General features: G+C 35.2%; 4 protein-coding genes across 4 annotated transcripts in view; 1 reads left to right on the top strand and 3 right to left on the bottom strand.

Moving 5' to 3' along the window:
- Nucleotides 1-1521: 1521 nt before the first annotated feature.
- On the bottom strand, nucleotides 1522-7298 carry LOC111989509 (aspartyl protease family protein 1). The gene is made up of 10 exons (XM_065768900.1): nucleotides 6769-7298; nucleotides 6523-6664; nucleotides 4595-4827; nucleotides 3621-3845; nucleotides 3364-3499; nucleotides 3198-3271; nucleotides 3014-3113; nucleotides 2873-2930; nucleotides 1991-2062; nucleotides 1522-1886 (listed from the first exon to the last, which is right to left on the bottom strand). Exons 1-10 carry the CDS (start codon nucleotides 7101-7103, stop codon nucleotides 1678-1680), a joined length of 1584 nt encoding a protein of 527 aa, XP_065624972.1. The 5' UTR covers nucleotides 7104-7298; the 3' UTR covers nucleotides 1522-1677.
- A 7231-nt stretch (nucleotides 7299-14529) lies between these two features.
- On the bottom strand, nucleotides 14530-35860 carry LOC111989572 (aspartyl protease family protein 1). Its single transcript, XM_024021368.2, has 10 exons — nucleotides 35472-35860; nucleotides 35232-35373; nucleotides 17630-17862; nucleotides 16657-16881; nucleotides 16398-16533; nucleotides 16232-16305; nucleotides 16045-16147; nucleotides 15910-15961; nucleotides 15046-15117; nucleotides 14530-14940 (listed from the first exon to the last, which is right to left on the bottom strand). Exons 1-10 carry the CDS (start codon nucleotides 35804-35806, stop codon nucleotides 14732-14734), a joined length of 1581 nt encoding a protein of 526 aa, XP_023877136.2. The 5' UTR covers nucleotides 35807-35860; the 3' UTR covers nucleotides 14530-14731.
- Nucleotides 35861-44803: 8943 nt separating this feature from the next.
- Nucleotides 44804-56456, bottom strand: LOC111989519 (aspartyl protease family protein 1). Its single transcript, XM_065768899.1, has 10 exons — nucleotides 56095-56456; nucleotides 55836-55977; nucleotides 51619-51857; nucleotides 50594-50818; nucleotides 50339-50474; nucleotides 50173-50246; nucleotides 49986-50088; nucleotides 49846-49903; nucleotides 45013-45084; nucleotides 44804-44910 (listed from the first exon to the last, which is right to left on the bottom strand). The coding sequence occupies exons 1-10, from the start codon at nucleotides 56427-56429 to the stop codon at nucleotides 44804-44806; spliced, it is 1491 nt and encodes a 496-aa protein (XP_065624971.1). The 5' UTR covers nucleotides 56430-56456.
- A 14396-nt stretch (nucleotides 56457-70852) lies between these two features.
- Nucleotides 70853-72089, top strand: part of LOC136065553 (uncharacterized) — a 2134-nt gene continuing 897 nt past the window's right edge. The window contains exon 1 of the mRNA XM_065768898.1: nucleotides 70853-71299. Within this exon, the coding sequence (XP_065624970.1) occupies nucleotides 70853-71299 (447 nt within the window). The remainder of the gene's footprint in view (nucleotides 71300-72089) is intronic.

The raw sequence follows: 72089 nt of genomic DNA, 5'->3' as shown, positions 1-72089 counted from the left end.
TCCTACACGACAAAACATCTTTGTTCTATAGGGTGTTTAAGTCTAAATACTTTCCAAATGGTACAATCATGGATGCAGCCAATCCAAGTTCAGCTTCATATGCATGGTGTAGCATACTTCGGGGTAGAGAAGTCATTAAAAAAGGGGCAATATGGAGGATTGGGGATGGCAAATCTGTAGACATATGGGCAAATAGGTGGCTGCCTCGAAAATACTCTCCTAAAGTATTATCCTCTCGGCCTGATGAATTGATAGATTCAAAGGTTTGCACCTTGATAGATGTGGACCAAAAGTAGTAGAAAACAGAGGTCTTGGAGAATATGATGCTTGGTTTTGAAGCAGAGACCATTCAAACAATCCCCTTCTGTCGCACTGAACAGCCAGATGTCCTTACATGGCCCTATAATCCTAGAGGAGAGTATACGGTTAAATCTGGTTATCAGTTTCTGCACCGAGAGCACCAGAATGCACAGCCCGGTCAATCTGATGTGTTGAGGCTAAAACCGTTGTGGCAAGCTATTTGGAACCTCCCCGTCCTAAGCAAAGTGAAGAACCTGGTTTGGAAAGCAACCAGGAACTCCTGGCCAACAAAAGATAACCTGGTTAGAAGAAAGATCATCCAAGACGGTAGTTGTGATATCTGCCGAGAACACACGGAAGATGTGAAGCATGCATTGTATAGCTGTCCTAAGCTTGCTGAACTGTGGAAGAAAACGCCTCAATGGACTCACGGGAATGTTAGTAGCGCTGGGAATTTCGTGGACTTGATCGGAAATGTTTTCGCAGAAAACAGGGACCCTGCTTTGTTTGCCACAGTAGTGTGGGCCTTATGGAATAGAAGAAATAATTTGAGAATGGGTAAAAGAGTAGACCCACTGTGTTTTTTGTTGCAGCGAGCTAGGGAGAGGGTGGAAGTTTTTTCATGCCATAACACCGTATCGGTAGCGCCAATGGGACGTCAACCAGCACGGTGGCAACCTCCAGGACCTGGTTTGTACAAAGTAAATGTCGACGGGGCCCTTTTTGATGCAAACAATATAGCGGGAGTGGGTGTAGTCATCAGAAATGAACAAGGTCAGGTACTGGTTTCTCTTTCGGAGCGTCTTCCTCTGCCTTCTTCAGCAATAGAGGTGGAAGCATTGGCTGCTCGATGAGGTTTAGAGTTAGCAGTGGAAACTGGCTTCAGGAACATAGTATTGGAAAGCGACTCTCAGATCCTTATCACAGCACTTCAGGGAGACTCTTATTCCTTAGCAAGTTTTGGTCATTTAGTTAAGGATATTCAGTTCTTAGTCTCTTATTTGTCATCGTTTAATTTTACTCATGTAAGGAGGCATTGTAATGCTCTTGCTCACTCTTTAGCAAGACGAGCATAGAGACTCTCTCAACCACAAGTCTGGATGGAAGATGTACCACCAGATACTTTTACTGTTTTACAGGCTGATCTTTTAGGCCTTCCTTAATAAAAAGCACAGTATTTGTTTCTAAAAAAAAAAAAACACTCCATTAACAAAACCGAACAATGCAATATATTGACACACTCTAAAATTTATCCATAAAAATGATTGTAGATATTTCAAACATTTAGTCCAAACGGACTCATATGGCAAGAAAATTAGCGAGCTATTGATGGTTCCAATATCTAGGGTCGAGAAAGTCTCACCAAATAAAAAGATATCAAACAATAGCTAAGAATGAAATAAAAATCATCATGATTGTGCAAGTAAAAGCCTTCAACTTGGGTGACTGACTAGATGGAGCTCTGGCTTGTGGATTGACGGCAAGAGTAGGAGCAGTAGCAGTAGAGAGTGGTGGACTGCTAGGTGAAGCAGTAGGAGAGTGTGATGGGCTAATAGGTGAAGTGGTCGAATTTGAATCATTGTAACCTGTGGGCAGCATGTCTCTTTATGGTCATAAAGAATTCAATAGGAGAAGAAAAAATTAACTCGAATATTGAAATTCAATAAAAAGAAAAATTGAATTAACTCACAGTTAGATGGCCTCCAACCTAAGATCATCTTATCGCGATTGAAAATTATGCGATAACCAGTCATGAAATTTTCTGAATAAAATAAATAAAATCATATTGTAAGTGGAAAATTTTCAATTTAAACATGTTAGGGCTTAGGACACATAATAGCTAAATGACATAAGGGACCATGAAAGTCCAGGTGTTGGTTTTCCCAAAATAGAAGTTGACAATATTGGCTCGTTCTATGTGCAATGATTATATATGAAAACCATGTTTGCGGTTTCTTCTGCACATGCTAAAGTCTTATTTAAAACATAGAGTGGAGCCAACTATGAATAGCTTCCTGTTGTTTAAACCTTCCATTGATAATGTCTTACTATATAAACTTAAAATTTTTTAAGTTAGAGACAACTAATAGGATTCTTGGCATAATGTTTTTTTAGCCATATTGTGGAAATGTTGGTTTAACAAGGATGAGATCACTTAATTAAAAGGGTTAATATAGTAATGATTTTGAAATTTTAATATTAATTGGACACAAGATGATTGAAATATGTAGATCTGACCTATATGCCAAAAAGTTGCAATTTACCCACCCCAAGAAATCACATTTATCAATCTAGAAATTAGGTAATATTGTTCCCCCAATAAAGGAAAAGAAAAATAAAATTCAAATATTTATTGCTTTTTATCAACTTCATAATTCATAATCAGTAAATTTGCAAATAAAGTAAGGGTAAGTAAAGCATCCAAACTTTAATTGTTTTCTCTGTGTCTGATAGTCTCCTTCTAAAGGAATGAATGCACAAATGTAAAATTTGAAAACAAAACATGAAAATGAAATTTTATCAAGAGAAACTGGTTTATAATAAGGATAGTCATTGATAAATATATACTTACGTCCTATGATGTTTATATTTGTACTTTTGAGTAGAGCTAGACAATAGACATATCCACCCTGGAGACCACAACATCAATTTTCAGCATAACATAGGCAAGAATAAGATCTTAAATTAAGCACTAATAAGTGCGACAACACACCTTTGTAGAGAACACTTCTGTTGGATGAGTGAGATAATATTGTTCTCCACCTTTCATTGTCAGATTCATTATAGGGATCATATATGAGGTTTGATTTGCACTACAATTAAAGTGGAGCTAATTAGTGGTTTAGAGTTGAAAAGAGAAAACCAATACAAAATAAGAATAGGTTTTCCCCAAATACCTCAAGTCATAACAATATTCAAAAGGAATTTGGGAATTGGATGAATGTCGCTTTTCTGTGACCTGGGAACTGAACTGCAAAGTAACACAAATCACATACATTCATTTGCCATAAGATGAAGTTCCAATGATATATAAAACTAAAAGTTATCATTGAAATTACTTACAGTTTCAGAAACAAATGTATATACTGGGTCGTTTAGTTGTGTAAATGATGTACCAGAGTCAAAGATTGCACTGAACTCCATCTTAGAAACATTCACTCCAACATTTATTTGAGTGATGCTAATGTTATAAGCTGGACTGGTAACAAGTTTACCAGGGAAAAATTAGTGCAAGCAGCATGAGGTTCTAGTCGAAGATAGTCTTGTTAAACTAAATAATTTGGCATTGACATTTACAATGTTAAGAAGTGACAACTTACAATGAGGGCTCAACAGTGAATGATGTTTCTTTTTGTTCCGAGGTGCCATTATCTCCAAAATTTATTCTCCCAGTCCCATCAGATCCAAAACACATGGAAAAAGAATTAGGACCTAGCCCTTTTCTTGCTATGGTGCTAGGAACAGATATATTACCAAGATCAAGCCCAAGTAGGCCATTTGGTGCAAATCCATTCAGAAAAATACCAGTCTCATTTTTACCACAACTGAAACAAAATGAAAGGGTTAGATCACAAGGGTTACACACAAATTAATTATGAAAATTTGCTGAAATGATCTGACTAGGAGGTATTAACAAGAAGCAACTTCAATGATTAGATCCCCTCACCCCTAATTATCAAATTATCAAAGAAAAAGTAATGTTGGCCCACCAATGATGATTTTTATTTAATGACCATACTAAGGACATTAATTTTTTTTATTTTTTTTTCTAGTAATATCACTTGCCCTCTAAAAGTGTTTGATATCATGTTAATCCCAAGAATAACCTACCTCCCTTAAGGTGTTTCAGTAAGCCGAAGGCAATAAAACACTTTGATAATCCCACCAATGATTACACTTATTTGAAGAGCAAAAGCGCCATACCAAACTCTAAATTTATCATCCAAATGATTGATATTTACCGAAATATCAGCTATTCCATAATTTTATCATTTTAACTAACAATTGTTTAATATATTGTGGCAATTTCTTAAAGTGCTAAAGTAGAGTACCTATAGCAATGGTTTGGAAAATGCCGGCGTTAAACTACCTATTGTGGCAACTCCAAAGAGTGCCGTATTAGGTCTCCTATGGTGGCAGTTTTCAAAACCACTAGAAAAAAACACTGATATGGAACTAGGTTTTTTGTACTAAAATGATATTGTGTACGATATATAATTAGTATGATGTTCACTTGAAACAATATTTCTTCCAAAGATTTTGGTAGCTAGGAAAGCACTGAAAAATAACGTACCCTAAAGTGATTGGAGCATCTACAACTTTTGATTGAACATCATCTGTAATTAAGTGCAAAACATCCTCTACCAAGATCCCAGATGTTGACATGTTTGAAAGATACACAGCACTATATGCACAATCGCTTTTAGCTGAAGGACATTGATTTGGATCGCAATAGGTACTGCTGTTGCAAGAAACTTTATTGCTTGTTGATGATGCATTAGGACTGTAGATGTTGAAGTTTACTACCTGCTTGGCAAAAAGATTAATTGTTGTTGCATTTTGATATTAAAATGAATAAATGAAAATTTTGATTTTGGTAAAAAATTGGTTGACTAAATTAAAAAAGGTATGAGTTTCACGGGTTAATTAAGTTCTAGTGGTAAGTTATTGTTTCAGCAAATAACCTATTCCCATATTAATAAGGAAAAAATCTTATTTAATTTATAATCGATGGTGTTATAGGACTTTTAGTGTTGGATGCAAGAAATGGGTCAATTCCACGAACATGGGAGAGGTAGAGGTATGATAATTAGGCTTTGTCAAACAATTAGGTTGTTATACCTTGGAGGAGAGAAGTTGAAGAGAAAGGTTTGTGTTATTTGTTTTTGATTTTGACCAATACTGCATGCATGGCTTAAATCTTCTCAATGAATACATGATCTCCATGCCTCAATTGGAAACTGTTCTGACAAGATCATTGACTTTTCTAATTATAAAACGACTACTGTCTTATATTTTTACAAACAATTTTAACTAGATTTAATAAAGCCAATACCTTAGAACTTAGAAGCCTAATCACAATATTGAAAATCTCAACAAACCTTTCCATTTAAAGCCAATACCTTAGACCTTTTTTTAGTTCAATGGGAAGTGGAGATTTTTAAACTTAATTTTGATTCTCCTATTTAAAGAGAGCAAGTTATGCCACTAAACCACTAATTCTTGACATCTTAGACTTTTTATATTAAGAAATATTGGATTTTTCTATTTACCCTGTATGTAATTTATTTATTTTTTTAACTTCTTAGGTTGTCATCCTTTGTAATGCAATATATATATATATATATATAAAGTTTTTAGAAGAAAAATATATCACAATGAAATGGAGATATACCCCTTCGTGCAAAACATGTAGCAAAATGCCTCTATTTTGAAACTATTTAAGAAAATGCCAATGTTTTAAACTCGATTTTCTAAAAATCAAGTTTCAATGAAAAATTTGATTTTTAGAAAATCGCGTTATAGACAATCAAACTTAAAAAAAAAAAAAAAAATACAGGGAACTCGAGTTCCATGTAGTTTTTTTTCAAGTAACTCAATTTTCACCAAATCGAGTTTTTCATCGAAACTTGATTTTCTAAAAATCGAGTTTCAAAATATGGGCATTTTCTTAAATAATTTCAGAATATGAGCATTTTGCTGGAACTTTTGAACGAAATGGGTATTTTGCCATTTTTGCCCACAATGACACAATAAATGATTCCAAATAGGAGTACTTGAACCCTTTATTGGTTTTAATGGAAAATCTTATATAAACATAATTTTTCATGTTTGATAGCATCTAAAAAAATAAGTCAAAGGAAAATCATATTTGGTTAACAGAAAAAGTATGGTTTATTTTTAGAAATTATTTTTCACTAAATTTTTTAGGAAAATTTTTTATCTCATAACAAACTAAATAAAAAAAGTTAGTAGATTTTTTTTCAATAAGTCAAAGAAAAATCATATTTGGTTAATAGAAAAAGTATGACTTATTTTTAAAAATTGTTTTTTACTAAATAAAAAAAAAAAAAGCTTGTTTTATAAAATATACTTTTGAAAGACAACTTATTTTTAAAAAAAACTATTTTCGCCGAAATAAACAAAACGGAAGTAAAAATATAATTCAAAGATTAGAAATCTGAGTCCAAGCAAATAAGTTATAGATAATAAATAGCATACCTGTCCAGATGATGTTTGTAAGCTGGTTTCGCAAGTAGTGTTGTTACAATCGCATGGTAGCCAGAACAAATCACTGCCTGTGTCTAATGCTACCAAATACGATACACTTGGTGTCCCCACAGAAACATTAGCATAATACAAACTGAAATATCAAAACCATTTTGAAGAAACAAAGTTAGAAGAAAAGGAAAAGGAACTCCAAGGGAAAAAAAGGTAAGTAAAAGGAGTGACTCTTAAGGATCATACAATCCCAAACTGTTGATGAGGAGGGTGCCGTTTCCATTAGCAAAAGTGAGCGGCGCTGGTGACTGGTTGTTACTGGCGGCGAGGTGACGGCCGCGGATTATGCTGTCTCGCTGAGTCATAGCAACATAATACTCTACGCTCCCTTTCTCTGGAAGCCCCTCAAAGCCCAGAGTTTGCTTAACCGGATCGGAGAACCGGTGGTGAATGTCGAATCCAAATGATCCCAACCCTTGACAGATCACGGAATTCAATCCCAGTAGTAACAATACCAGTAGTATGTATGATCCGGAAGTCAATGAATATGAAGAAGTTGTACTAGTCCAAGCCAAAGCCATTGCTTAGCTTGAAATCTTTTCAGAGAGAAAACCAGACTTGGTCTATTAATAAAGCTAAAGCGTGCATGATCGTGCACTATTAAGAGTTTTAGTTTATGTAGGGAAAGAAAGTTGACACGTTCTCATCAGAACAAAACCAAGAAGATGGCATAGAAATAGTCTTTGAGTGAGAGAGAAAAGAGAGCTATCGAGAGCTGGGGGTGTTTGGTTTGGTCGACGCTTACGTTGGTGAAAGGCAAGTCGTGCGAAAGTGAGGTCGAAACCGCGGGTGTTTTATTAAATATTCAGTTATTCTTTTCTTTGCCAAATAAAATACTCAGTTATCCACTGAACTGTTCAGTTTAGGCTGCAGAAATTTTGTTTGAGGATGGTTATTAAAAAATTTAAATTATACAAAATCTAATAAAAAGAAAACTTTATACATTGATAAAAAAACACACACGCACACATGTAAATACATAAAATCTTACAATTTCTTTCTACAATTTTTTATTTATTTTGAAATCGTTATATGATAGTCTCATTATCAATATTGCAAGCTACATTTCTTCAAAAGTTTAGTTAAATAAAATTTTTCTGGAACTTTTTCTTTTTATAAGGACTTAATATATTGTTAAGGAAACCAAAGTTTAAAAACAAAATTTGGCTACAAACTTAGTTGTAGTTACTCTCACTAAATAAATTAACGTTGTTACATATTTTGAAAATCTAATCGATGAATTGTATATTCTCTATGTTCTTAAAACATGTCTAAATTTCATGCCAATCGGATGTTATTTACCATTCGATCCATAAAATTATTTTTATGTATAATTTTAGACTACAAAAACTCAAAATTTAAATATTTAATTGACGACATAGCTATTGATTTTTTATCTTCTTGAAATTTGCAAGTATGGAGGTTTTAAGAAGAAAATATAATTAAATGGTGGATTTATTAAAATTCACATTCAATAAAAAAAAATGGCGAAAACCACATTTTCGTCCCTTTATTTTCACATGATTCCCACTTTGGTCCCTAACTTTTTTTTTTCACCGCTTTTAGTCCCTATTCTGGAAAACGCCTCTCGTTTTAGTCCCTGCCGTTACCTCAAAGACGGAAAATGTTGACGTGGCAAACGGATGGCACTGTTGGCTGACGTGGCCATTAAAATAATAATAAAAAATATTATTTGGTATTAAAAAAATTTAAAAATTAATTTATTAATTCTAACTAAGTAAAAAAAAAATCAAGACAAAAATCAAAATAAAAATTTATATGAATTAATATCAAAAAGTATCCTGAAGAAGAACACTAAGAACACTAAGAACACCAACTCAGAGCCCCAGTGCCCAGTTATCATTCTACACTTTCTTCTTAAACCATCACACTCTCTCAAGATAACAGATTGGAACCAAAACTTCTAGAATGCGACGAGATTGTGTATTGTAGCGAAATCAGAATCAGAGTCAAAGTCAGAGATGGGGAAGCAGAGCGCGTGGGTGGCGATTCAGAAGAAGCGATGGCCGCTGCTGATTCTCGCTCTGCTTTCTCTCTTCACCGCAATGCTTTTCTTCACTAGAACCTCATTCGATTCCTGCGCCACCAATAGTCCCATCTCTGCTACAAGTAATAGCATTGTTATCAACGACAATCGTTTTGGAGATGAAGAGAAAGACAAATTTACAAACGCTCAGATTCACTCAAAAGCTGCGTCGAATCCTCTAGATTTCATGAAGTCAAAGCTTGTGCTCTTGTTTTCCCACGAGCTCTCTCTTTTTGGTAACATTGTTATTTTCCGTTTGGTTCTTCAAAAAATAAAATTAATTAATTTTTTGAAAAAAAAATTTAATTTAAATTTTCAGGTGGGCCGTTGTTGTTAATGGGTTGGGTTGGTGTTTGGGTTGGCCGGATCTGTGTTTGGGTGGCCGAAAATGGTGGTTTGGTGTTTGGGTGGCTGTGGGTTGGTGTTTAGGTGGTTGGGTTGGCTGGATCTGTGTTTGGGAGGTCGGAAATGGTGGTTTGGTGTTGGTGTTCTTAGTGCTCTTAGATACTTTTTGATCTTAATTCATATAAATTTTGATTTTGATTTTTGTTTTGATTTTTTTTTACTTAGTTAAAATTAATAAATTAATTTTTAAAATTTTTTAATACCAAATAATATTTTTTATTATTATTTTAATGGCCACGTCAGCCAACAGTGCCATCCGTTTTCCACGTCAGTATTTTCCGTCTCTGAGGTAACGGCAGGGACTAAAACGAAATGTGTTTTCTAGGATAGAGACTAAAAACGGTGAAAAAAAAGTTAGAAACCAAAGTGGGAATTGTGTGAAAATATAAGGACGAAAATGTGGTTTTCGCCAAAAAATATTAAATAGAGTTGTAGCCTAAATCTACAACTAAATTTGTTGCCAAATTTTGTCCAAAATTTAATTATGTTGGGCCTAAAAAAAATATAGAAAGGTCACAAAGTTTTTTTAAGGATGAAAAAATTATAAATTTTTAAAATTTATACATAATAATAATTATTTTATTCCAGGTCAGGTGGTTTTGTGACCACCTTGGATTCTATATAGAGCTGCCCCTGTAATAATGTTCTCACAATTTTTTCTGCCCTCAAGAAAAACATTCAAGTTGTTAAAAAGCAATCAATAACCCCAGATTATATTTCTTGCTCATTACATTCTTTTTTTTTTAAGTTAACTTAAAAAAAAAAGAATGTAATGAGCAAGAAATATAATCTGGGGATTGTTTATTATTACAACTAACAGATCTTTTATTTTATTTTATGGGATAATGTCCTATAAGTTTTCTGGAAAAGTTGGCACCGAATTTTCATTTATCATGGCCTCAATCAAAATACAAGATAAAAAATCTAATGATTAAGCACTATCAAAGCCCTACACACCTTAAGAATATTCAACAAATTAAAATATAGTTTTTCAATGTCTTGCCAATATTGTTCTCACCTGTTTGATATATTCAAATTGTCATTCTTATTACCCACTATCATATAAAAAATGTCATTGTTAGATTCTTGGTCATTAGTCTAAACGTTTAATTTGTTACAAGTTGTTAGTGTTATATAGTAATTTATATTGACAAATTCCATGATATAAGTGTCAACGAGGGTTGTGTTTAATTTGTTACAAGTTGTTGTTTTTTGTTTTTTGGATGAGGTTACAAGTTGTTAGTGTTATATAACTTATAGTGATAAATTCCATGTGCCTATATATGTGACAACGAGGGTTGTTTTGCATGTAATTTAGGTAGAAATACATGTAATGAACTGCTTGAAGATGTTGAAGATCAAGAAACTTGCTCAAGCAATTATTAAAGTCAGTCAAATATTAAGTTAGAAATAGGTGTGAAAAAGTCTCTACAAATTACTTAGTTGATTTGGCTAGCAATAATAATTTTTTAATGATAATATGGGCAGGTGTATGTAAAATGTTGAACGAGCTGTGGCATTGAGTAAGATTATTTATGTATTATTTATGTCAAAGACCAGCACAGATCACTCCTTGCGTTGAAATGTAAGTTTTTTGGAACGCTAGAGTACGTCACAAAATGACGTGTGGAATAAAAACAGAGAATGTTGAATACAATTTTCTCAAAATGACATTATTAAGTGTGAGTTAAAGATGTTTAAAACTTGTGCTGTGTATTCAAGAGTTAAACTATTTTGAATATACACTATTGTAAATATCTTGAAAACCTTCTTTCCTCACTCCCATTGTGTTAAAAATACTTAATATTCTAAAAAGAAAAAAAAAAAGTTAGCGGAATGATGTATTCCCTTTTTTTTGGATTTTCTAGTGCTGCAAAAATGAAGATGAAGTGTTTTACCCTTACAAATCTAAATCACTTGTAGGAAGTTCTTCAAAAGAGTAGATTCTTTTCCGAAAAATATTGTGGCATGAAATAAATGATAGTATGGGTATGAAAAATAAAATCAGGAGGGCCTCAAAGAGAGCAAATGGGCCCAAGGGAGCCCCAAAGAATGAAGTAGTAAGCTCATGGGAATCATAAAAAGTAGAAAGCAAGCAAAGACCGGTCGGAGGAGCCCAAAGAAAGGGATTAGTAAATGGGATTGGTTTGAAGGCTGATAAAGCTAAAAGTAAGGATATGATAATTTGGCTGGGGAAGCCCAAAAGATTTAGCAAAAGCCCATGGGAATGTAAGAAGTATGAAAGAATGAGATGGGCCAAGGATGCCCCAAGGAATGAAATGAGCTGAGAAAGCTCAAGATGATATGAGAATTGACTCAGCAGGAATACTGGGCAACGTACACTAAGGGAAGGAATAATGTATGTAACTGGTATGGTAGGATCAGAGGAAATCCAGCAAACAAAAGTTAAACGATATCATGGCAGGAACAATGCAGTGGTGTGGCAGGAGTGCTAGTCAGCCCACCACACATACTAATCCAAAACTTTTAATTTATAGGATTAACATTTTAAAAATTCGACCACTACAAATTTTGTGTTAATAAAGTATTACATATTTACCACCTTATACACAAACTTAAGTTATATATATAATTTTTAAAGTTGAAAAACCTTGAAATTTAAATATTTTACGATTAGGTAGTTACTAATCTTCGGCCGCCTTAATATTTTGCAAATATAGAAGGTATAAGAAAATAATATATTCTTATAACTGATTAGTTAAAATATTATTTTTGATGAAAAAATAAGTATAACATCATATAGAATTATGTGGAGTATAGTTGAAATATATATATATATATATATGCACACACACATTGTTAAACCAAAGAATTGAAGCCGGAACCTACGCTAGAACCTATATTAGAGTAGTTGAAAATTTAGAGAGATAATGCTAAAGTAGTTGACTTCTCTATTTGCATTTTTTTTTTTTTTTTTTTTGAGAAACAAACTCACACACAAGGGAGAGAGAAGTGGGTTCTAACACAAAGGCACACCACAACTCTACTCAAAAGCCATGGTAACTTTTAAGGAAGGGTGAGGCAAGTTATACTACACACAACACACTCTCTTATGCAATGTGGGACAATTACCGATTCATTTTTTGAGGAACAAACACACACAGACACAAAAGAGAGAGGGAAAAAGGTTCCAATACAAAGGCACATTACAATTCTACTCTAGTTGCTTATTGGTTACTCGTATGCATGCATGTATAGATTAGGTAGAAGAGGTCGTCTTATTTAATTAATTGTCCACATAAATCAAATTCGAATGAATGTAGCCAGCCATTTACAATGCCAAAATTTTGTGTACATAGTTTTTACATACAAAGTCAAAGTATGTTGTTCATCATATATGGTTTTAAAACTATGAAATTGATATCTATCAATTGCCCACCAATGAATTTTTTTCCCCCTTAATTTTTGACTTTGAATGTTTAAAAACTTCGTTAATTAAAGGGTTTGGCGTATTTCTATTACTTTTTTAACTGGATGTCTCATTTTGTGTTTTAAATATATATACAATGATAAATGGTAATAAGTTTTAATCTTTACATTTTATTTAGTTAGTGGGTGATGTGACAGTTTTTTTATTAAAACAAAAGAAGATTTTAGTTAAAAAAGTACTAGAAGTAAGCCAAACTCTTAATTAAATAGGAGAATACAATTGTATTATGACAAACTTGCGAGCACATGTTAAATTGCATGTGTGCCAGATAAACAAAATATATAATTAAACTTAATCCAAAGATAAACAAAGCATAATAATCTTCAACCCTAGTTGTTTACTGGGTTCCTTGTACTGCAAGTTGTGCCAAAAGTCCAACCTTGAAGAGTTCCTGATAGCTATTACGAATAGTTAGAGCCGCGCAGCTTGGATCTGAGGCTGATGCAACTGGAATCCTTCATAATACAACTTATTAATTTCTTGCCGTCTAAATGAACCATGACACCATTATTGCCCATTCCATTATTTCGCTGCAAGTCAAAGACTCCATTTCTCCTATTGTTAGAGACTGGGAAAAAAAAAATCTTCTTTCATTTGTGTTAGATATATTATGGCTAAAATGGCCCAAGCTATTAGGAATTTCAAGGCTCTAGATTCTTCTCCACACTGCCCAATTATATCTATATATAATTGGAATTTCCTTCTCCAGCTGCACAGTTATCTCCTCTAGCACATAATTTGTAAGCAGACTTGAAACATGCTGATCTAGTCTCTGTCCATAAAACCCGATCCTTGGAGCTGAGCTTGTCCAGTGGAATTTTATTTATTTATTTTTTAATTAATCTCAGTGAGGTCGTGCTCATAAAATCAAGGATTTGGATCGGGAGTAATATCTTATGGATTGCACCCGGTGCAATTTCCCTTATCCCCCTCACAATTTTTATTTTTTTAATTTTTTTAAATTTTACTAACTGTGTCTAGTGCTACCAAAAATATAAACTTAGTGTCCCCACAGAAACATTAGTGTACGTTTTTAGACCCCTTAAAACACAATCGGATTAATCTAGTTAATTAGTCAAGTGATTACTTAGTCAAATTATCAGATCTGCGTTAACACAAATATATCATATCAATGTAAAGTGCGAAAAATAAAGAACACAAAAATATGACGACCCAAGAAAACCAAACCGGTAAAAAACCTGGGGAGGATTTAACCTAGCTATCCTTAAGGTAAACTGAATCCATTATGAAAGAATTGAAGTTTACACAATAGCGACTTAAACCATTAACATCCTATTGCTACCTCGAGTAGTAAACTTACTATCATGACCATGTGACAGTTTTGAGTTCACGGACTATTTCTTTCTTGAATTCCCAGCAAGTACAAGCACTCCTGCTTGTGTATCTTTAAGCTCTTGAATCTGCAACTGAATCGATCACCAAGATCATGACATAGTCTTGATTCTTGATAACCCTAAGTATGTGTGAAGGCAAATACCTCTAAATCTCACAAAAGATTCACACATACAACATAAAGAACAATCTCAAAACGTGGCTAGGGTTTTCCCTTTTATACTTAAGCCAAAACATAAAACCCTACATGTCAAACGGGCCTGGGCTGAGTTGGAAATTTTGTAGAAAAAACAATCTGCATGATATTCGATTGATCGAGTCTAATTCTCAATTGATCGAGCCAGTAGGTTTACATAGTAAATCCTATAGTAATTTGATTCCAACTTTACCTAAAAAATGTATACTTTGAGCAAATCTAAATAGAACTAAACTGTTTTGATCATGGTTTGTCAACATTACAAAATGAAGTTTTAATACATTAGTTCCTAATTCCTTAGAACCTAATAATTAGCATAGTACAAACTGAAATATCAAAACCATTTAAAAAAAATTAGTAGAAAAGGAACAGGAAGAACTCCTAAAACGAAGCTGTTTGGTCACCAAGAAAATAAAATAGTACTATTTGGTATCTATTCAATGAGAGCATATTTCCCGCTCTATTAATACTAAATAAGAAGCTTGCCAGAGAACACGTTCAAACATATTACAAACATACTAAATAAGAAGCTTGCCAAAAAAATGATTGTAGATATTACAAACATATAGTCCAAACGGACTTATATAGCAAGAAAATTAGTGAGCTATTGATGGTTCCAATTTCTTTTGAGTTAACTTTTAAATTCAATACAAATAATGATACTAGGGTCGAGAAAGTCTCGCCAAATAAAAAGATATCAAACAATAGCTAAGAATGAAACAAAAATCATCATGATTGTGCAAGTACAAGCCTTCAACTTGGGTGAATGACTAGATGGAGCTTTTGCTTGTGGACTGACGGCAAGAGCAGGAGAGGTAGCAGGAGAGACTGACGGACTGCTAGGTGAGGCAGCAGGAGAGTGCGATGGGCTGATAGAGAAAGTGTTCGAATTTGAATCATTGTAACCTGTGGGCACCATGTCTCTTTATGGTCATAATGAATTCAATAGGAAAAGAAAAAATTGACACGCATATTGAAATTCAATATAAAGAAAAAGTTGAATTAACTCACAGTTAGATGGCTTCCAACCTATGATCATCTTATCGCGATTGAAAACTATGCGATAACCAGTCATAAAGTTTTCTGGATAAAATAAATAAAACCATATTGTAAGTTGAAATTCTCAATTTAAACATGTTAGGACACATAATAGCTAAATGACATAAGAGACCATGAAAATCCAGGTGTTGGTTTTCCCAAAATAGAAGTTGAAAATAGTAGCTTGTTCTATGTGCAATGATTATATGAAAACCATGTTTGCGGTTTCTTCTGCACCTGCCAAAGTCTTATTTAAAACATAGAGTGGAGCCAACCATGAATAGCTTCCTGTTGTTTAAACCTCCCATTGATAATGTGTTACTATATAAACTTAAAAAATTTTAAGTTAGAGACAGCTAATAGGATTCTTGGCATAATGTTTTTTAGCCATATTGTGGAAATGTTGGTTTAACACGGATGAGATCACTTAATTAAAAGGGTTAATATAGTAATGATTTAGAAAATTTAATATTAATTGGACACAAGATGATTGAAATATGTAGATCTGACCTATTTACCAAAAAGTTGCAATTTACCCACCCCAAGAAATCACATTCATCAATCTAGAAATTATGTAATATTGTTCTCCCAGAAAAGAATAAGAAAACTCAAATACTTTATTGCTTTTTATCAACTTCATAATTCATAATCAATAAAGTTGCAAATAAAGTAAGGTTAAGTAAAGCATCCAAACTTTAATTGTTTTCTCTGTCTGATAGTCTCTTTATAAAGGAATGAATGCACAAATGGAAAATTTCAAAATAAAGCATGAAAATGAAATTTTATCAAGACAAACTGGTTTATAATCAGGGTAGTCGTTGATAAATATATACTTACGTCCTATGATGTTTATATCTGTACTTTTGAGAATAGCTAGACAATATCCACCCTGGAGACCACAACATCAATTTTCAGCATAACATAGGCAAGAATAAGATCTTAAATTAAGCACTAATAAGTGCGACGACACACCTTTGAAGAGAACGCTTCTGTTGTTGGATTAGTGAGATAATATTGTTCTCCACCTTTCATTGTCAGATTCATTATAGGGATCATAGGTGAGGTTTGATTTGCACTACAATTAAAGTGGAGCTAATTAGTGGTTAAGAGTTGAAAAGAGAAAACCAATACAAAATAAGAATAGGTTTTCCCCAAATACCTCAAGTCATAACAGTATTCAAAAGGAATTTGGGAATTTGATAAATTTCGCTTTTCTGTGACTTGGGAATTGAACTGCAAAGTAACACGAATCACATACATTCATTTGCCATAAGATGAAGTTCCAATGATATATAAAACTAAAAGTTGTCATTTAAATTACTTACAGTTTTAGAAATAAATGTATAAGCTGGGTCCGTTAGGTGTGTAACCGATGTACCAGAGTCAAAGATTGCACTAAACTCCATCTTAGAAACATTCACTCCAACATTTATTTGAGTGATGCTAATGTTATAAGTTGGACTGGTAACAAGTTTACAAGGGAAAATTAGTGCAAGCAGCATGAGGTTCTAGTCAAAGACAGTTTTCTTGATAAACTAAATAATCTTTCTTCAGCATTTACAAAATTAAGAAGTGACAACTTACTATGTGTGCGAGACAATGAATGGTGTTTCTTTTTGTTCCGAGGTGCCATTGTCTCCAAAATTTATTCTCCCAATCCCATCAGATCCAAAACACATGGAAAAAGAATTTGGACCTAGCCCTTTACTTGCTAAGATGCTAGGAACAGATAAGTCATCAGTTCCAAGCCCAAGTAGACCGTTTGGTGCAAATCCACTCAAAAAAATACCAGTCTCATTTTTACCACAACTGAAACCAAATGAAAGGGTTAGATCACAAGGGTTACACAGAAATTAATGAAAATTTGCCGAAATGATCTGACTAGGAGGTATTAACAAGAAGCAACTTCAATGATTAGATCCCCTCACCCCTAATTATCAAATTATCAAAGAAAAAGTAATGCTGGCCCACCAATGATGATTTTTTTTTTTTCCTTAATGACCATACTAAAGACATTAATTTTTTTTCTAGTAATATCACCAACCCTCTAAAAGTGTTTGATATCATGATAATCCCGAGATAACCTACCTCCCCTAAGGTGTTTCAGTAAGTCTAAGGCAATAAAACACTTTGATAACCCTCACCAATGATTACACTTATTTGAAGAGGGAAAGCACCATATCAAACTCTAAATTTATCATCCAAATGATTGATATTTACTGAAATATCAGCTATTCCATAATTTTTTCATTTTAACTAACAATTGTTTAATATATTGTGGCAGTTTCTGAAAGTGCTACAATAGAGTACCTATAGTAGTGGTTTGGAAAATGCTGACGTTAAACTACCTATTGTGGCAATTCCTAAAAGTGCCATATTAGGTCTCCTATAGTGGCGGTCTTCAAAACTACCGCTAGGAAAAAACCACTGCTATAGAATTAGTTTTTTTTGTTGTGAAATGATATTGCTTACGATATATAATTAGTATGATGTTCACTTGAAACAATATTTCTTCCAAAGATTTTGGTAGCTAGGAAAGCAATGAAAAATAACCTACCCTAAAGTGATTGGAGCATCTACAACTTTTGATTGATCATCATCTGTAATTAAGTGCAAAACATCCTCTACCAAGATTCCAGATGATGACATGTTTGAATAATACAGAATTTCATATGCACATTCGCTATTAGTTGAAGGACATTGATTTGGATCGCAATAGATACTGCTGTTGCAAGAAACTTTATTGCTTGTTGATGATGCATTAGGACTGTAGATGTTGAAGTTTACTACCTGCTTGGCAAAAAGATTAATTGTTATTGCATTTTAATATTAAAATGAATAAATGAAAATTTTGATTTTGGTAAAAAAATGGTTGACTGAATTAAAAAAGGTATGAGTTTCAGGGGTTAATTAAGTTCTAGTGGGAAGTTATTGTTTCAGTAAATAACCTATTCCCATATTAATTAGGAAAGAATCTAAGTTAATTTATAATTGATGGTGTTATAGGACTCTTAGTGTTGGATGCAAGAAATGGGTCAATTCCACGAACATGGGAGAGGTAGAGGTATGATGATTAGGCTTTGTCAAACAATTAGGTTGTTATATCTTGGAGGAGAGAAGTTTAAGAGAAAGGTTTGTGTTATTGGTTTTTGATTTTGACCACTGCATATGGCTTAAATCTTCTCAAAGAGTCGTACATGATCTCCATGCCTCAATTAGAACCTCTTCTAACAAAATCATTGACTTTTCTAATTATAAAACGACTAATGTCTTATATTTTTACCAACAATTTTAACTAGATTTAATAAAGGCAATACCTTAGAACTTAGAAGCCTAATCACAATATTGAAAATCTCAACAAACCGTTCCATTTAAAGCCAATACCTTAGACCCTTTTTTTAAAAAAAATTTAGTAGTACAATGGGAAGTGGAGATTTTTAAACTTAATTGGATTCTTCTATTTAAAGAGAGCAAGTTATTCCACTAAATCACTATTTCTAGATATCTTAGAGCATCCGCATTAATGGATGTAAAATTTTTGTCCATTTTGCCAAAAAAAAAAAAACTTTTTTCTATTTTACACACTCACTTTTACAAAACACCCACATTAGTCACTTTTTAACCCATCTAAAACTCTCTTTCTTCATTCACACCGCTGCCTCTATGATGAAACTCGCCTCTCCCTACCCCCCCCCCCTCTAAAACTCTCTTTCTTCATTCACACCGCTGCCTCTATGATGAAACTCGCCTCTCCCTACCCCCCCCCCCTCTTGGTTGAAATCGCCTCTCCCTCTCTCCCCCATGGTCACAAGCAACAATCCACAAGCATCACAATCACCAATCCATGATCCACAATTAACGATCCACAAGCACCGATCCACGATCCATAAGCATCGTTCTAGTCGACCCAAGCACCAACTCATAGCCACAAGTTCACAAAAATGCTCTCTCTGTCTTTGTTGATATGTCCATGTGGGGGTGTGTTCAATTTTTGGTTGATTTTGTGGTTTGTCCATGTGCGGGTATGTTTGATTTTGTGGTGTGTTCGTGTTGTGGTGGTGGGTTTGTGTGTGGTTGGCAGTACTTAGTTGTGGTGGTTAGCCTGTTTGCGGTGGTCGATCTGTGTGGTTGTCAATGTTGGGTTACAGTGATGTGGGTGGTGGTGCTGGGAAAACTGATATTGGCAATGCTGAGTTATCAATTGCAGAGATTATGGGTTGAGGAAAGAGTCAGGGGAAGAGAGAGAATGTGAGGGGAGAGAAAAAAAAATATTATTATTATTAACAATAATAATAGCTTGAAGTAAAGAAAAAAAATGCTCTCTGGACGCTCTCTTTCCATCAAAGAACAAGAGGAACTTGCCCGTAGCAATAAGAAAGTTAAAAATGTCAATCATGCTGGCTTCTGTGAAGGCCAAAGCTCGGGTTTTTCATCTCCTAGCTTTGCTGGGGGGGGGGGGCTGGTGACCAAAATGCTTCTTTCAAAGACAAACTTATGGGTGAAATACCAGGGGCATACACACAAGCTTTTTGTTTTGAGGAGTTCATGGGTGACAATGCCGAGTCGGATGATGAAGTGGAAGCGCTCAAGCAAGGTATGGTAGCTATGAAGTTTTTGAAGGAATTAAAGCAGGAGATTTGATGACCATGGGCGAGGGCTCTGATTGTGAAAGTATACGGCAGAGCTGTTGGATTAAATTTCCTTCAAGCGAAACTATTGTCTATGTGGAAGCCAATAGGGTGTTTGGACGTGGTAGATTTAGAGCATGGCTTCTTCCTCACAAGGTTGTCATTGAGAGAGGATTTTGAGAATGTTTTGAAGAAAGGCCTTTGGTCTATAGGTGACCATTTCCTCTCGCTCAGACCATGGGTACTAGATTTCAAGCCCGAATCAACCAATGTGTCTTCCATTGCAGTTTGGATAAGACTTAGTGGGTTACCAATTGAATATTATAATGCCAAGGCACTCCAACATATCAGAAAGGCTATTGGCAATGTGTTAAGGATTGATACATTTACTGCGACTGAAACTAGAGGCAAGTTTGCAAGGTTGTGTATCCAAGTTGATGTGGATAAGCCGTTTATCACTACGGTGATGATAGGAAAGTTTCAGCAATCAGTTACCTATGAGGGTATTCATAATTTATGTTTTGAGTGTGGGAGAATGGGTCATAAAAGAGAGGGCTATCCTTTTGTTGTTAGGTTGGTGCCACCGTGTAAGGAAGCGGAGTTAGGAGGTGCAAGCGCTGGAGGAGTAAGCTCACACATTGTGCATGGTGCTGACAATGCTGAGGTAAAGATGGGACCACATAACAAGGATTACAATGCCGTACGTAAGGACGTGCATGAAGGATCGTATGGGCCATGGGTGGTCGTGGCACGCAGGAAGAAAGAAACAAAAACCCAGAGAAGTGGTGGGTCCTTACTTGACCAAGGGCTGGCTTAGGAACTGAGGAATAACGGTTACCAGGATGCAAATAGAAGGATATAGGCTGGCATGGAGAGGGTTGCTGGTTCCAATGGGCCGAATAGGGAGATTAAGAGAAAGTTGTCTCCACAACCTAACAAGCAACGCTGGAGATTTTAAATTTGTTGCCGTTGCCGGGTCAGAGATGGGTCAGAATCGAAGAGGGAGTAGTGGTGAAAATTATGGTGAATAGGTTGGCCGTGAGTCGTGCAAGCCTAACTTGATTTTAGCTCAGGAAGGCGTGGAAGAAGAGTGTGAAAGTGGGGGGGGGGGGGCTGATTCTATCCGAACCAGTATGGAAAATAGTTGGGGGGGGGGGGGGTGGTGACCAAAATGCTTCTTTCAAAGACAAACTTATGGGTGAGATACCAGGGGCATACACACAAGCTTTTTGTTTTGAGGAGTTCATGGATGACGATGCCGAGTCGGATGATGAAGTGGAAGCGCTCAGGCAAGGTATGGTAGCTATGAAGTTTTTAAAGGAATTAAAGTAGGAGATTTGATGACCATGGGTGAGGGCTCTGATTGTGAAAGTATACGGCAGAGCTGTTGGATTAAATTTCCTTCAAGCGAAACTATTGTCTATGTGGAAGCCAGTAGGGTGTTTGGACGTGGTAGATTTAGAGCATGGCTTCTTCCTCACAAGGTTGTCACTGAGAGAGGATTTTGAGAATGTTTTGAAGAAAGGCCTTTGATCTATAGGTGACCATTTCCTCTCGCTCAGACCATGGGCACTAGATTTCAAGCCTGAATCAACCAATGTGTCTTCCATTGTAGTTTGGATAAGACTTAGTGGGTTACCAATTGAATATTATAATGCCAAGGCACTCCAACATATTGGAAAGGCTATTGGCAATGTGTTAAGGATTGATACATTTACTGCGACTGAAACTAGAGGCAAGTTTGCAAGGTTGTGTATCCAAGTTGATGTGGATAAGTTGCTTATCGCTACGGTGATGATAGGAAAGTTTCAACAATCCGTTACCTATGAAGGTATTCATAATTTATGTTTTGAGTGTGGGAGAATGGGTCATAAAAGAGAGGGCTATCCTTTTGTTGTTAGGTTGGTGTCGCTGTGTGAGGAAGTGGAGTTGGGAGGTGCAAGCGTTGGAGGAGTAAGCTCACACATTGTGCATGGTGTTGACAACGCTGAGGTAAAGATTGGACCACATGACAAGGATTACGATGCCGTACGTAAGGACGTGCATGAAGGATTGTATGGGCCATGGGTGGTCGTGGCACACAGGAAGAAAGAAACAAAAACTTAGAGAAGTGGTGGGTCTTTACTTGACCAAGGGTTGGCTTAGGAACTGAGGAATAACGGTTACCAGGATGCAAATAGAAGGATATAGGCTGGCATGGAGAGGGTTGCTGGTTCCAGTGGGCCGAATAGGGAGATTAAGAGAAAGTTGTCTCCACAACCCAGTAAGCAACGCTGGAGATTTTAAATTTGTTGTCATTGTCGGGTCAGAGATGGGTCAGAATCGAAGAGGGAGTAGTGGTGAAAATTATGGTGAACAGGTTGGCCGTGAGTCGTGCAAGCCTAACTTGATTTTAGCTCAGAAAGGCTTGGAAGAAGAGTGTGAAAGAGGGGGAGGGGGCTGATTCTATCCAAACTAGTATGGAAAATAGTGAGAATTTGGCGGGGGTTTCCTGGCGGATGTTCCGGCACCAGAGAAGGAACACATGAAGCTGATACAGGTATTCAATCTGTTCACTACTCTTCAAGTGATGGGAGTAAGGGTCTTGCAGCAGGTGCGGATCAAATGGACTTTGAAGGGGAAGGAGATGTTGGGGTTTCCCGCTGATGATTGTTCGAACCCAGATCTGTTACGACCCCGCCCCAACTATGTAGATATTGTCCGCTTCGGGACCTATATCCCTCACAGTTTTGTTCTTCCTCAAAGCACACAGCAGTAGGGAAAAGGCCTCTACACATTGAAGGGAGCTCATTCCTTATAAACACATTCTCATGTGCTTTCCTAGGTGATGTGAGATTCCATGTAATGCAAGACCTCCATTTTTGGGTCACTACAATCCACCCCCCTTACGAGCACACGCGTCCTCATGTGTGGGATCCACACTTCTGGTTAGGGCATGACTCTGAAAATTAAATGATTTTGATTAATCCAATCATACTGCCGCTAGTCCTTAGTAAGGGACGGTCCTAGAAAAGGGGATAGTGCACATTTGATAGCTCCTTAATAAGGGAGTATACTATTAAGGATCCAAAAAGGAAGCTCCTTAGCAAGGGAGTGCACCTTTAGGTTCCAAAGGAGCCACCCTTAAGAAAAGGGATGAAAAGGAGGTTCCAGTCCCAAAAAAGGGGACAGCACAACCCTGTCAATAGAGCGTAAACGTTGACCACGAGTAAAGCCTTGGAAACTATGTATTTGATGGTATTGGTATATATGTATATATTATGATGGCTCACAATATAAATTTTTTTTTTCTTTTACATGAAATATTTAATGATAAATATTGATGAGTTACAAGTTATGAAATTGTTGTAAGAATTCTTTATTTGAAGGTTTGTTCCCACACCCCAATGTTAGTGAATTCCACTTATTGAGTTATCTCACCCCTCTTTTATTTCCCATTACAGCATCTGTAACGACCCCGCCCCAACTATGTAGATATTGTTCGTTTTGGGACTCATATCCATCACGATTTTGTTCTTCCCCAAAGTATACAGCAGTGGGGAAAAGGCCTCTACACATTGAAAGGAGCTCATGCCTTATAAACATATTCTCATGTACTTCCCTAGGTAATGTGGGATTCCATGGAATGCAAGACCCCCATTTTTGGGTCACTACAAGATCATTATTTCCTTATGAATTGTATCATTTGGAATTGTAGAGGTGCTTCAAAGCCCTCCTTTCAGAAGCGTGTTAGGGAGCTAGTTCAAAATCATAATCCGGCTATTCTGGTGGTAATGGAGACCTGAGTTGGGGGTAGCAAAGGAAGGGAAATTACTGAAAGGCTTCCTTTTGATGGAGCTATCCGCACTGACACAATTGGGTTTGTTGGTGGAGTATGGGTGATGTGGAATTCAGATAGAGTTGATGTTGGCCATCTGGCCAGCACTGAGCAAGAAATTCACTGCACGGTTAAGGTACGAATTTCTAATGTAATTTAGCTTTTATCTGTTGTGTACGCTAGTCCTAGGAATGTTGAAAGGCACATTTCATGGAATAATCTCATGAAAGTAGTAGACCTTCACAATATGTCATGGGTTATAGCAGGGGACGTTAATGAACCTTTGTTAAATTATGATAAATTTGGGGGTAGAGTTGTGAGTGTGAACAAGTCTCTTTTGTTCAAGGAGTGTTTAGATAAATGCAATATCATAGATATCGGCTTTGTGAGGCCTCGGTATACTTGGACCAATAGAAGGGAAATTCAAGCTTTGATTCAGGAGAGGATAGATAGGTTCTTTGAGAATCCTCAATGGTGCTTGTTATACCCGGATGCAAAAATTACCCATCTTCCTAGGTATCATTCTGATCACTACCCTGTTTTGTTAGAGATGCAACCAAGGGTAAGCGGTGGGAAGAAGAGGCCTTTTAGGTTCCAAACATGCTGGCTGTTAGACCCTACCTTCCCTGACGTTGTCTCTAAAGCGTGGGGAGGTGCAAATAATCTTGTTGAGGCCGTTGATAGCTTCACTAAGAATGTTATGGCTTGGAATAAGAATCAGTTCGGGAACATTTTTATAAGGAAGAAAATTCTGCTGGCGAGGATCAATGGTATTCAGAGGGCTATTGCTATCAAACCTTCTAGTTTTCTTCTTAAGTTGGAAGAGGAGCTCCTTAGGGATCTTGACATTATTTTCAATTAAGAGGAGGAGTTATGGGCTTTAAAGTCTTGGGTTAATTGGATGGTCCAGGGCGATCGCAATACAGCCTTTTACCATGTTTCGACATTGGTTAGGAGGAAAATGAATCAGATCATGGCGATAAAAAATGCAGTGAGGGAGTGGATTCATAAGGAAAGCGATATTAAAGAGTTTATTAGAAGGGGTTTCAATGAGATATACTCAACATCTCACGAAAGTACTTTAAGGGAAGACCCTATCACTTTGCATTGTCTAGTTCGACTTTCGGATGGGGATAGAGAGAGCATCGGTGGAGAGGTTACTGAAGAAGAAATTAAGGCTGCCTTGTGGTCTTTAAAACCTTTTAAAGCCCTGTGTCTAAATGGGCTGCATGTGGGGTTTTTCAAAAAATTTTGGCCGGTAGTGGGAGGCTTAATGGTTGAGGAAGTTAAGCAGATTTTTAGGAGTGGGAAAATGTCTGAGCACTTAAAATAAAACTCTTATTGCCTTGATTCCTAAGATCCAAGGCCCTAAGACATTAGAAAATTTTAGACCTATTAGCCTTTGTAATACGGTGTATAAAGTGGTGACCAAGATTATTGTGGCTAGGTTGAGACCTTTCTTGGATAAGCTTATATCTCCCTTACAAATGGCCTTTGTCCCGGGGAGAAAAGGTATTGACAATGTCATCATTGCTCTAGAGATAATTCATTCCCTTGGGAAGAAGAAAGGGAGGACAGAGTACATGGCTTTGAAGATAGATTTGGAGAAAGCTTATGATAAGCTTAAGTGGGGTTTTACTCGAAACATGCTTGATAGGATTAATTTTCCCATGAAGCTCATAGATGTCATAATGAGTTGTGTGTCGACGGTACCCACTTCCATCCTTTTTAATAGGGGAGCCCTAGATCTGATCTTACCTTCGAGAGGGATAAGGCAACGGGATCCACTCTCTCCATACCTTTTCATCATTTGCATGAATTATCTTGGGCAGCTAATAGAAGAGAAGTGTAATATGAAGACATGGCAGCCAGTCAAAGCCTCTCAAAGTGGTTTTGAGTTCTCTCACCTTCTTTTTGCGAATGATCTCATCTTCTTCGCTAAAGCGGATTGGGTTAATTGTTCCGCCATTAGAGATGTTCTTTATGAGTTTTGTGAATTATTTGGACAATCTGTGAGTGAAGCTAAGTCGAGAGTTTATTTCTCTCCAAATCTAGATAGAGACACAAGGGAATCACCATGTGACATACTTGGTTTTGCGTCCACTCCTTTCTTGGGGAAATATCTAGGTTTTCCTCTAAAGCATCCTGGCTCTTCATCTCAGGAGTATAATTTCATCCTTGATAGAGTAAAGAAAAAACATTCGGGTTGGAAGGCTAACATGCTCTCTTCGGCAGGGCGGACTGTTCTCATTCAAGCTTCTTTGGTTGCTATACTTGCGTATGTTATGCAGTGTACTTATTTGCCTGGCAGAATTTTGGATGGGTTAGATAGAGTTAACCAAAATTTCCTTTGGGGATTGACGAAGGCAGCCAAGAAGATGCATTGGGTTGGTTGGGATAAGGTGATAAAGTCTAAGGAGGAAGGGGGGCTTGGGCTTTAATCAGCGAAGGGCAAGAACATAGCTCTTTTATCCAAGCTTAATTGGAGACTCTATACTGAAAAGGAGGCCCCTTGGGCTAGAGTGTTAAAGCTGAAATATTGCAATCACAGTAGAAGAGTGGTTGCAAATGCCAATAGGCTTCCTTGTTCCCACATATGGGTTGCTGTGAAAAAAGGTATGGATACTTTCAATAAGGGTAGCAGGTGGCTAGCTGGTAGAAACAGTGGGCTAAATGTGTGGCAAAATAAGTGGACAAATAGAGGTTCTCTTAGAGAGTTAATTTAGGGTCCTATCACAAGGGAGGCTAGTCATCTAGAAGTTAAAGATTTTATGACAGATACAGGTTGGGATTGGGGAAAGATCCCCTTTGAGTTGCCCCTAGATGTTAAAAGGTTTATTCAAGCTACCCCAATGATGATTTTGAGTAGAAATGTTGATAAGTTGGCTTGGTTAGGGTCTCCCAAAGGCACCTTTGATTTGAAAAGTGCATATAGGATTGCCATGGGGGCTGAATGTACAGAAACTTTCTCAGCGCATTGGATTTGGAAAGTGAATACTCTTCCAAGGATTAAAACTTTTCTATGGAAATGCGTACATAATAGCATTGGAGTTAAGGTTTGCCTTAAAAGGAGGGGTTTTAGTCATGATACTACATGCCCTTTATGCCAGGAAGGAGCTGAAAGCATTTTGCATGCACTTAGGGACTACCCACTGTTAAGAGGCTTGTGGAACCAGCTGGGGGTCTTACCAACTAATCAAGCTTTTTAGAGGAGCAACCTTTAGGATTGGCTGATGTTAAATAGTAAACTTAAGCACAATTTAGGTGCTACTCACCCGCCTTGGAAAGTTGCTTTTCCTTTTGCTGTGTGGAATGTTTGGAAGAGTAGAAACAACTTGGTTTTCAATGGTAAAAGCACGAACCCAAAGCTTGCTTTGATGATTGTTAATCAAGCCTTAGAATTCTATCATTGGCTTTCCTCTCCAAGGTTGCTGACCCGTAATGTCATGATGAGGATTAGATGGGAGAAGTCGGTACAAGGCTGGTGGAAACTCAACACAGATGGCTCCTATTGTAGCAACACTAGTTTGGCAGGTTGTGGAGGGGTGGTCAGGGATGATGTAGGCAGGTGGGTTATTGGGTTTAGTAGGAGTATTGGCATGACAAATAGCTTTGCCATTGAACTGTGGGGATTAAGGGAGGGCCTGCTTCTATGCAGCAACCTCAACATTACTTCTCTTGAAACTGAGCTTGATGCCAAGTCTATTGTGGATGCCTTAGGAAACCCCTCATATGTTAATAACATCATATCTCCTTTATTGGATGATTGCAGACTCTTGATCTCTCACATACCACACGTTTGTATTAAGCATTGCTTCCGTTAGGCGAACAGGTGTGCGGATAGTCTTGCTAGGATGAGCTATTGTATAGATGCTGATTTTTCTACTTTTGATAGTCCGCCTGTGGACTTAATTGATGTTGTTGAGGATGACCTCTATTGGATGGGTTTTAATAGGGTCTGTATAGAGCTTGTCTCTATTTCTTAGTTTTTAATGAATCAGTTTTTCACCACCAAAAAAAAAAAAAAAAAAAATTAAATAATATGTAAAAAGTTACAGTAACCATGCATATATACACAGTTACTGTAGTACTTTTGTATATATGCACAATTTTGTAAGCACTGATGTTGGTGTTTTTTTGGTTCAAATGTGTAAAATTAACCACTTTTTGTATTTTACACAATTTTGCAACCTCTGATGGGTTGCTTTTAGACTTTTTATATTATAAAATATTGGTTTTTTCTATTTGTCCTATATGTAATTTATTTATTTTTTAACTTCTTAGGTTGTCATTCTTTTAAAGCAATATATATATATACACAAAGTTTTTAGAAGAAAAAGATATCACAATGACACAATAAATGATTCCAAATAGGAGTACTTGAACGCTCCATTTATTTCAATGAAAAATTTTGTGTAAAAATAGTTTTCCGCTTTTCAGTGTTTGGTAGTATTTGAAAAAAATGAGTAAAAGAAAAATTATTTTTAGTCAACTAAAAATATACAATTTATTTTTAGAGCTTGTTTTCTACTAAATTTTTTTGGAAAATAATTTTATTTCACAACAAGCTAAATAAGGGAAGTTAGTAGATTGTTTTTCAACTCATTTAAGGTTGCCACCAAACATAAGAAAATAAGATAGTTTTATAAAAAATACTTTTTGAACAACGACTCATTTTCTAGAAAATATTATCGTCAAAACAAACTGAGTGGAAGTAAAAATATAATTCAAAGATTAGAAATCCATGAGTCCAAGCAAATATGTTATGGGAAAGGGGATTTGCTGCAAACTAAGTTGTAACAACTCCTGTAAAATGCAGCCATGTCATATAACACCCCGACCCAACTTTATAGTTAAACAATGTGTTTGAGTAGCTAATTATTATTTTAAGCCACTTCCTTTTTATAATTAATAGTAGATTATTTAATAACCATACTATTTTATAATGCCTTTGAATAAGAATTGTAAAGATTATAAAAAAAAAAATGAAGGGTTATTTGTATTATAAATATATACTAAGTATGTACAAAACTATATTAAGTGGTTAAGTTATTAGATATATAGTCGTTGGTGTTTAATTTAGTAATTAAGGTAAGGGTTTCTGTGGGGCCAGAAAATCAGGCAGCCTTGGCCCACTCCAAGCCAGGCCCAGGGGCCCGCGCCGAGGATACATAAGGGGTCCGAGGATGAAAGCGCGAGGACCGGCTCCCGAGGAACATATCCGAGGATGGCCCCGTCCTCGGGCATCCGAGACCTCGAAAAAACACGAGCACTACCCCACCAAAGAGGGGTCTTCTTGAATATCCGAGGAGGAAAGGGTCCAGTGCCACGCGTCGGCAATGGGAGCACGGTGAAGGAGCAACCTTAGGCGAGCTGTCACCTCTGCATTGAATGCCTTTAACTAACGTCCTGGCCGCATTAATGAGGACAGGACTCCTGAACAGTGCTGTCTTGGGTACTGCAACCCACTAGAAGAATGGGGATGCGGCTGATGGGACAGGCTCTCAAGTGGTGGCCTAACTGATCAACAAATGGAGGGTTAGGATCAGTTTAGAGAGGTATATAAGGTAAGGAGTCTCTCCTGAAAGGGGAGGGGAGATCGGCATTAAGAAGTTCTGTAGTGACCTGTGCCCTCTGAACTTTTGTAATCGATCTTAAAAAAAGTAATAAGAACATCAAGGCTCGGAAGACCAGTCCGAGGAGCATCATTGTGCATCCCAATCCATGTTTAAGTTGATAAATCCACATGCAACCATGCAGGGCAGTTGTACCCCTTACTAGGGCCTAGTTCTTAAGCCCACTCTCTATAAACTCATTGAAGGGCAAGCTGGGCTTGGGTCCACTCTCTCAACCTGAAGAAGTGTCCAAAATCTGGTCCCTACAGTTTATATGCAAAGTTATATTGTTGTTTGGGCCTTTCTAGAGTAGAAGCTTATAAGAGGGGGGAGGGGAGTAAATTTAAAAAAAAGTCCAAAGGGTGACCCATCAACCCTCTTTCTCTTGACCAACACATGCCCCACCCAAGATATTTCCCTTATCTTTTCTTGGCTGTACCAGAAGACTCTTTGTTCTTCTTTCTTTGCTCTTTTCTATTCATCTTCTTTCTTTTTTCTATTCGGCAGCACCTCTCTCTCACTTTCTCACCAATAGCCATTCCTCTCTCACCAAAACCATATATCTTTCTCTAAGAAGGAATCAAACTCTTACTAAAGTTTTAACTTCAGTTGTGGGTAAGTATATATGTTTATTTTCTGTTATGGGTATTTTAATGGTGGTATGGTTTGCTTTAGTTTCACTTCTATGTTCTCTAATATGATTGTTAGAAGCTAAAATTTGTGGATTGTAAAATTAAGAAATTATGAATTTGTAAGTCTATATATATATATATATATGTTGTTTTAAGAAGTTTTGAAACTATGTTGGTGATTTGTTGAAGGTAGATTAGGGTTTTTACTAATTAATGACTGTATATGATTAAGGAAGTAAGAAAAAGTTAGGATGAGTACTTCTGATGTACTTTGTATTTAATTTTATTATAAATGGTTAAATGACTGTATATAAGTGTTTTTTGACATGTCTAATGAGTATATAAAAATCCCTATATGAGAATACCATCGTTTGATAATTGTTTGTGAATTTACAAAAAAATGTTGTAAAGTTGTCACTGTAACAGATTTTATTTTTATACATGATAAATCATTCATTAAATTGTATACAGTGAATTAGGATGCTAGGAGTAGTTCTTATGAATGCTAAGATACATATTGTTTAAATGGAAGTGGTCTCACAGCCATTGGATCAATATAAAAATATTTGTTTAATTTCTAATTGCATGAAATTTTGGCAAGACAGATTTGAGCATTTTGTCTTGTATGATTTTTAATAAATTGTGGATTTCTGCTTTGACTCTGAAATTGATGTCGTATTTACTAGACATAAAGAGGAGTGGTTCTGTAAAATTTCATGAAGATTTGATGTGTATAGATAGCCCATTTATATTTTACAAATGAGGCATATGCTACTAAAATGAGCAGTAAACAGTCAATAATAACTCTGACTTTGAGGATTTAATTTTAAAGTTATGGTGAATATTTTGATCTATAATTTAATATGCTTATCTTTTGGTATGTTTTGATCATAGATAGATTTTGTATAACTTGGTTTAAGGTTTAGTACTCTAAAAGAGGAGTTCTAAATCATTCAACTATTGTTTTTATGAAGTTGTTTTTTCATGCTATATGTTGCCTTGTGTAAGTTTATGCATGCACCATTGCTTCCAATCTCAAATATGTTTTGAATTGATTTTAAAGCCAATTGACATGATTTGAATATGAATATTAAAACAATGGTTTCTCTATGATTTGGTACATCATGTTGTTTGATGAATGTATTTTGTGTTTGGAGAACCTCGTTGAGGTGGGATTAGGATTTCATTGATTCTTGATTCTAAGAGATAGGCTTTGAGATAAATGTGTAAGTTGATGATAAAGAATTATGGATAGTAATAAGTTTTGATTTTAGTTTAGGTGTTACCAGTACCAGAATGTTCGAATAGTGTATAAAACACTATGAACGTTTAGACCCCCAATTTACAAAATACCAATTCAAACTTAATATCAAACAATGTATGTGCGGAAAATGAATATAAGCTTATACCAGAATTGATAAATAATCTAAACCAAATAAAATCACATTCACAATAGAAATTAAATTGCAAAGATTAAGAGAAGAGAGATGCAAACACAAGGACAACACAATGATGTGTTATCGAAGAGGAAACCGAAACTCTCGGCGTAAAACCTCTCCGCCGCCTTCCAAGCGGTCAATAATCCACTAAAGAATGAAGTTGAGATACATGAACAACAGAAGACCCTCCAAGCCTAATCTACCCAATGTACCTAAGCCCTCCAAACTTCTTGCTCCAACAAGGTTACGCTGAACCTTTGTCTTCTTTAACTTACCAGATTCCGCTATAGCCCATAGCATCAACCAATAATCATTGGTTCCTTCCTAACTGCTTCCCAAAGCACCAAATAGCCTTCTCATAGATGTGGGTATGGTGAAAAAAGGATTTGGGTAAGAACCTCTCAAGGATGTAACAATGGAGAGGATGAGAATAGAGAAATTTAAGGAGTCTCTATGTAAAGATTGTGGATGAATCAATCTTGTTTTTCTTTAGGGTTTCTCTCTCAAAATTCTCTCTGGAAGCTCTTTAAATTTTGTAGGTATAAAGAGTATTTATACTGGGGTGAGAATAGAATGTAAAGAGTCAGATTTTTTCAAAATAGGGCTGGCTAGCGGCTTGGCCTCGCAACTTGACTGAGTTGCGAGTTCAAGTCGCGAGCTAACAGAATGGTCAGGCTGAACTTTTTGTCCTATAATGCTCCAACTGGTGTGACTGTTCATCTTCTCTGCACACTTCACTCGTGTGTTGCATTTGACGGCTTGCCAGTCGTGAGTTATCCGCGAGTCTTAGTCGTGAGTCTCTGCATCCTTGCACAATCTTGAGAATCTCTTCACACTCTCTCACTTACTGGCCTTACATGATTCCCACCTAAATACAGGGTTACTAATTGCTAAAATACAAGAAAATTTGGCGTGGAATAAAGCCAACACGGTGGTTGATTAAATTCAACCTTACAGTACCCAAGTCTGAACTCCTTCAACTTTAGGCTCTGAGTTCCTCTTCTTTCAGGTAAGAGGTAAGTTATATGGGCATTTGGTAAGTCATGAGGTTATTTTAAAGTTTATTATGCATTAAAAGGTTTTTAATTTGAGATATGACATATAATTATGTTTTAGACAAAGATATGTTTGTGAGTTCTCGAAACTTTATGTATATGATTTAAGCATATTGATGCTATTACTAATTCCGTGAACATTTAAAGAGAACAATGAAAATGCTCTTATTATGAAATGTTATGCAAACTATGAATTTCAATATGATGTATAAGTATTAAATGTTTTCGAGTTATGTCCTTTGGTGATCTAAACTCAGTTAGTAGGGGTTAAATTACTGGCTTTTTATGGTAAATGTTATCTGATTGGCTATTAAAAGTGGGACTGGCTCTATTGTACTTGTCCTTGTTGGTAACGGCCAACTTGTGGAGGATGCCAACCTACCCCCATGGTTAAAGATATGTATTATGATATGATCGTGGGAATACCTGGCATTGTAGAGAATGCTGGATGCTTAGCACAGTAGTGTTAGAAGCCTCCCAAATAAGTACAGATTTATCAAATATGGACTAACCAATATGCTATTTGTACGGCATTGAGATACCTAGACCCATTTGGGCCTTGGGTCCTAACTCAACAGTGTAGCCCATAACACCAAATCCTCTCTACCTAAGGCCCAAACGCAAGCCTAACATAGCTACAAGCTCAAGTCTCATGTTGCCTCGAGGTCAATGAGCAAATAACCTTAGCTGGCACGCACCTAGCTTCACCACTTGGGCCTTGCTCGGTAAGCCACTTCCCGGGCAAGAAGACAATGGTTTAGGGCTATTGCCTTTTGGATGCCCAGTTGCACCTTGGGAAGTGTATCTGCCGAGCATTTATACTAAAGTGGGAACCACTTCCAATCCACTCCTACCACACCCCACTCCTAACTAAATGCCCACTTAAGGTTAACGACATTGGACCCCCTTTTCCACTAACAATGAGAGTAATCATAACTCCCTACTAATTCTTGGGCTATAAATATGAGAAGCTAAAGAAGAGAAAAGGTTGGTGAAAGGTTCTGAAGGAAGCTTAGAGTTGAGGGCAGCAGAGTCATTAAAAAGAGAGGAAAGGAATACCAAGGTTGGCGAGATTGGGTCAAGTCTCTGAGCTAGAATCACCCAAGGTAGGAAACCCAAAGCCCACATCACAAATAGATTGTGAGCCTAAGAGCGAGTCAGTCTGTTAATCTCGTTTTGGGTACACACATTATTTATGAACAGCTATATTATGTTATTAATTATGAGAGAATGATTTTGTTTAAATGTATTGTGAAGAGATAAAAGCTCTCATGGAAAGAAGAAGTTTTTGATGAAAAGAAAAGCTGTGCTTTAAAGATAAAAGTTTCTCAAATTCTGTTGTACTTTAAAGATAAAGAATCTTATGAAAATGTTTTAGTGTTCTATAAAGATAAAACTTATAATGAAAGTTCAAGTTTATGTTAAAAAATTATTAGATATCTGTTCTTGATGAAACGTTAGGGTTTGTTTGGTTAGAGGAGTGGAAAAGTGGGAGGTTGGAAAATTAGTGGGAGGATGGAAAAGTGGGAGGATAGAAAATATTTTGTTTTCTCTCATGTATGTTTGGTTGGAGGGGTGAAAAAGTGGGAGGATGAAAAACTTTTTTACTTGGTTAGAGAGAAAAATGGGAGGATGATAAATATAGTTTATATAAATTGACTACTATGTCTTTGTTATGTAATAGTGGAAAAGTGAAAGGGGTAGGTGAGCGTAATAGAGTGGGGGCATTTGTGTAAAATGCATTTCTTATCACTTTTCTCTCCTTATTTTCCTCACAATTTAGGAGGATAAAAAAAGTGGGCCCGGAGGGAAAACTTTCTCCCCTATTTTCTGTCTCCCCTAGTTTCTTTCCTCAACAAAACAGTGAAAAATAACATTTTTCACCCTATTTTCCTTTTTTTATTTTTCATCCTCCCTGTTTTCACCCCAACTAAACACACCCTAAGTTTTATGACCATGAAAGTTATAATATTTTGCGATAAGAAGTTTATAAAGAAAAGTTTTCTTATTCGGTAAGATGTTCCTAGTTTAAGACAAAGTTACCAATTATCTGATTTAAGTTAAAATGATTATTTTGTAATGAGAATACATATATATTGTTTTTAAACAATCAATATTATATTTGGTGACTTTGTATGAAATGAAAGAAATTCAATCTGAAAGGTTTTGGTAATATTATTCCAATAAGAAAAATGAGAACAATTATTTTCCTATGAAGAGCATAGAAGTTATTATTATGAAAAGTATAAAATACTATGCATGAAATGATATTCTCCTATCTGAATATTTATAAAATGAAATGATTTGATTTACATACATTCTTATTAAATTCTTATGTATCTTACCCTTACTGAGCTGTGTTGGTCACTCCTTCCACTCTTTCGGCCAACAGGTTTTATTTTGGAGTAGAAGAAGCCTTAGTCAAGTTTTGGAAGGAACTGGTTTTAGTTTTAAAAATATAGATTCCAAATTAACATTTGATGGTTAGCTTTGTCGTATTGTGTATTTTAGGATCTAATGAAAGTTATGTACCTTAAAGTATTAAGAGATGTATTATGTGAAATTTAGAATTTGAGTAACTGATGGATTATGTTATTCTTTAAGTATAGTATAGATGCTTTGAATGTCAAGTGAAAAGTTATATAATTTAAGTAAAGAAACAATGATGAAAAGAAAGAGAGAAGCTTTTTTAAAAACTTTTGTAAAAAGTTTAGCTGGTTCTTGTTAATACCAGATTTAGGCTTGATATTAACATGCCGGTCATGGTTACAAATCCGGGTATCGGGTTTGGGACGTGACATGTCAAGTGGTCATTTGGTGAAAAAATTAATCTTGATATAGAAGTTTCATTTAAATATAAGTCTAGACAGATGTCTATTTGAGGCATTAACAAATGTAAATTTTTGTAAGAATTGTTGCAACTTAATTTGTAGCAAATCATTGTCTATAAGTTATAGATAATAAATAACAAACCTGTCCAGATGATGTTGGTAAGCTGGTTACGCAAGTACTATTGTTACAATCGCATGGTAGCCAGAACAAATTACTGCCAGTGTCTAATGCTACCAAATATGATACACTTGGTGTCCCCACAGAAACATTAGCATAATACAAACTGAAAATATCAACACCATTTAGAAGAAACAAAGTTAGAAGAAAAGGAACAGGAACTCCAAGGAAAAAAAAAAAAGGAGTGACTCTTAAGGATCGTACAAGTCCAAATTGTTGATGAGGAGGGTGCCGTTTCCATTAGCGAAAGTGAGCAGCGCCGGTGACTGGTTGTTACTGGCGGCAAGGTGACGGCCGTGGATTATGCTGTCTCGGTGAGTCATAGCAACATAGTACTCTACGCTCCCTTTCTCTGGAAGCCCCTCAAAGCCCAGAATTTGCTTAACCGGATCCGAAAACCTGTGGTGAATGTCGAATCCAAATGACCCCAACCCGTTACAGCTCCCGGAATTCAATCCCAGAAGTAACAATACCAATAGTATGTATGATCCGGAAGTCAATGAATATGAAGAAGCTGTACTGGTCCAAACCAAAGCCATTGCTTAGCTTGAAGTCTTTTCAGAGAAAAAACCAGACTTGGTCTATTAATAAAGCTAAAGTGGTGAGTCATAGCAACATAGTACTCTACGCTCCCTTTCTCTGGAAGCCCCTCAAAGCCCAGAATTTGCTTAACCGGATCCGAAAACCTGTGGTGAATGTCGAATCCAAATGACCCCAACCCGTTACAGCTCCCGGAATTCAATCCCAGAAGTAACAATACCAATAGTATGTATGATCCGGAAGTCAATGAATATGAAGAAGCTGTACTGGTCCAAACCAAAGCCATTGCTTAGCTTGAAGTCTTTTCAGAGAAAAAACCAGACTTGGTCTATTAATAAAGCTAAAGCATGAATGATCGAGCACTATGAAGAGTTTTAGTTTATGTAGGGAAAGAAAGTTGACACGTTCTCATCAGAACAAAACCAAGAAGATGGCATAGAAATAGTCTTTGAATGAGAGAGAAAAGAGAGCTATCGAGAGCTGGGGGCCGGTGTTTGGTTTGGTCGACGCTTACGTTGGTGAAAGGCAAGTCGTGCGAAAGTGAGGACGAAACCGCGGGTGTTTTATTAAATATTCAGTCATTGTTTTCTTCGCCAAATAAAATACCCAGTCATTCACGTTCTCACAATTTTTTCTGCCCCCAAGAAAAACATTCAAGTTGTTAAAGAGAAATCAATGACCCAAAAAAAAAAAAAAAATTGTAATGAGCAAGAAATATTATCTGGGGATTGTTTATTATTACAACTAGCAGCTTTTTTATTTTATTTTACGGGATAATGTCCTATAATTTTTCTGGAAAAGTTGGCATTGAGTCTTCATTTATCATGGCCTCCATCAATACACAACATCAAAATTTTAATAAGTATTATCAAAGCCCTACACACCTTAAGAATATTCAACAAATTAAAATATAGTTTTTCAATGTCTTGCCAATATTGTTCTCATCTGTTTGATATATTCAAATTGTCATTCTTATTATCCACTGTCACATAAAAAATGTCAATGTTAGATTCTTGCGGTCATATAGTAACTTGTATTGACAAATTCCATGATATTAGAATTATGTGCATGTAATTTAGCTAAAAGTACACGTAATGAGTTGCTTGAAGATGTTGAAGATCTAGAATTAAACTTGCTCAAGCAATTATTAAAGTCCGTCAGAAACTTAACGCGTAAGCTAGATTATGGGAACCAACAATCTTAGTTTACTCGAAGACTAATTGAATATCAACTTTCACCTACTTTTAAATATCCAATTGAGGCACGAATTCACTGTGAAATGGGAAATTCTCAACTTGCCTAATTATTATGATAAATTAAGTTAGAAATAGGGGTGAAAAAGTCTCTACAAATTACTTAGTTGATTTTGTGGCGGGGAAAAATAAGTCAAACTTGCTTTTTACCTCACACAATTAATTTATAGAGATGGGATGCCAATCAACTTTTGTTACCTTTGTTTAAATGAGTTAGCTTGAAATGAAAGGGTAAGTACTTAGGAATAAGTATAAAATAGGAAAATTGATCAATTTTAATCTCAGATTGCTTTGTATTATATTCCTCGGAATTGGTTCGAGATACAAATTACATTTGTTCTAGGGTTACAATGGCAGTTCTCAATTTCTCTCTTTCTTCAGATGTTTCATCCATTCTTCACAGAGGCCTCTCTGTCAAGGTGGTGAATTTTGTACCGTACCGGCTGGAACAGCCGGTATATATCACACCGGCCAGTAAACCGGTACAAATTCCTCCCTTGTTTCGTACCGGAAAAAATACCGGCCGTACCAGCAGAGTACCAGCCGTACCGGCGAAATCCGGCTGTTTCGGCCGGTAAATGGATACCGGACTGAAAGTTCCGGCAGAGCCTACCACTGCAAAAACCCGTAGATTCATGACACTGAGACAATGACGAAGTTTCGATGGAGACTGCCGCTGCATCATGGCCTTATTCTGTTCATTTGCATCTCTCGTTCTTACTTTTTTTTTCTTTCTTCTCCTCTTCTTCGCTTAACACCAGCCTTCTTGTCTCTGAGCGTTTGGCTTCTCAATGTGTTTTCAAAACATGTGGCTGTGTTTATTCTCTTTGAAAATAACGTGTGGTTGTGGTAAAAGTTAAAGTAAGGCTGTAAGGCATTGAATTCTATCAGAATTCACGTGAGTTTGGTGGGATCTTTGACTGTTTGAACCTTTTACAATTGTTTTTTATTTATTTATTTATATAATGATTAAATAATTTAGATTTATATGTGATGGATTGGGCCATTGTAGAAGGATAAAGATGATAATGAATTGGGCCTAAATATACTTAAAGAGATAGGATTTAAATTCAGGAAAAAAAAAATATATATATATATATATAATTTTATATATATAGCGGTAAACCCGAAACGGTACACCGATATTGACCGGTACCCGAAATATATCATACCGTTGGCCAAACCGGTACAACCTCCGGTACGATATTGACTTTCTTGCTCTCTGTCTTATATAGTCACCTAGGGATCCTTAGGTATTATAGTCTCCCTGTATATGTGGTGAGTTGTTTATATTTTCTTGAGAACTTACTATCAGTGCTTTTCGAGGTCTGTTTTTCTGACATTGGCATTCTTCCATTTGTCCCTTTTCTCGGATTCTTGTTCTCCCACATATTTGACTAGCAATAATAATTTTTTAATGATAATATGGGCAGGTCTATGTAAAGTGTTGAAGGAGGTGTGGCCTTGCCATTGAGTAAGATTATTTATGTAATATTTATGTCAAAGACCAGCTCAGATTACTCATTGCGTTGAAATGTAGGTTTATTGGAACGCTAGAGTACTTCACAAAATGACGTGTGGAATAAAAACAGAGAATGTTGAATACAATTTTCACAAAATGACGTTATCAATAAGAGTTGGTAGAATTTGGACGTACAAAGATCATTCTCTTGAAATGATGTATACCCTTTTTATTGGATTTTCTAGTGCTGTTAATGAAGATCAAGTATTTTACCCTTACAAATCTAAATCACTTGTACGTGGGAAGTTTCTTCAAAAGAGTAGATTCCTTGCCAAAAAAATAATTTGGCACGAAATAAATGATACTATGGATATGAAAAATAAAATCGGGATATATAATCATAATTATTGCAATGTTATTTCATGATTTTTTTTTTATAGAATAAGTATTTTAATCAACTGTTGAATTACATCGATAGAACCCATTCCAGGTTGAATTCTCAAAATATTAAAATAATATAAAAATTTATGTAGGTAAAAAGTTATACTAGCTTTGACTTGAATTAAATTACAATTGATGCAACCCATTCCAATATCATACTAATTCATAACTTTTAATTTATAGAATTAACATTTTAAAAATTGGACTACTTCAAATTTTATGTTAATCAGGTATTATATATTTACTATTTTATACACAAACTTAAGTTTTATATATAATTTTTAAAGTTTGATTTCTCTATTTGCTTACTGGTTGTTCGTATGCATGCATGTATAGATTAGGTAGGAGGTCGTCTTATTTAATTGACCACACAAATCAAATTCGAATGAATGTAGCCAGTCATTTACAATGCCAAAATTTTGTGTACATAGATTTCACATACAAAGTCAAAGTATTTTGTTCATCATATATGGACTTTTAAAACTATGAAATTGATATCTATCAATGGTCCACCAATGAATTTTTTTTCTCCTTAATTTTTGACTTTGAATGTTAGAAAACTTTGTTAATTAAAGAGTTTGACTTACCTCCAGTATTTTTTTAACTGAATGTCTCATTTTGTTTTAAATATACGATAACAAATGGTAGTGAGTTTTAATTTCCACATTTTATTTAGTTAGTGGGTGATGTAACCATTCTTCATTAAAACAAAAGAAGATTTTAGTTATAAGCCAAACCTTTAATTAAATAGGGGTATACAATTGTATCATGACAAACTTGCCAGCAAATCTTAAATTGCATGTGTGCCAGTTGAACAACATATATAATTAAAATTAATCCAAAGATAAACAAAGCATAATCTTCAACCCTAGTTGTTTACTGGGTTCCTTGTACTGCAAGTTGTGCCAAAAGTCTAACCTTGTAGACTTCCTGGTAACTATTAAGAATATTAGTTAGAGCCGCGCAAATTGGATCTGAGACTGATGCAACTGGAATCCTTAATAATACAACTTATTAATTTCTTGCCGTCTAAATGAACCATGACACCATTATTGCCCATTCCATTATTTCGCTGCAAGTCAAAGACTCCATTTCTCCTATTGTTAGAGACTGGAAAAAAAATCTTCTTTCATTTGTGTTAGATATATTAGGAATTTTAAGGTTCCAGATTCTTTTCGACATTGCCCGATTCTATCTATATATTATTGGAATTTCCTTCTCCAGCTGCAAAGTTATCTCCTCTAGCACATAATTTGTAAGTAGACTTCACTGTGAATCATGCTGATTTGGTCTCGGTCCATAAAATAAAGAATTTGGATCAGATGCAATACTGTAACACCCCAACCTAATTGTATAATTAATTTTATGGATTTATATGCTTGTTAGTATCTTAATTACTTTAAGAGCATAAAACTTTGATATTGTGATATTATAAAACATATATACTCTTTTTAATGTTATGGAAAGGAATTTAGAAAGGTAAGGGTTTATATGTAAAGTCATATTGTTGTTTGGGCCTTTCTAGAATATAAGCTTATAAGGGGGGGAAGTAAATTTTTGAAAGTTAAAGGTTGACTCACCAACCCTTTTCCCTTAGCATTACACATAGGGGTGTCCACGGGTCGGGTTTGTGCCCAACCCAGAACCGACTTGCTTACATTGGGTGGACGGCTGAACGATCCACCACCGACCACAGACGACTTCGGGTCGAGTCGGATTGAACTCTAGCGAACAACGGTTGGGTCGGTTGGCCTAGTACTAAGTTACAATCACTAGAATTTTGTTGGATCAAAGCTCAAAATCACCACATCAAGCTCAGATTTAAGCGAAAATCACTGGATCTAAGCAAAAACATCACATCAAGCTTATATTTGAGAGAAAAATTCATCTCTGTCACCGAATCTAAGTAAAAATCGAAGCATAAGCACCAGATCTTCGCCAGATCGAAGCTCAAAATCACCACATCAAGCCCAGATTTGAGTGAAAATCACTAGATCTAAGCAAAAATCGAAGCAAAAACCATCACATCAAGCTCAAATTTGAGCGAAAAATTCATCTCTATCACTGGGTCTAAGTGAAAATCGAAGCACAATCTTCATCTCACCGCTGAATCAAGCGTAGATCTAAGCAAAATCTTCATCTCATTGTCGGATCTAAGGAAGAAAACCTAGATCTTTGCCAAATCTAACTTAAAACACCAAACCTTCATCGGAATATTGATGAATCTGAATGGATCTACGTATCTCCGGCTTTCTTTCATGGGTTTCGTCGATCGGATCGGGTATATTGGGTTTTGATGAAGAAAACCCACCATCTGACCTACCTAAATTGGTTTTTGGTGGCGGAGACCCGTCTCTAACCGTCACCGGTGTCGGGTCGGCCGGTTTTCGGGTTAGCCGATTTTCGGGTCGGCCTGTGCAGTTTGGACAAGTGGGTCAGTTTTCGGGTTCTTGTGGACACCCTAATTACACGTGCCCCACCACAAAGTCCATTTCCCTTATGTTCTCTTGGCTGCACCAGAAAGTTCATCTCTTTTTCTTCTTTCTCTATTCCTTTTTCTTTGTTCTTTTTTCTTTCTTCTTCCTTTTCTCTTACACGGCAGCACCTCTCTCTCACTCTCTCATCGAAAGTCATAGACATCTCTCTCTAAGAAGAAATTAAGAGCCTAACACTAAGGTTTCAGCTTCAAAGTTTGTGGGTAAGTAAATTAAACCTCATCTGATTTTGTGTATTTTGATAGTATAAGTGTTTTGTTTATTTTCCTTTCTTTATTCTCTAATTTGATTTTAGAAGTTGAACTTGTGATTCTGTTTTAGTAATTTGAAAGATTGATGATATTATGGTCTATTGGATGTTTATTAACGTATTTTGACATATATAGTATAGGTATAAAAATACTCAATTGAAATGAAGGTCAATTGCTATTAGTTGATGAATTTGTAAGAACATATGCTGAAACTGTCATTGTGACAGATTTGATGTCTACAACAAGGAAAATCTGTATTAAATCATTTTCTATGAATTAGGATGCTAGGAGTAGTTTTTATAAATTCTAAGACACACATGGTTGTTATGGAAGTGGTTTCACAGCATTTGGATGAATATAAAAATAATGGTTTAATTTTTGAGTTGCAAGAAATTATGTTAGGACAGATTTGAGCATTCTGCCTTGTATGATTTTTAATAAATCATGGTTTTATTCTTTGACTCTGAAATTTATATGGTATATACTAGACATCTAGGGGAGTGGTACTGTAAAATTTCATGATGTTTGGATGTGTATGGATAGCCGATTTGTGTTTTACAAATGAGACATATGCTGCTGAAGGAGCAGTGAACAGCATATGATAAACCTAACTTTGTGGATTTAATTTTGAAATTAGAGTAAATTTTTTGAGCTATAATTTAATATTCTTATCTTTTGGTCTATCTAGATCATAGATGAATTTTTCTGCTTTGTTTTCTCTATGGTTTGGGTATATAATGTGTTTGATGAATGTATCATGTACTTTGAGGAACCTTGTGTGATGGGAATTAAGATTTTCTTGAGTTTGAGAGTTAGGTTATGATTAATGTATAAATTTAAATACTTAGGAAGAGTTTGTCAGTAATAAGTTTTGGTCTTTCATTTAGGTGACGAGAACGAGAACATGGGCACTTGAGCTTCTCTTGTACAACTCTCATGTCTTCTATTTTCAGGTAAGAGATATGTGACATGTTCGTTTCGTAAGTATTAAAATTGTTTAGAAAACTATTATGCATTAAAACCTTTTAATTAGAGATATTACATATAAGCATAATTTAAGTAAATCTTATATACATGATAATTTTAGTATATTGATACTATTATTTATATCACAAACGTAATATTTAAGAATGAAGTGGATATGCTATTGTTGTGAAACATTTATGTAAAAGCAAAGTTATCAGAAAAATATAGTTTTCAGTTATTCCATTGTTATGTTCTAAACTCAGCTAGTAAGGGTTATAGTACTAATATTTCTATGGAGATTCTGATTGGCCATTAAAAGTGAGACTGGCTTTGCTGTACCCGCCCTTGTTGGTAACGACCAACTTGTGAAGGATGCCAACCTGCCCCCATGGTTGAAGATATGTATTATGATATGATTCCAGGATTATCTAACATTGTGGGGAATGTTGGATGTCTAACACATTGTGCTGAAAGCCTCCCAAAGTTGTGATAGACTTAGAATTGGATTAACTAATATGTATTATAAATGAGCTATTAAGTTATTTGGAAATTATAAGAAAAGTACGATGATAAGAAAGGTATGTTAAATGTGTTATAAGTCTGATGATAAGTTTATGATTAAGTATTTTATAGTCTATTCAAAGATAAAATTATTAAATTATATTTAAGTTCCTTATTATGACCTTTTATTATTATATGAAAGGAAAATGAAGTATTTTTATTTGAAAGTTCATAAGTTATTTTAAGAACGACGTGAATAGTATGAAGGCTATTTTATCAAAGCTGGCATATCCATAAAATATTTCATTTACATGCATTCTTATTAAAAGCTCATGAAGCTTAAAACCTTACTGGGTTTCGCAACTCACCCTATTATATTTCAATGCACAGGTTCTTCTTGAAAGTAGCGAGAGTATTAGAGGTGGCAAGGATTCTATGATTTTTGTTTGTTAGAATGTATAGTTTTTTTGTTGTATAGTAGTTTAGCTCTTTTGTTGTATAGGAGGAATCAAGATGTACTTAATTCTTGAGCACAAATGTAATTCAGACCCTTAGTTTGTTTTGAACCCTAATTGTATGTCTTTAGGGTTAGATTTGTAATAAGAGTTTTGCTAAAAGTTTAGCTATATATTATTTACAGGAATAGCTGACGTTTCAACCAAGTGGTAATCTTTCAAAGTTCAAATAAAATGAAGTTTCAAGGTTTTCATCATTTTTGTATATTGTGGTTTTTATGCAAGAAATAAGCTAGAATACAAGAAACAATTCTTGATAAGCACCTTCAGTTTAGGTTGGTTTGTGCTAGTATTAAGGTAAACTTAATATTAACATGTTGGTCATGCTCTAAATTCTGAAGTACATGTTTGGGTTGTGACAAATAACCTATGGATTGCACCCGTTGCAATTTTTCCCATCCCTCTCACAATTTTTTTTTTTATTCATCATTCTGACTTTTTAATTTGAAATTTTTTTTAATACTTTTTTTATTCAATGTTTGAAATTCAAGGTTGTTTTTTTTAACTTTAAATCTCAATCATTCATAATTATTGCTTCAAGTGCTTAATCCTAAAATAAATGCTCTACCAACGATTCATTTTGTGCACCCTAAATGTTCGACATTAATCAACTCACAAACCAATCGAATTGATGGTGAATCTGTCATCTATCATGCCAAACATCTACCAGCATATATCAATATATCTCAGTGCTCCATTGGAACCTATTTCTTAGTAGTCAAATAGTTATGAACTCAACATGTGAATACGAATTGCTAACCTTTTCTAAATTCCATGCTACCTAATTTTTTCCAAGTACAAGTATGTTTTAGCATACTTTCAACAAGAAGTAATTAGTAAAAAGATAAATAGGCTGATGTCAAAAACACACTCAATTAACAAAACTGAACAATACTATATACTGACACACTTAAAAATTTATACATAAAAATGATTGTTGAAACTTTAGATTTTCCAAACATTTAGTCCAAACAGACTCAAACACCAAGAAAATTAGCAAGCTATCGATGCGATTCAATGGCAATAATTCCAATTTATTTTGAGTTGTACTTTTAAATTCAATATAAATAATGATAAAAGGGTCGAGAAAGTCTTTCCAAATAAAAAGATAATCAAATAATGGCAAAGAATGAAACAAAAAGCATCATGGCTGCGCAAGTAAAAGCCTTCAATTTGAGTGAATGATTAGATGGTGTTGTGGCATTTGAATCATTGTAACCTGTGGGCACCAAGTTTCTTTATGGTCATATAACATTCAATAGAAGAAAAAATTGAATCGCATATTGAAATTCAATCTAAAGAAAAAGTTGAACTAACTCACAATTAGATGGCTTCCAACCCAAGACCATCTTATCGCGATTAAAAACTATGTGATAACCAGTCATGAAGTTTTCTGAATGAAATAGATAAAACCATAATATTGTAAGTGGATATTTCTCAATTTATACATGTTAGGACGCATAATGGCTAAATGATATAAGGGACAATGAAATTCCAGTCGTTGGTTTTCCCAAAATAGAAGTTGACAACATTGGCTTGTTCTAAGATGCAATGATTAAATGAATGCCATGTTTGCAGTTTCTTCTTCACGTGTTAAAGTCTTATTTAAAACATAGAGTGGAGCCAACCATTGTTTAAACCTCCTATTGATAATGTCTTACTATATGAACTTTATAATTTTTAAGTTAGAGACAGCTAATAGTGTAATACCACAATTTTGTTTTTATGATTATCACTGTAACTTGTCCATTTTAATATAAAGTTGAGGTACTATATGTGTGTGCACAATAAGATGGGAGTAGACAATTTTGTGGTGCTACAAATAGGTGAGAAAATTAAAGTTTTAGTGCATACAATTTAGTGAGGCAATTAAAATAATAAATAAATAAATAAAAGAGGAAGCTGTTTGATGGGCTTCTTGGAAACTAAAGAGATAAGCTTAAGTGGGTTTTAAACTCCAGCCCACTACCCTACCAAGCCCACATCTCTAATGCGTTAAAATATAAGGTGGAGGAAAAGATAAATTAAGGTTTTCATAAGCAGGGTTTATCACTAAGGAGGCTAGGAAGTGTGTTTTTCCCTTGGAGTTTAGAAGTTAGAACACATACAATTGAAGAGGAAAGATTGTTTAGGGGCATAAGATTTGGCTACAAAATCAAGGTGAGAACCCCATCTCAATATTTCTATACTATTCATAAATCTTGAGATATATTTACGATTTTGGCAACATGATAGGATTCAGGTAGGTCTACTATTTGACTAATCAATTACAATGCAAAGATGTTTATATATATGAGCGTTATTCATGTAAAGATCCGATTGTAATACTCTTAAGTTAATGGTACTTTTGTATTTTATATTGATTACCCATTGAAATTGAGGACCTTGGGTCTAATAGAGGATTATATATATTAGATTAATTCCTAAAAGTGAGTACACGATTTCATTGAATTGCCTATAGATTTCATTTGAACATAGATTCCATGATTATAACCTTAAATCCTAGAGGTGGCCCTGCATCCTTATGTTTTCAATGGGAATATTAATTTAAGGTCTAGGGTATTTCGGCTGCTGCTTCTCTAATAGTAATATGAGATTTGACCCAATGCAAGGAAACATAATTGGCTTCTGTGTATATGGCTTGTGTAAGGTTGAATTTAATCAACCATATTTTTGGCTTTATTTTGTGCCAATTTGCTTGTAATTTAGCACTTAGAAATCCTATATTTAGGTGGGAATCTTATAAGAGTAGCGTGTGAGAGAATGTGAAGAAATGCTCAAGGATGTGCAGTGAAGTAAGGACTCGCAACTGGATCTCGCAGGTAGCTCGTGACTAGCAAAACGCTAGATAATGCATACGAGCAAAGCATGCAGAGAAGCTAAATCGTCATGCCAGCTATTGCACTACAAGACAAAAAGTCCAGACTGGCCATTCAATTAGCTCGCGGCTTAGTTAAGTCGCGAGGCCAAGTCGCCAGCCAACTCTGTTTTGGAAAAACTGACTCTTCGCATTCCTTTCTCACCCTAGTATAAATACCCCTTGTACCCACGAAATGTAGAGAGCTTCCAGAGAGAATTTTGAGAGAGAAACTCTAGAGAAAAACAAGATTGGCTCATCTACAATCTTTACATAGAGACTCTTCAAATTCCTCTACTCTCACCCTCTCTATTGTTACATCCTTGAGAGGTTCTTGGCTAAATCCGTTTCTCACCATACACACATTTATGAGAAGGTTTTTTGGTGCTTTGGGAAGCAGTTAGTAAGGAACTAATAGTTATTGGTTGATGCTATGGGCTATAACGGAATCTGGTAAGTTAGAAAAGAAAAAAGTTCGGCATAACCTCATTGGAGCAAGAAACTTGAAGGACTTAGGTACACTGGGTAGATTAGGCTTAGAGGGTATATTGCTAGTCATGTATTCTAACTACATTTTCTAGTGGATTATTGATCGCTTGGAGAGCAGCGGAGAGGTTTTTCGCTGAGGGTTTCAATTTCCTCTTTGATAACACATCATTCTGTTGTTCTTGTGTTTGCATCTCTCTTCCCTTAATCTTTGCCATTTAATTTCTGCTATGGATGTGATTTTAATTGGTTTAGATTTTTTATCAATTCTATTATTAGCTTATATTCATTTTCCGCACATATATTGTTTGACATTAAGCTTGAATTGGTAATTTTGTATTTGGGGATTTGTATTTCCGCACATATATTGTATTTTGTATTTCTGCTGTGTATTTTGTATTTCCGCACATATATTGTTTGACATTAGACGTTTATAGTGTTTTATACGCTATTTGAACATTCAGCTTGCACATTGCCCATTATGCATCCTTAGAACCAGTGATTTTTGCCATCAAATTTCCTTTCGGATATGTATATATTATGTCCTATTAGATCTACCTCATTTTCTTTGATTATATATATTAGTTTGGATTAACGTTTCCTTTGGTTAGAATATCATTGGTTAGAGAAACTTTAATTTAGTGTTAAAAGTGTTATTAGTTCAGCAAAGTATAATCCTAGTGAGTCCATTTGTATAGCTTTATAAGCTTTATATTTTGTAGAGGATATTAAGTATATTTCCATGATTGATTATAGGTCCTATTTATGAGTGTTTTGGGTCTTTTTGGAGGTTGTTTCAGCTAGACTTTCACAGTGATTCAAGTGTTGTAAGTGATTATGCATAATATGCACAAGTTTTGTTCTTTAGGTTCTTAGAAATCCAAAGTTTTCAAAAGTTATGTTTTTAAGCTTACGTTTTCTAAAGTTGATCAAAAGCTCTTTTCATTTTTCTTTTTTTTCTTTTTTTTTATTTTGTCATTGAAAGAGAAAATTCAACTTTTAAACAATGTTTTAAAGAGAAACTTTGGATCTTAAATAAAGTTTTGAACATCTAAATCTGATTTAAAAGATGATTTCTAAACTAAACTATTTTTAGAAAATAATTGAGTTTCAAAGTAAGTTTTCTATAAAGGTTTTTGTTCTTTAAGTTTGTTTAAAACCAAGTGATTTTAAAGTCATGTTCTTATTTTTCAAATGGTATTTAAGACGTTTCTTTTAGCAAATTGGGTTTTCAAACTTACTCAAGAATTGTAAAAATATTTATATAAACTCTTCAGTTCTTATTCATTCCCTAAAAGAGTCAAGCATCCTTTGATTCAGTTTCAATTCAATATTGTGATATTTGATATGTCTCTATATCTGGAATAATTGTTAATATTAAGAAAATTTTTCTATTTTGAATATATTTTGTTTTGTGATATGTGACTTAAAATGATTGTTTTTAGAATTGATCAGATATATGTGTAAATCCGCTCACATGATTGTATGTGAGAATATGTGTTAATCCCTCACCAGCAAGGGTTAGATGTTGGTATTCGCTCATAGGATTATATGTGAGAATATGTGATGTGTATATGTGACAATGTGCTCTGATCAATTATATGTATGTGTTTTCTAATGATTTTAAGATGTGATTACATATGTATTAAGTGGTTCATTATATGTTTTGAAATAATTATTTTTGATACCTTTGAATGAGTTTGTGAAAAATCAAAATACTCATGTTTTGCTTGACTCTATCTTGTTGTGTATTCTATATAATTACTTACTGGATGTGTGGCTCACCCCATCAATTACTGTTTTTAGATTAAAATGTAGTTGGGAATATATATAGAACCTTTGGATTGCTTTGTAAGGGGCAAGATAGAGCGTGGAAGTTGTAGGCGGCTTCAGTTTTACTTGAAAACTTATAAAATTTTAGTTACCTTTATTTTGTAATTCATGTTTTATATAGTGGAGATTTTTCCCATTTGTGGAGTTTAGATTTATGTAAGAGGTTTTTTTTTTTTAGAGTATTGTTTCTTTGGAGTTCTAATTTATTTTGGATATTTATGTTTTTTTGAGTTATGTAAGATTAGCAAGTTAATCGTGCATCTAAATTCATGTTCCATAGATTTGAGTCGTGACAAATAGGATTCTTGGCATAATGTTTTTTAACCATATTGTGGAAATGTTGGTTTAACAGGGTTGAGATAACTTAACTAGAAGGGTTAATATAGTAATGATTTAGAAATTAATTTTAATTTTAATTGGACATAAGATGATTGAAATTTGTAGATCTCACATATTCACCAAAAAGTTGCAATTTACCCACCCTTAGAAATCACATTCATCAATCTAGAAATTATGTAATATTGTTCTCCCAAAAATGAAAAATAAAATTCAAATACTTTATTGCTTTTTATCAACTTTAATTGTGAAATTATGTGTGGGTTCTAGTTAGTTTAAAAAGTAAAATCTTTGATGGTTGAATAAAAGATTTGGAGTTCAATTCTCGCCTACACCAAAAACTAATTGATGTTTTGATCTAATGATAAAGAGTTATTATAAGGAGCGAACGCAGATTGTGAAACTTTCTAAAAATAATTGTGAAATTATGTAATGTTGTTCTCCCAAAAAAGAAAAATAAAATCCAAATACTTAATTGCACTTTATCAACTTTAATTGTTTTCTCAGTACCTTATAGTCTCCTTATAAAGGAATGAATGCGCAAAGTCAAAATTTCAAAATGGCAAATAAACATAAAAATGAAACTTTTATCGAGACAAACAGGTTTATAATAAGGATAGTCATTGATAAATATATACTTACGTCCTATGATGTTTATATCTGTACTTTTGAGAAGAGCTAGACAATAGACATATACGCCCTGGAGACCACAACATCAACTTTCAGCATAACACAGGTAGAAATAAGATCTTAAAGGGCTAATAAGTTGTGCGACCACACACCTCTGCAGTGAAAATTATTTCTGTTGAATTAGTGAGAAAATATTGGTCTCCACCTTTCATTGTCAGGTTTATTATAGGGATCACATGTCCGGTTTGATTTGCACTACAAATAAAGTGGAACTAATAAGTGGATCAGAGTTGAAAGGAGAAAACCAATACAAAATAAGAATAAGTTTTCCCCAAATACCTCAAGTCATAACAGTATTCAAAGGGCAACTGGGAATTGGATGAATGTCGGTTATCTGTGACCTGGGAATTGAACTGCAAAGTAACATAAATCACATACATTCATTTGCCACAAGATGAAGTTCCAATGATATATAAAACTAAAAGTTGTCATTTAAATTACTTACAGTTTTAGAAATAAATGTATAAACTGGGTCCGTTAGGTGTGTAAGCGATGTACCAGAGTCAAAAATTGCATTGAACTCCATCTTAGAAACAGTCACTCCAACATTTATTTGAGTGATGTCGATTAAATATGTTGAACTGGTAACAAGTTTTCAAGGGCAAAATTAGTGCAAGTAGCATGAGGTTCTAGTCAAAGATAGTCTTCTTGCTAAATAATCTTGCATTGGCATTTACAATATTAAGAAGTGACAACTTACGATGAGGGCATGACAATGAATGGTGTTTCTTTTTGTTCCGAGGTGCCATTATCTCCAAAATTTATTCTCCCAATCCCATCAGATCCAAAACACATGGAAAAAGAATTTGGACCTAGCTCTTTTCTTGCTATGGTGCTAGGAACAGATATATCATCAAGACCAAGCCCAAGTAGACCGTTGGGTGCAATTCCATTCAATAAAATACCAGTCTCATTTTTACCACAACTGAAACAAACTGAAAGGGTTAGATCACAAGGGTCACACACAAATTAATGAGAATTTGCTGAAATGATCTGACCAGGAGGTATTAACAAGAAGCAACTTCAATGATTAGATCCCCTCAGCCCTAATTATCAAATTATCAAAGAAAAAGTAATGTTGGCCCACTAATGATGATTTTTTTTAATGACCATACTAAAGACATTAATTTTTTTTTTCTAGTAATATCACCAGCCCTCTAAAGGTGTTTGAAATCATGATAATCCCAAGCACAACCTGCCTCCCTTAGGGGCCTTTGATTCGCCGTAACATGCCCATGATATGTTATTAATGTGATGCACATTACCTTAATGTTACATTAAGGTGTGTGCCATAAGTATAAGTAATGTAAGATCACCTCTATTTAATTAAGAAGGTGATAAGATATATTTTGTAATTTTAGATTACAGTAATGTTAAAAAAAATTAAATGAACCAAACACCTTAATGTGATGTCAAAGTAATGTGTCTTACATCAAAGGCACATCACGGCGAACCAAATACCTTCTTAAGATGTTTCAGTAAGCCTGAGGCAATAAAACACTTTGATAATCCCCTCACCAATGATTAGACCTATTTGAAGAGAAAAGGCGCCAAACCGAAATATTACCTGTTCCATAATTTTGTCATTTTAACTAACAATTATTTAATATCTTTTTTTTTTTTTAAATGATATTGCTTACGATATATAATTAGTATGATGTTCACTTAAAACAATATTTCTTCCAAAGGTTTTGGTAGCTAGGTAAGCAATAAAAAATAACCTACCCAAAAGTGATTGGAGCGTTAACAGCTTTTGATTGATCATTATCTGTAATTAAGTGCAAAACATCCTGTACCAAGATCCCAGATGTTGACGTGTTGTTTGAAAGATATGGATATGTATATGCACAGTCACTATTAGTTGAAGGACACTGATTTGGATCGCATAAGTTACTGCTATTGCAGAAAACCTTTTTGCTTGTTGATGATGCATTAGGACTGTAGATGTTGAAGTTTACTACCTGCTTGCATTGGCAAAAAGATTAATTGTTGTTGCATTTTGATATTAAAATGAATAATTGAAATTTTGATTTTGGTAAAAATTTTGTTGAGAGAGTTTCAACATATGGTGTCTGCTCCTGATAATAGCTCTTTTCATCAGACCAAGATACCAATTGGTTTTTGGCGTAAACGGGGACTAAATTCTAAATTTCTTATTCAACCATTAGAAATTTTACCAGTTGATTGAATTAAAAAATGTATTAGTTTAACTGGGTAATGAAATTCTAGTGGGAAGTTATTGTTTCAGTAAATAACCTATTCCCCATATTAATTAGGAAAGAATCTAATTTAATTTAGGTTAAACTAGAAAACTGGTCCCTATCCTTTACATCATATGTCAATTTGATTCCTAACTTTTCAATTATATCAATTTGGTCCCAAACATTTTCAGTGCCGTGTTAATTTGGTCCCTACAATTAAGTTTTGGATTAAAAATGTTAATATGGTTAACACCTCAAATAGAATATGATTTTTTTTGCCAAGTCAACTAACACATATACTGCCATGTCATATAACATTAAAATTAGACCCAAAAAAAAAACAAAACAAACAAACAAACAAACAAATTATATTACTCAGCACGTGATGATCAAAATCTAACACACAAAGACTCCTTTTTTTAGTTCTTTTATTGAGAAGCCATAACTAAATTTCATTAATCAAAAGAACAAGAAAACTTTACAAAAACTCTCAAATATAATCTCAGAAATGCAAGCAGCTTCTTCTGTTAGGACAAAGGTCATTAAAAATTAAAATTACATTTCTCATTCTGTTTTTTTTTTTTTTTAATACATGTGTAGGGACTCAACTTAGATTGGACCCAGAGTATGCATGGGTTTTCAGCCCAATAAGCCCAAACAATAAATTTTTAGAGCATAGGTACAAGAACTAGTACTGTTCGACAGGAAAGGTTATATTCGCTAATTAATAAAGGATATGTAAGGCTGATTGTATGAGAAAAATTCTCCTCGGCTAGGTTTTAGTGAGCCTCTCTTATGCATGGAATATCTGTTCTTCCTTTCTCCTTCCTTCCTCTCTCTTTTTTCTTTTGGTGTCATCCGTTTCCATGTTATATACTACGTTCCTTTCTCCATTTCCATCGTACACATGTAGTTCTTATTTTGGGAACTCCTTTCTGTTCCATCCAGCACCTACCGGAACCTTTGCTCAGTGGCCATAAAGCTGCTTAGTTACTGTTCAGGTATCACTTCCACATTACTGCGGCCAGAGGGTTAGCTGGAAAGCATTTAATGGGGAGGTGATAGCCTTGGAAGATATTTGCTACCTTCCCCGACTCCTCCTTAGGTTTATATTCAATTTCCAGTTCAGATACAACTTTGTGGAATCTCCTGAATAAAATGAAAGTTACGTTCACTTCGGACTTTGGTGTCCTCGGACGTGTGTCATGCCGCTATATACAATATCCACCCATTTCTCCTATATTATCCCCTTAATAATAATTTTTTTACACTATCCTCGGATAACTAAGCGTCCTCGGATTGGGCTGTTGGGCCTTGAGCCCACTTCTGAGGATTCCTATATCTTTTTAAATAGCAAGCCCCACAACATGTTTTCTCTAGAATTAAGAAATAATAAATAAATAAAAGTTGACGGCAGAAACTAATGACACCTTAACAGAGGACTTATTTGGAAAGGAACAAAACTTAAAAGATTGAAATGACAAAACTTAAACTTATAGGAACTGAAATGAAAAATAGTGAAATTTAGAAAATGAATTTTGCATTTTATGCAAAATTAAAATTACACTTTTGGATAATGAATCGTCCATCAATTTCTTAAATTCAAATGGGTAACTATAAAAAGAAATCCAATCTTTATCCCATTTAGAGTTTCCAATCTTAAAATTAAAAAATAAATAAATAAATAAATAAATAAATAAATAAAAAAAGATCAACAATAACAATGAAGACTTGGATGAAGAACAAAAAAGGGAGTTTTTATTTATTTATTTTAATTTTCTTATATATATATATATATATAGTTAAAGTTTCTTTTCAAGGTCCATCTTGGCCACTCCCTAGCCACCAAATCCAATCTTAGTCATATTCTCAAGAAATGGTATTTTACATGGTCGAGTTTGATTCGCTTCAAACTGCCATAGAACTCAACCCACTATTGAATTTCAAGAAGAAATAGTTGTGGAATGCACCAACTGAAAAGAGATTGGCTTGCTTTAACGGCAAAGATCTTTGTCAGGCTTGGAAGACTCAAGAGGTATGGAGATCGACATGGACATGGGTGGGTGGTCGTCATCAAATATGAGCGGAGAGAGAAGAGAGAGAGAGGGGCGGCACCATACTAGTTTCTTTTTATCATATTTAATTTTAAAAAATGTTTTGATGAATTTTTCAACTATATTTGATGTGTAATTTTTTAAAAATATTGCTATAGTTTATGTTGACAAGCTGGTATCTCATGCACCAGGCACATGAGACCAGCCTCTCACAAGTAGGTGGACCCCACACATGTCGGGCCTGTGAGGCCCACCTGCCTATGAGAGGCAAATCTCATGTGCCTAGCGTATGAGAAATTTTTCCTATGTTGACACAGTAGTACGTGATATAGTGCATGTGAAATGAAAATAATTATGTATTTTGACGGTTAGTTACATCATTATTTTTCATTCATTAATTAACGGTTTGGATTATTTTGACACAACACCAAAATGTTATAGATTAAATTAATACATTTAAAAGGTTAAGGACCAAATTGATACATAGCCTAAAATGTTAAGGATCAAATAGAAAATTTACCCTTTTCTATAATTGATGGTGTTATAGGACTGCAAGAAACGGGTCAATTCTAGGTACATGCAAGGCCAACTGCATGGTTGAAGCAATAGATGCGGTTGCCTCAGGTCCCGAGTTAAAAAAATTCCCCTAAATTTTAATAAATAAGATAATATTTTTTTAACAAATGGAAAAGAAAAATGCTACGTCCACAATATGTTTTACAATACTTTTACAATAAATGCTAAATAACAGATTGTTACAGCCTGTTATTAATGACAAAAATAATTATACTGGTGTTTTTAAATAGAAAACAAGAAGAACCTTTTTTTTTTAGGGTGCAAAACAAGAAGCAACTTGAAACTTAAGATTTGTTGTGAAAATTTGTTAATATTGTATTTCTAAAAAAATAAAGTAATAATAAGAGTTGAGTTAGTAAAATTTTACTAGTTTTTATTTGGGTCTACCATTAACACCATTTTTTTACTTACCAATATCAATTAGCCACATCAACAAGTGTAAAAAGTTTTGTTAAATTTTTTGCATCTATAAAATTTCTAAAATAAGAATAAGTGTGAAAAATTTTGTCAAAATTTTTGTGTCTATAAAATTTCTAAGAAAAGAAAAAAATTATACATGATTCATGTTAATTAGTAATAATTTTGCATATAAAACAAGATAATCAATTTTCGCCTTAAGCTCCTAAATGCGTCAAGCCACCCCTAGGTACACGAAAAGGACGAGATATGATGATTAGGCTTTGTCAAACAATTAGGTTGTTATACCTTGGAGGAGAGAAGTTGAAGAGAAGGACTGTGTTATTGGTTTTTGACTTTTACGACTGCATATGGATTAAATCTTCTCATTGACTTTTCTAATTTTAGAACGACTAATGTCTTATATTTTTACCAATAATTCTAACCAGATTTAATAAAGCCAATACCTTATAACTTAGAAGCCTAATAACAATATTAAAAATCTCAACAAACTGTTCCATTTAAAGCCAATACCTTAGACCTTTTTTCTTTTTCTTTTTTCCTTTTTTAATTTCATAATACAATATATGGGGAAGTGGAGATTTTAAACTTAATTTGATTCTCCTATTTAGGAGATTCAAAGATTAGAAATCGTTATAGATAATAAATAAAAGGAACAGGAAACATTAGCATACCTGTTGTTACAATAACATACCCGTCCAGATGATGCTTGGAAGCTGGTTTCGCAAGTACTGTTGTTACAATCGCATGGTAGCCAGAACAAATCACTGCCTGTGTCTAATGCTACCAAATATGATACACTTGGTGTCCCCACAGAAACATTAGCATAATACAAACTGAAATATCAACACCATTTTGAAGAAACAAAAAAATGAGTATATATAGAAGGAACAGGAAGAACTCCAATTAAGGAAAAAAAAGAAAAAGGAGTGACTCTTAAGGATCATATATACCTTCCCAAATTGTTGAGGTAGAAGGTGTCGTTTCCATTCGCGAAAGTCAGCGGCGCCGGTGACTGGTTGTTACTGGCGGCGAGGTGACGGCCCCGGATTATGCTGTCTCGGTGAGTCATAGCAACATAGTACTCTACGCTCCTTTTCTCTGGAAGCCCCTCAAAACCCAGAATTTGCATAACCGGATCGGAGAACCGGTGGTGAATGTCGAATCCAAATGATCCCAACCCGTGACAGATCCCGGAATTCAATCCCAGTAGTAACAATACCAGTAGTATGTATGATCCGGAAGTCAATGAATATGAACAAGTTGTACTGGTCCAAGCCAAAGCCATTGCTTAGCTTGAAGTCTTTTCAGAGAGAAAACCAGACTAGTTTGGTCTATTAATAAAGCTAAAGCATGAATGATCGAGTACTATGAAGAGCTTTAATTTATGTAGGGACAGAAAGTTGACACGTTCTCATCAGAACAAAACCAAGAAGATGGCATAGATATAGTCGTTGAGTGAGAGAAAAGAGAGAGAGGGAGAGAGAGGTATTTAGTATAATTCAATGCAATTATATGTCATGATACTTTATTGAATAAGTATGTTAATCAACCGTTGGAATATTACCTTGCCTTACTTCATAGTTCATACTCTAAAATATCAAAATAATTGAAGATTAATAACTATCTCTTGATAAAATATGCAAACTGTGAGTTAATGGATTAAATAGTAAATATCATTTGCTTAACACAACATTTGGCACGCATGTGAAGAACAAAGATAATATATAATCTTTTTTTTTTTTGAGAAAGAAGGTAATTCATCATTAAAAAAACTAGACCCGAAGGTCGGACAATACAAAAGAAGAAATGGCAGGAGGAACAGACTCCCTCCAAACTTCTAAAGGAAAAGATAATCTAGCTCTCTGAGCTAAAGCATGCGCAACCGCATTGCCTTGCCTACCAACGTGAGAGAAAGGGCAACTCTGAAAAGAGTTTAAATGAGACACAATGTCTCTTAAGATATGTCCTCCCTGGGGATGAGACACCAACCTATTTTGTACAAGCTTTATTACCGAGGAGGAATCCCCCTCAAAGACAGAATTGTGGCAGCCCATCTCAATGGAAAACAGCATCGCACGTCGAGCAGCCAAAATCTCAACCACTTCTGCTGTTTGAGGTTTCACAATTTTTTCAGAGAGGGCAGCCAAAACCACGCCCTCTGAATTGCGAATCACCACACCGAGCCCCGCACAGTCAGATTCCCCAAACAGAGCACCATCAAAATTTATCTTCACCATATCCTCATTCGGCGGCTTCCACTTGACTGCACCAGTAACGCTTCTAACAGGTGGCAGCCTCTGACCGTGACCTGCTGTATAGTTCTGAAGATAGGTTTCTGCAAAGGTTGCAAGACGATTAAGGGGAATGGAGACAACTTGAAGCCGAGATTTATTGCGGTGGTGCCACACAGCCCAAGCCGTAACTGCAAACAGGGGAAACATCTTTGGTTTTGTCTGAACAAGGCGCACCAGATCAGAGAAGGAACCCTCTGCAACTTGGTTGTGATCCAGCCAACCAAAACTCCTTTGCCACACCTGATAGACCTTCGAACATCCCCACAAAGCATGCATGACATCCTCCGGATGCGTGGAGCAGAGATGACAAACATCCTCAGAAATAATGGTTCTCTTCAACAGGTTGTTCTTCGTGGGTAGTGAATTGGTGCAAGACTTCCAGAGGAAGTGTTTTATCTTACCTGGGACATTTAGCTTCCAAATACCCTTCCATAAACTCCTCTGGACCTCCGGAAATTCTGAAACAGGGTCACTTGCTTGAGAATCTTCGCAAAGACATTTGTAACCCGACTTAACAGAAAACTGACCACACTTTTCCGCTGGCCAAACCAAGGAATCCCGCTGGGGAGTAGTACAAAGGGGCAGCGACATTATACTTTTGTCATCAGGGGGGAAAAAACATTGGTCAAGCAGATTCAGGTTCCACCACCCCAAATGGGGGTCAATGAGCATATCCACTGTGGCATCTGAGTTAAGTACATCCTTGTGGAAAAGGATTCTACCCTCATTTAAGTTTGGTAACCAAGCATCTTGGAATACCCTAATACTTTTACCGTCCCCAATCCTCCATCGGGCATTCCTTTCGATTAAATTTTTTGAACGGAGAATGCTTTTCCAAGCAAAAGAACCCGTCGCTGATCTTGCTTCGAATACATTACCATGAGGAAAATATTTGGCTTTGAACACTTTATAGAAAAGGGAATCTGTGTCATGAGTCAGTCGCCATATTTGTTTTGCTAACATAGCTTCATTAAACTTACAAAGATCCTTAAACCCCAAACCTCCCTCTAATTTTGGCTTGCACAAAACCTCCCATTTCTTCCAATGAATTTTTCTTCTATCTCCCCTTTGTCCCCACCAAAATTTTCGGATAAGCATCTCAATGTCTTGGCAAAGCCCCACCGGAAGACGAAAGCAACTCATAGCAAATGTGGGGATGGCTTGTACTACTGCTTTCAACAACACTTCTTTGCCTGCTTGGGAGAGAAGCTTCTCCTTCCATCCTTGGAGTTTACCCCACACCCTATCTTTGATATAATTCAGACTTGCCTTCTTGTTTCTTCCCACAACCGCTGGCAAACCCAGGTACTTCTCGTATTCCTTGATTTCAGCTACACCCAACAGATTCTTAATAGATTCTTTGGAGGCAGCCGAGACATTATTACTAAAGAAAAGGGTAGTTTTTTCAGAGTTTATCATTTGACCAGAAGCCTTCTCATAGAGACTCAAAAGAGCTTGAATGGTTAGCACATCCTCTACCCGAGCTCGGCAAAAAAAGAGGCTGTCATCTGCAAAGAATAAGTGCGAAATCTTCGGACCAGAGCGACAAAGAGCAAACCCCTCAATTTGACCCCTCTCTACCGCATGTTGGATAAGCCCATTCAACCCCTCCGAAACTAATAAAAAGAGGTAAGGAGATAAGGGATCCCCTTGACGAATACCTCTAGATGGAATGATGTGGCCTTTGGGTTCACCATTCAACAAGATAGAATAAGTAACCGATTTGATGCATTCCATAATCCATCTAACCCATGTGGGATGAAAACCCATTTTTTCCATGATCTTCTCCAAGAACTCCCACTCCAGTCTGTCATATGCCTTGCTCATGTCTAATTTCAGAGCCACATGTCCCACTTTGCCCACCTTCTTCATCTTCATATGGTGAAGAGTTTCAAAAGCCACCAGGATATTATCCGAAATAGCTTTATCCGATTGGAAAGCGCTTTGGGATTCTGAGATAATCTGAGGCAAGACTCTTTTTAATCTGTTAGCCAACACTTTAGAAACAAGTTTATAAAGGACATTACATAGAGCAATAGGACGAAATTCAGAAATAAATTCCGGGCTCTTTACTTTGGGAATGAGTGTAATGAAAGTATGATTCAAACCCGGCAATACTTCATTAGAGCTTAAACAAAATAAAACAGCTTTAACAATGTCATCACCAATACTATCCCAATAATGTTGGAAGAAGATAGGTGGCATACCATCGGGGCCAGGCGCTTTTAAAGGCGCCATCTGCTTTAAGGCTGTTTCAACTTCCATTCTCGTGAATTCTTCAATAAGGCCAGCATTCATATCTGCACTCACCAATCTCTTAGTGTGTTGAACCACCGATTCCCAACCACTTGGGTTTGAAGAAGAGAAGAGCTTGGAATAGAAATCAACTATCATGGNTAGAAAAAGGAACTACAATGAAAATTGAAAAAATTAATAAGGAGAGAGAAAATGAGACACAAAAAGCATTTAATAAGGAGAGAGATAATGAGTATACTATTAATTTGGTAAATATTAAATGATATAATAATGGATAACAGTGTTTTGTTTTTAACCGTTCGATCTTTTAAGAATCTACGGCTTAAAAATGGTGTAACTCTTATAGAGTTACACCAGGTGTAACTTGAACCCATCTCTATATATATATATATATTTTTTTTTTTTTCCTAGTGCTGTGAATAAAGGTCAAGAGTTTTTTTTTTTTTTTTGTCTCACGATGCAAAAAACTCTGCTGCATTGGCATGTACCCTTAATTACAAATCTAAATCACTTGGAGAGAGAGAGAGATAGGTTGAAGTTAAATTTAGTATAATTCATTGCAATGTTATGTCTTGATACTTTATTGAATAAGTATTTTAATCAAATTTTGGAATGTTACATTGACTTACTTCATAGTTCATTCTTGTAAAATATCAAAATGTGAGGAGATTAATAACTATCTCATAATAAAATATTTAAAATTGAAGTCTTTCTAATTTTAAATTTTATGCAAACCAGTAAATATCATTTGCTTAACACAACATTTGACATTTATGTTAAGAACATAGATAATATATAATCTAAAGGTTGAATTCTCAAAATATTAATATAATATAAAAATTTATGCAATGGTAAAGAGTTATACTAGATTTGACTTGAACCAAGCTACACTTGATGCAACCCATTTTAATGTTATACTAATCCATAACTTCTAATTTATAGGATTAAAATTTTGAAAATTTGACCACGCCAAATTATGTGTTAATTGGATATATATATATATATTACCTCATACACAAACTTATGTTTTATATATAAATTTTAAAGTTGAAAAAACCTGAAATTTAAATATTTTACTACTAGGTAGTTACTAATCTTTGGTCACCTTGATTTTTCGCAAGTATGGAAGGTATAAAAAGATAATGTATTATGATATTTGATTCATCAAAATATTATTTTTGGCGAAAAAAAAATAGTGGTATTAGTATAACTTTACATAGAATTATGGGGAGTATATATTATAATATAAAAGCGAAAATTTTGACTTTTTGTTAACCATTCTTATTGCACCATATGGCGATATAAATTTATGCCATGTATACATTTAAAAACACTGGCATTTGTGCCCTTTTATTTTGCCCTTTAAATTTCAATATTTACTCACTGTTTTGCATAATATGTATGTGTATATATATATATATATATATTTAAAATGTCATTGGGAACAAAAATGTTCAAAATCCATGAAAACAAAAACCACAAATTATTCATTAGCAAATAAATTGGAACAATAGCAATAAGAAAGAAAGAAGGTAGTGAAGATTGAGGATTTTGGTGATCTTACCAAGGAGATCTGGTATGTAGTCCGATCTTACCAAGGATTCAAGTTGTATAAACTTACTAATGAAACAAAATTAGACCTATTGTAAAGTATTTAATTTGATCATCTATACCTAAAACATGTCCCATGATGTAGACATTGATGTGAGGTTAGCACGATTGGTGGAAAGATCAAGGCAGGTCCAGATCAATGATGAGGGCCTTTGTGATTCCTAACGTGCCGGCCTAGGAACTAAACTGATGCAGCCCATTTTAATGTTATATTAATCCGTAAGTTTTAATTTATAGGATTAACATTTTGAAATTTTGACCCCACCAAATTTCGTGTTAATTATATATATATATATATATATCTGTGTGTGTGTGGCAAAAATGTAAAATTAACCCTCTAACTTTTACTTTTTTTCATTTCAGTCTTCTAATTTTCAGTTTTGTCAATTTAGTCCTCTGGCTTTCAATTTTTGTCAATACAAGATTCCATTAAACCCCAGTTATGGGCTGCCATTAATTTCTCTTTTTTTTTTTTTTTTGAATTTCATAATTAAAAGAAAAAATATAAATCTAAAAAAAAAAAAAAAAAAAAGGAAAATATTTTAAGGGGAACGACCCCTTACTTGAAATCAAAACCCAGGAATCACTCGGTTTTTAGAAGGGCAACACATTTTTGAAATTTTTTTTTTTTTAGCATCTTTATTACTTTTGCTGTTGGGGAGGTGGGTTCATCAAATTGTAGATCCTACCAGATTGTAGCAATAGAGAGATTGAAAGCTTTTAGGATCACATGGTGATGCTATTCACTTGCAATATGTTGTGATCCCTCGGTTTTGATTTCAGGTAAGGGGAATGACGACGTCGTTCCCCTTAAATTTTTTTTTTTTTTTTACAGATTTTTTTTCTTTTAATTCCAAAATTATAATAAAAAATTTAAAAAAAAAAATTGAAAGTTAATGGCAGCCCATGACTGAGGGTTTAACGAAATCCTGCATTAACAAAAATTGAAAGTTAGAGGACTGAATTGACAAAACTAAAAGTTAGAGGACTGAAATAAAAAAGAGTGAAAGTTAGAGGGGGTCAATTTTGCATTTTTGCCTATATATATATATATATATATTTACTATCTCATACACAAACTTACATTTTATATATAATTTTTGAAGTTGAAAAAACTTGAAATTTAAATATTTTAGGATTAGGTAGTTACTATTCTTTGGTCACCTTGATTTTTTGCAAACATGGAAGGGATTAAGTTAATACTCCCTCCGTCCCACTTTTTTTGTCCTGTTTGAAAAGTTAAACTTTTTAAGGGAACATCATTTATTGTCTTGTCTACCTTTTAAAAATGTATAAGTTTCCAAAACTACCCTTAAAAAAATTTATCAAAAAATTGAATTAGTAAATTAATAGGGGTATAATTCCTACATTAGTAAATTAATGACTTTTATTTTTAGAAACAGGACAATATTTTGGGACATCTCAAAATAGAATAAATGACAAAAAAAGTAGGATGGAGGGAGTAATAAATATATAAGTTTTTTTTTTTTTTTTATACAAGATAGAAATTCTACTCTAGCCTAATCTAAATGTATATGTGTGTGAAACTCCCTCCTGAAGATTTAAATCCCAGCCCTTACCCCCCACACCCTACAAGCACTTATACTTGTGCGGTGGTAATAAATATATAAGTTGTTGATATTGTTTTTGATACAATACACTTGTGACTCTCCACTTATACAAGCACAAGATTTGTGTTTGGGCAAGGCTTGTGTCCAGTGAAAGTTTTCACTGGACACATTGGATCTTGGACACGTGTCCAAATCCCGCCGTGTCCAGTGAAAATTTTCACTAGACACAAGCCTTGCCCAAAAAAAAAAAGCCACCAATGCGTCAAGTTTGGGTGAATGATTGGAATGATCAGAAAACCTCACCAAACAAAAAGAGAATCAAACAATGGCAAAGAAAGAAACAAGAAGCATCACGAGGGCATAAGGAGGAGACTGTTATCGACTGGTAGGTGGAGAGTCTGAGTTTCCATCGGGTGCAGAAGGAGATATGGTTGTTTAATGATGGTAATCTCTCAATTTAAATATCGTTAAACAACCAGTATTTTCCAAGTTTTTCCTAAAATCTAACTTGTCAATAGTGGTTTTTTAATGATGTAATGACTAAATGAAAATCATGTTAATTTGTTGATTTACACGTAAATTTTTATGCTCTGTTTTTTTCAGCATTAACGGTTTCTAGAACATAATTTATTTTCTAAAGAGCATTTTTTGGAAAACTATTTCGTTTTCTGATGTTTGGTAACAATATTGAAAATGAGCTTGAGAATGTTTTTTAGTGTTTAGTATGCAATTTTTTTTATTTTATTTCTTGTATAATTTAAAACATGGGTATTGTGTAAACCAATTAATGTAATCAATATAAATAAAAAAACCAAGAATGAATTTGGTTTTTATACTAAAATTTTAACAATAAATACATTCAAAATTAGTTGTCAATAACTTCTCATTGTCTACTCTCTTTGCTGGTACACTAATTGTTTACTATGGTCAACCACAAATCTTCAATATTACTCTAAATTATGTATTTGCACAATGTATCTGCATAATATATCATCACTGCATAGTATCTGCATAATGTATTTACCAACAAATGCAACTCCGCTAAACAATTATCATTCATTATATAACAATATTATTAATTTGCCGTAAAGTTTGTCCCATGTAAAAGCAATTTAGAGCAATATAGGCACCATGTTTAAAGTTTTCGTCTTTCACTTCATTCATTCTTTCTTCTCCTTTTTTTTTTATTTTTTTATTTTTTATTTTTTGCACTTTTATGTGCAAAAAGAAGTAACTTCTGCTTGGAATTCATCAAACCAAAAATTTCTTAGACCAAAAAAAAAAAGTCATGCTTGAAATTCAAAGAAAAAAAATATATGATCAGAGAAAAAGTGATAGAGCTTACCATGAGAGAGAAGAGGCCAAAAAATTAAGGGCCCGTTTGGTTTAGAGGTGTCTCAGTTTTCATATCTCAATTCTTAGTTTTCATGACTCAAACTCAAACCCCATAACTCACCACTCAAACTCCACCATCACTCAAAAAATCCCAACACTTTGTTTGGTCACAAAACTCAGTCATTTATCTCACTTTTTAACTTCACTTTTTGCCAAAATGACGGACCCACCCACTGACACTGCACAGAAAAATACGGTTGCTACCCGCGTCCCTTTTCTTTTCTGCTCTTCAAACCTAGCTTCACCGAAACCCAGCTCCACCACCACCACCACTACCAATGGCAAACCTAGAAATCCACAACCACAACCACCACCACCAATAGCCCTTAACACAACCACAACCTCCACCAAAAAATTCGAATGAATCAAAAATCCAAACCCACCAACAGCCTTCAACCAAAACCACAACCTCCACTAAAAAATCCAAGCCTCAAACCACCACAACCACAACCAAAAAAAAAAAAAAAAAAAACCCAAACCCAAACTAACCTTAGATCAGGAGACCCAAACTCAGCCATCTCTACCATCACTGCTTGAAGAAAAAAAAAAGAAAAAAAAAAGCAGCTAAGAGAAGAAACCAGAAGCGAAGAACAAAGAAAGAAGAAGAAAGAAGAAGAAAAAAAAAAAAAACTTAGAGTAGGTCTGAAGAAGAAAGAAAAATAAAAAGAAGATGAGGAAAAAAATAAAAGCCTTGAAATCGAAGCCCCAAAAGCATACCTTAACCCGATTAAAACGCAAATCACAACTGAAATCGAAGACCTTTGCCATCTCTGCATCATCGCGTGAAGAAAAAGAAGAAAAGAAACTAGAGTGAAGAAGAAGAAAGAAAAGAAAAAAAGAAAAAAAAATAGAAGAAGATGAAATTACCCAGCCGTGAAGAAGGAAAGAAGAAAAGAAAAAAAAGAGAGAAGAAGATGAAAAACCCAGCCGTGAAGAAGGAAAAAAAAGATAAGAAAAAGAGAAATAGCTGAAAGAACAGCTTGAAGAAGAAAGAAAGAAAGGAAGAAAGAGAGAAGAGGTGATGGTGGAGAGAAAAAGTGGTCTTGAGTGTCTGACCGTGGGTCCCATTAAGTCACAATATTTACCACTAAGCCACTAGTTATGTAACTCAGAAACTGAAAACGCCAATTTGGTGTTTTCAGTTTTCAGCACTGTAGCATCACTCAAACTGAGTTTGAGTGATGAAAACAAAGATAGAAAATCAAGCCAAACACCATATTTTTAGTGGGTCCCACGCCAATTCTCAGTTTGAGTGATGAGAATTGGCTAACCCAAACGGGCTCTAAGTTTCCACGGCTACATAAGAGATATAATATTTATAGGAGATGCAATGTGTGAGAGAGAAATTGTTTTCCATTTTTTTTTTTTTTTTGGAAAACAGTCTATAGAAAATAAGTCTTATTTTTTTTAGGATTTTCCATTAACTAAAGATCATTTCCATTGACCATATTTATTTTTTTTAACCAAATAATGGAAATATGGAAAACTATCTTTACAGAAGGTTTTTCAACAAACAAACAAAGCATTAATGATTTATTTAAGACATTGATAGTGCCAACCAGCCTCCTTTATCTCTTGTTTAAAAAAAAAAAAAAAAAAACACCTCCTTTTATGTCAACCTCTTGTTAATAATGTCTTCCAATATAATCTTTGTAATCTCCAAATTAGATGCTAATGAACAGGTTTCTTGGCATAATGATTTTTAACCATCATGTCAAAAGAAAGATGTAATTAGGATGGGGATCTATGAAAAAAATAAAAAATCGAAGGATGTGGATCGCTAAATTAGAAGGGAATTAAAATTCCTAATTTTCTATGTTAAGTCATTGCACACGAGGGTATTAAAAGTAAGTTTGTCAAATAGGTAGGTTTGAGTTAGGCATAAATGGGTTGAGTACATAAAAAAACCATTTAACCCATTTTACCAATTAATTATAACCCAAACCCAACCCACCAAATTACCAATAATCAATGAATATATATAACAAAAATACCACTAAAACCTCTACAATTGCCGAAGTACTCTTACATCTAAAAAATTACCAAAATTCTCTAAAACTTGAAGATAATTAAAATACCCTTAAACCCTCTAAAATGACCAATATACCCCTGTGAAACTCCAAAATAACCCTAAAACCTAAGAAAATTACTGAAATACCCTCTAAAATGACGAAAATGGACCTGAAACCTCATAAAGACCAAAAACTAAAATCATGATACCTCTAAAATAACCAAAATAACCTTGAAACCTTAAAACATCCAAAAATACTCACGAAACCTCTAAAATGATCAAAATACCTCGAACCTCTAAAACGATCAAAATTGCCTGAAATCTTTAAAATTACCAAAGTACTCCCAGACCTCAAAATGATAATATATATCCATGAAACCTTTTAGATGACTAAAATAACCCCAAAACCTCAAATGACCACACACACACACACACACACACACACACACACACACACACACACACACACACACACACACACACACCGCAAAGCCTCGAAAATGGCCAAAATACACCGGAATCTTTAAAATAACCAAGAATACCCCGAAACCGCAAATTGACCAAAAAGTTTCCCGAAATCTCTAAAATATCCAAAAATATAACTTGTGGGGATAAAAGCCCAAATTTATTTATTGGGTCTTAGGCCTTATTTGAAGATATGGGTACGTCCGAGGAGGAGCAAATGATTGGGAATTAAAGGCCCCAGACTGGAGAACTATGCAAGGAAGTGATAGAGGAATATAGTCCGAGGAGTATATCCTTCTCGGATACGAAGAATACTAGTCTAGCACATACCTGGGTGGCTTGGGCAATCTTTCGAGAAGTTCCATCGATAAGGATGAACTTCATAAATGTATAAAGATGATAAGAACAGAGAAATATTTAAGGAAAAAGTTGCTACCATCGCATTAAATGTATTGCAGCAACTTTTCTGGCCGCATTTATGTGGAGAAAACCCCTGAACAGTGCAGCTTCAACTACCACCACTCATGGAAAACTAAAGAAGATACCTGATGGTACATATACTCAAGTGAATGCTTAGATGAAGAATAAGTATACGATCAAAATAGACAAAAAGAAAAATATATAAATGTAAAGGACCTCTCATAGAGGGGAGGGGGGAAGAGAAAAAAGAGGTAGAAAGAAAGAAGGTTTACTATAACTCTAAAAATTATATAAACAAATGTTTGTCTCCTTGGACAACAATTGATTCAAGTTTCAAATTTGTTTTTGCACTTATTTATCTGTTGACCCTTTATTAGATGTAGTTGAATTCACTATCAGCCCAGCTCTTTCACCCACTCTCTGCAAATTTATTGTATTAGACTTGTTGGACTCATATTCCATATTTCTTGAGTTTGGGCTACAATTCTTGACCCTACAATTAGCGCTGTCTATGGGAAAAACTTAAGCGAGAGTGGAAGCAACAGTTGACGATGGTTGAACCAGGGCAACAACCAACAGAATCCAGGGCATCCCAACACGTTAATCCTTTTCACAACTTAGAGCAAAGACATGATCGTGAAGGTAGTATACATACTACACATACTGACCGAAGCCAGCCACAAGGTGGAAGTCACGTGTCTCATGCAGAGAAGAACAAAAACATGCAACTAGAGATTAACCAGTTAAAAAGGGAGTTGCGCCATGCAAAGAGAAGGCGGACTTCTTCATACTCTGATGATAATTCTGACGATGAACAAGACGTCACTTATAAATGAAAATCCCGAACACCAGTTAGTGAATCCTTTTCCTATGAAGAAGAACATTATTGTAAACGACAACCTCGAAGCCAATCACGTGGAGGCATAGGGAACGATGCTATGAGTAAGGCCTTGAATCAAATCTCTAGATCGCCTTTCACACGTAGGATTGAAGAGGCAAGACTTCCTTGTTGTTTTCATCAGCCGACATTCACTATCTATAATGGTAGAATAGACTCTGTGGAGCATGTGAGTCATTTCAACCAAGGATGGCAGTCCACTCCAAGGATGAAGCTTTGATGTGCAAAGTTTTCCCCTCCCGTCTGGAACCAGTTGCGATGAGATGGTTTGACAGCCTCAAAGCAGCTCCATTAGTTCCTTCAAAGAACTCACTCAAGCATTTAATTCCCTTTTTGTCACCTGCTGAAGAGTCGCTCGGCCCTTAGCTTCATTACTATCCTTGAGCATGCAAGAAGGTGAGACCTTGAAAACATATTTAGATAGGTACTAGGAGATGTTCAATGAGATGGAAGGTGATTTTGATGAAGTGGCCCTTAATACATTTAAGCTCGGCCTCCTCGCTGACCATGGTTTAAGAAAATCTCTGACTAGAAAACCTGTCACTAGTATGCGTCAACTAATGGACAGGATTGATAAGTATAAGAGAGTTGAAGAAGATCAACAGCAAAGGAAGGAAAAGGACAAGGTTATCCCCCAAGAAAGGAGAGATTTCAGGTCGGATAGATACAATAATAACAAGCCACATAGGGATTTTGCTAGGCAATCAGGATCAGTAAATCTTTAAGCAGTCAACACTGTATTCAAAGAGGCAGTGCATCAAGTTTTGAAAAAGATTAAGAATGAACCGTTCTTCAAGTGGCCAAATAAGATGGTGGGAAACCCTAAAAGGCATAATCATAATCTCTATTACCAGTACCATCAGGACCACGGGCATACCACAAAGGATTGCAGGAGCCTATGGGATCATTTAGATCAACTTGTCCGCGAGGGTAAATTGAAACAACTCTTGCATCACTCTAGTAGCCGAGGAAGTCAGGTGAACTCAAAGCCCTGAAGGGATGATTCTTCAAGGCCCCCTTTGGGAACTATTAATGTCATCTTCGCCGCACCAGGGAAAACAGGATCCTGGCCATCTAGAGTAATGTCGGTAGCCCGTTTACCCACAGGAGACATTAATCACGATCCGAAGAGAGCTAAAGCGAGTACTCTACCAATTTTAGGATTCTCAATTGAAGACAAGATTGGAACCATCCAACCCCATGATGACGCTTTAGTAATTACCCTCAAAATTTGAGGGTATGATGTGAAGAAGGTAATGGTGGACCAGGGCAGCGTAACAGAGATAATGTACCCTAATCTCTATAAGGGGCTGAAGTTAAAACCAGATGACTTAACTCCATACAGTTCTCCCCTGGTGAGTTTCAAAAGAAGAGTTGTTATCCCGAAGGGCCAAATACGATTATCCGTGCAGACTAGCATAAAGGTAGTAGAGGTAGATTTCATTGTTGTAGACGCGTATTCGCCCTATACTGCAATTGTGGCTAGACCTTGACTTCATACGTTAGGGGCTATTTCCTTTACTCTGCATCAGAAGGTAAAGTATCCGTCTGAAGGTCAAGTTAGTGAAATCTTGGGAGATCAATCTATAACGAGACATTGCTTAGTGGCTGCCATCCAGTATAAGCCCGAAACTGAATCCTCAACCCATGTCGAAAAGGATTTATAGTAATTAAAACCTCTGGCATTGTCCATCGAAGATTCAGCTGAGGATGCGAGGTGTGAAGATTTGATAAAAATTGTTATCGGAGATGATCTGGAGAAGTTTTTTCAAGACGGATCCCAGTTACCTCTCCAAGAGAAGGAAGAGCTGATAGAATTCCTTAAAAGAAACATTGATATATTTGCTTGGAATGCTTATGAAGCCTTGGGGGTGGATCCAGAATTCATATGTCACCATCTAAAGGTCAACCCATTGATCACCCCTAAAAAATAGCCTCCTCAGCACCCATCTAAGGAGCATGCTGACGCAGTGCGAGAGGAAGTAACAAAACTCAAACAAGCTGGAGCTATTAAAGAAGTTTTTTTATCCTGAGTGGCTAGCGAATACTGTGATGGTAAAGAAGAAGAATGGGAAATGGCGAGTATGCGTAGATTTTACTGACTTAAATAAGGCTTGTTCTAAAGATCCATTCCCTATGCCTAAAATAGAATAGCTAATGGATGCAACTGTTGGTCATCCTCGAATGAGTGGTCTGGATGCTTTCCAAGGTTATCACCAAATACCATTAGCTCTGGATGATCAGGAGAAGACTGCCTTTGTCACCCCTATTGGGAATTATCACTACAAGGTGATGTCATTTGATTTGAAAAATGCAGGATCCACCTATCAAAGAATGATGACGAGGATGTTTGAGCCACAGCTGGGTAAAAGTATTGGGATTTACATAGATGACATGGTGGTAAAGAGTAAGATTGTTTCTGAGCATGTGAAAGATCTTGGAAACATTTTTAAAGTTCTCAGAAGATACAAGTTGCGTTTAAATACGTCCAAATGTTCGTTTGGTGTGAGATCAGGCAAATTCTTGGGTTTCATGGTAACTCACAAGAGAATTGAGGTCAACCCAAATCAGATAAAGGCCATCAATAATTTACAACCTCTTCGGAATCCCAAAGAGGTCCAAAAATTGATTGGAATGGTTACTGTTCTGAATCGATTTATCTCTCGATCAGCAGATAGATGTAGGCCTTTCTTCTTGCTGATCAATAAGTGGAAGGGATTTGAGTGGACTGAAGAATGTGCTTTAGCTTTCTAGCAACTTAAAGACTATTTAGCTTGGCGACCAATCATGTCCAGTCCTAAGCCAGATGAAGTTTTATTTGCTTACATTGTTGTGGCTCCTTATGTTGTAAGTTTAGTGTTGATACGAGTGGACCGAGGTGTGCAAAAGCTAGTTTATTATGTGAGTAAGTCGTTGCATGAGACTGAGATTCGTTATCTGCCATTGGAGAAAGCCATCCTGGCAGTAATGCTTGGTACACAAAAGTTGCCTCATTATTTCCAAGCATATATAATTATTGTTCTTACCCAACTCCTGCTTAAAACCAAACTCAGAAGTGCTGACTATACAGGTAGAATAGCTAAATGGGGCATTATCCTAGGGGCTTTTGACATCAAGTATATGTCTCGCACCTCCACAAAAGGACAGGTCCTTGCAGATCTAGTAGCCGAGTTCACTGAGCCCTCGTTAGAAGAAGTAACTCTAGCACAGAACATGGATGAAAAATCAGTTAGCGTAACCTCTTAGAAAGGTCCCTCATTCTGGGAGGTATATGTACACGGTGCAGCAAACCAAAAAGGATCTAGAGTGGGGCTAGTGCTAATATCCCCAGAGAAGTTCATTATTGAAAAGTAGCTAAGACTAGACTTCACAGCTACAAATAATGAGGCAGAATATGAAGCTCTACTAATGGGAATGGCAATGGTCTAGAGAATGGGAGGAAAACCAATAAAAATGTTCTCGGACTCAAGGCTAGTCATCGGCCAGGTACAAGGGGAATTCGAAGCGAAAGATGTAAGAATGCAAGGATACTTGAGCCAAGTTAAGTGTCTATAGTCAGAGTTCGAATCTTTTAATTTGCTACACATTTCTAGAAATGGTAATGCACATGCTGATTCTCTGGCCACGCTTGCAACCTCTTCGGCACAGAATCTGCCTCGGGTTATTCTTGTTAAAGACTTATATAAACCCACGGAGATAAGAAAAGAGGCAATTCGCGTGAATCAAATCAGAGCTAAGCCAAGTTGGCTAGACCTATAATTCAATTCCTGAAGGAGGATACTTTGCCTAAAGCAAGGTTAAAAGCGGACAAAGTTCGGAGGAAGGCTACTAGATTCTGGCTATCCGAGGACAAGAAATTGTACAAACACTCCTATTCAGGGCCGTATTTGTTGTGCATACATCCTGAAACAGCTGAATCACTCTTCGGGAAGTTATATGAAGGAATCTGTTGAAGCCATACTGGAGGTAGATCTTTGGCACATAGAGTCATTATCCAAGGCTATTGGTGGTCAAATATGTAAAA

The sequence above is a fragment of the Quercus suber genome, unplaced genomic scaffold, assembly GCF_002906115.3.
Source record: "Quercus suber isolate HL8 unplaced genomic scaffold, Cork oak 2.0 scaffold_1018, whole genome shotgun sequence".
In the NCBI taxonomy this organism is placed as follows: domain Eukaryota; kingdom Viridiplantae; phylum Streptophyta; class Magnoliopsida; order Fagales; family Fagaceae; genus Quercus; species Quercus suber.
This window is presented reverse-complemented; position numbering and strand designations above follow the sequence as displayed.

Coding starts and splice junctions, on each gene's coding strand:
- LOC111989509 (XM_065768900.1), bottom strand. CDS start 7,103: ATGGCTTTGGCTTGGACTAGTACAACTTCTTCATATTCATTGACTTCC. Junction 6,665..6,768: donor CTCATCAACAGTTTGGGATT/GTATGATCCTTA, acceptor TTGATATTTCAG/TTTGTATTATGCTAATGTTT. Junction 1,887..1,990: donor AGGTTGGAGGCCATCTAACT/GTGAGTTAATTC, acceptor TGCTGCCCACAG/GTTACAATGATTCAAATTCG.
- LOC111989572 (XM_024021368.2), bottom strand. CDS start 35,806: ATGGCTTTGGTTTGGACCAGTACAGCTTCTTCATATTCATTGACTTCC. Junction 16,534..16,656: donor TTCATTGTCTCGCACACATA/GTAAGTTGTCAC, acceptor ACTTGTTACCAG/TCCAACTTATAACATTAGCA. Junction 15,962..16,044: donor CAGAAGCGTTCTCTTCAAAG/GTGTGTCGTCGC, acceptor TGTGGTCTCCAG/GGTGGATATTGTCTAGCTAT.
- LOC111989519 (XM_065768899.1), bottom strand. CDS start 56,429: ATGGCTTTGGCTTGGACCAGTACAACTTGTTCATATTCATTGACTTCC. Junction 50,089..50,172: donor GAATACTGTTATGACTTGAG/GTATTTGGGGAA, acceptor CTTTATTTGTAG/TGCAAATCAAACCGGACATG. Junction 49,904..49,985: donor AAATAATTTTCACTGCAGAG/GTGTGTGGTCGC, acceptor TGTGGTCTCCAG/GGCGTATATGTCTATTGTCT.